Raw genomic sequence first — 71657 nt, forward strand, 5'->3', positions numbered from 1 at the left:
GAAGCAGCAGCTATTGATCCCCTCCACAGGCAGCATCCCTGTTGCAGAAGTGACTGATGGAGCTTTAATCACTTTGTCTGAGAGTGGCTCGTGCAAGAAAAATGATGCTCCTGGCTTTTCTCTTGCATACGGATTGCAGGTCCTGACAGGTTCCCAGGGCTCTCAGGATGCACCAGGACTGCCAGGGACCCCACTGGGGGTGACCCCTGAGAGCTCTGGGGGACAGGAACAGCCCCAGCCCTCCCCAGAGCCACCCTGAGGAGCAGCTATGGGCAGGTACCTTGATGTTTACAGCAGGATACTTCTCCTGTCCGACAAAAATGGGTATTTATGTGGGAGTGCTCCTCTAATAGGGACATTTCCAGGAATTATTATGACTTTTAGCTGGTGGGCAAGTTTGGTGCATTTGAAAGCGATCCATCACTGAGAGCAGATTCAATAGTCATCACTGGAACTGGCTCTCACAATCCCATTTTTACAACATCAAACGATGTGCTCAATAATAAAATTATTTTTATCAGTTTTAATCTGTCATTGCCAGACAGTTGCTGATTTGCTGTATCAATAAGATCAGCACCACTGAAGTTAAGTGAGATTTCCATTCCTAACTTCATTATGAGCTTGCTCAGTTTTATCTGAGGCCTCAGTTGACAAGTGAATAACTTTGGGTGGCACATCCCCAAGTGATGCAGTTGCAATCCTGTCTGGACCCGTGGCACTGGGTGCTCTTTGAGGTCCCTTCCAGCCCAGGCCGTGCTGGGGTGCTCTGCAGAGGTACCTGGGTGGGTCCCACCCTTCTCAGGTGTAATTCAGCCCCTCCAAGGCAGAGCTGCTGCTGGGCCCACAACAAAATCGATCACACCTTTGCTTTGTCAGTCCCTGAAACGCTTCCAATCATTTTACCCTGAATCTTTCCCCTCTGGGTCAAAGAGGGATTGCTCCCACTGCTGGCACGTTCAGGATTTTGGCAGAGCCAGCCTGAGCCAGGTCCTGGCTGTGTGTGCATCCTTAACATCTGCTCTGGGACCCACCTGCTGCAGCCTCCTCCTCCTCTGCCATATGGAAACTGCACTGGCAGGCCCTGCTCATGTCCATAAATCTGATTTCCTTCAGCAGTAAGAGGATGGGAATATGGCTGCTGTCCCTCTGCCCCAAAGAAGGGACAGCAGCAGAAATCCTCTCTGAAGTGTGATAATCAGCATCTGTTCATCCATCACCCTCAGGATCACCCTCACCCTTCCCTGAGCAGCCCCTGGTGGGGAACAAGACACGAACCATTGTTATCTGGGACTCCATTTGCACCACCAGTGCAGAATTTGGTGCTGACCAGGAGATAATTCCCTCCAGCAGGGTGGGGCCCTCAGCTCCGCGTGACAAAAGGCTGAGGGCATTTTTATTTTGTCTGTACAGTGAAAATACAACAAAATATAACAAGGTTCGAGGTGAGGGGGCTGGATGTGCTCAGCGCAGGGCACGGAATAACATCCAAATGAAGCCAAAGACACAGCTTCTGATCCTTTTAATAGGACAGGCTTTTACTCTGCCATAAATTTCCCTGCTCAGCACATATGGAACTTTACGATCTCTGCTTCGAAACCCACAAGGAGGAGCCACCCTGCAAAGCCCCATCTGCCCGTTCTGTGTGCCAGAACTGGAATTCCTGCATGCTCGGAGCTCCCAGGGCCCTTCTGCCCATCTTATGGCCACAGAGAAGAAAGGGGAAGGAAGCAGAGCTCCAAGTGTGGCTGTGGAGCAGCAAGCACTCCCTGGAACGTGTGTGAGGAAAGGATCTCATTTATCCATTAAAGGCTGGGCTGGTTCTTGGACTGGGCTGGGGAAAGGAGGCTGAGAGTGATGACTGGAAAAGACAACCACAACAAGTGAGCTGCGACTGGAGCTTGCTTCTGGATCGGAAGCGTTTAGAAGGTGCTGCTGGAACATGAGATTCAATTAACTCAAGAAGAAATCATGTTCTTCACCTCCTTCCATGTTTCCTGGCATCCTGGTAGTTTCAACATCTGGGTGTCCTCAAGACATTTGATGCATTTCATTCATCATACATGATATTTGCATAATGCCAGCATCATACTTTTATGCAGATGCACCCTTGAACATTTCACAAATTCTGATTGCTATTTAAACTCCCCATAAATAAAACCCACGGGGCCTTGCCCACTTCTGAATGTGGGAAAATGCAAGGTCCAAAGTGACTCATTCCTTGCACTGGCACACTCCAAACTCCCTTCACATCCCAAGTAAATACAGTGTCTTTCATTTTATTTTCTTTCTACAGCCATTAAAATTCTATTAGCTGTTTGTGAATATTATTTCATGCCATCTGCATTTACTCCTAAGTCGTGCTAGCGACAGCTGCAATCATTTGTATGCATTTTCTGTGTGCTCGTGGCTGTGGAGGAGCAGAACCTTCCTCCCTCACTGCTCGAGGAGACACAGCCAACTGCAGGCATGGTTTGTTTGCAAATCCAAATCCCCACAGTGTTATTTTATTTATTAGGACAACAGAAGGGAAAAGGGAGGATGAGACAAAGGGAAGTGTTTGATGTTATGTGACAAACAGCAGCGTTGCTCCTTTTCACTTATTTATTTGGCCCCCAGCCACGTTCTGGGTGGGGAAATGGAAGTGGACAGAGGAACAGACACTTTTTACTCTGTCATGTTTTCACTCGTGAAAGGCTGAGAGCTTCTATTGTGTAAAGCATGTATTTTTAATTAAGCACCATTTGCATACTGTAGAGCTGCTGAGCAGGAACTTGAAGAACAAGATGTGATCCCGTGTCAGCATCTGCTGCAGAGTCACCTCGGCTCCCATCAGCCCAGGCTGCAGCCCACAACTCCCAGCCAAATTAAATGGCTCAGCGTACAAGAGGAACAAACTTGGATAACAGCAGGTCAGCAGGCAGGGCAGGGGCTGTGTGGGGGTGACTGAGCATCCAAATATTCTTTTTTATGACATTTATTTCCATGAGTGTCCCGGCGGACGTCCAGCCCCGTGCAGATGGAATCCGTGCAGAATTCCAGCCCTGTGAGCTCTGCTTTGAGACCTTCCTTGGGAAAACAATCCCAGAGAGGTTTTCCTCCCAGGAGGGATGTTTGTGCCCAAAGCTGGCCAGGATCTTCATTTCATGGGTGCAGAACTGGAGGCTGAAACACATTTCTGCAGTTTGATGCCTGTGCTTGAGAAAGTCTCACCCTCTCCTGTGCTCATACAAAGTTTGGCTTGAAAACACACAGGTGATAAATGCTTCAATATTTAACTATGATTTACCTGTGGTGAGGGAAGGGGAAATTATGCAAATAGGGTCTGAATCAGAGCAATGAGCCCCTTTATATTCTCCAGAAAATGTCAAAATATAATGTTTTATGAATCGCTCCCTTTCCTTTGAAAATAAAACACTTCTCCTTTTCAATGTTCGAGATTATGCCTGAACATAAATTACAGAGGGATGGTGGCTGGATTAATGCAGTGTCCAAATGGCAGGAATTCATAAAGGAATGAGCTTTGTACTTAGAAGAATTTGCTGTCATTCACTGTGCTGTGATTCCCAGTCCTGGATTCACCCCTGCTCCAGGGACAGGAGCTGCACACGCAGTGCCAAGGGCAGCGCTAATGGAAGCAGAGAAAATAAAACTGCACAGATCCAGCTTTGAATGGCATTACAAACAAACCAAGAGAAGCTCTGAGAGCATAGCAAGGTCCCAGGAATGAAAGTCCTGTTCATCTGTGTGGAGATAAAAACAATCTTCCCAGAGGTGAAGGAGCAAAGTCACGCAGAATTTCCACTTCTCTCATCTGCACTGTTTGTTCTGGGCCTCCACAGCCCTCAGAGAGGCTTCAACATCTGAGGAAAACAAATTTCAGTGCATCACTTTGAATAATCCTGACTGAGTCATCAATTTAAAACCCCAATTCCTATTAGCACTTCTCCAAAGAGCTTTGATGAGGTTGTGGCTGTTGGCACCAGGAGTTTGCGGTGCACGTGATGATTCAGAGTTTCTCCCTCCCACAGACTGATTCCTGCTCACACAGAGCACCAGGAATTGCTGTTTAAAAAACGGGAAAGGGAAAGGAACCCCAGGAAAATGAGGGTCTCATCTGTCCCAAGCTGCTCAGTACCAAGAGGGATTTTACTGCAGTGCCATAGGAAGTCTCTTTAGGGACAGAAACCCCTTCTGCAGGGTGGGTGTGCACCTGGATCCCCTGCAGGCTGCCAAAGGAAAGTATTCCCTAGAGCTGGCAGCCCCCAAAGCAGCAAAGAAATGTCTGTAAATGCTGGGAGCTGCTGTCCCCTGGCAGAGGAACTGTCTTTGCTGGGGTTGCCATTGGCAGGGTGGTGACAATGACCTGGGGACCTCAGTGGGCATGGGGCAGCTCCCTGAACCCGCCAGCGCAGAGTAATTATTGCTGGGACACCTTCTGGGGGAGAAGAATAAAAAATTAACTCCATTTAGCAGCCTTGAAAGTCGCCAGGTTTTGCTGTCCGTGGGCGATGTCTTGGATTTTGTCACTAAAAGGAAACTTCAAATAAATTCTGCTCTCCTGTGATAGGAATGAGCCTGGCAGGGGTGGGCTTGGCATTGTTCAGCTGGAGGTGGGGGGAGCTTGGAGCCAAAGATCAGAGGCTGGAGAAGGAGTTCTGGGGAGTGTGAGCAGGGATGGGAGCTCTGGAGGAGCCCAAAGCTGAGCAGGGATTTTGGGTGGGATCTGGAATTCTCCTGCCAGCACTGCCCTGGAGCTGTTCCCCTGTCAGAGGGGAGCAGTGAGGGGAGCTGTGCCCCTGGCTGGAGGTGGCAGATGGAACTCAGGGAAGCATCCTGAGAGGAGAGGGCTCCCTGAGCTCCCCTCTGGGATTGCCTTCATCTCCTGGGTCAGGAATTCCTGGAAGATGCTGCAGAGAAATGAAGGTCTAATAATCCCCAATTGATTCTCTGGCCCACTGGCAGCCTGGCCTTTCTGACAGAGTATTTTTAATTAGATTTTGAGTTTCCTCTTTGGAAGACCACAGGCTCCAGATGGCAGGTGAGCTCATCCCCTCTCCGTTTTAGGCACTTTGGCCTGTTTTCCTCCTCTTCAGCTCTCCCTGTTCCAATGCATGCAGGGTGAAACAGCAAATCACAAGGAAGGGATTAACGAGAAGTGAAAAACATCGAGCAGCAGAAATAGGAACAGGCTCTCAGCTCTCCCAAAGGAATTGGGAAGAGGGTGCTTTTATCAAGTGGAAAAAAACCCTGAAAAAAAATAAAATCAACCCCCACATATAATGCACGGAAAACTGATTTTTCATAAACAAGGCCTGGAAGGAGAGGAGTCCTTGTTGCTGTAAGTAGAGGATGAGGTCCGGTAAGTGTGAAACACGGAGCAGCATTTCCAGGGGGCTTTGGCCACCTGGACTGGGCTCACAGTCAGAGGTGACGCTGGCCCAGCACAGACCTGCTGCTCCCAGGTGATGGTTGGGGCCAAGCCCTGCAGGGCTCCAGCCCTCCCTGGGAACCAGGGGGTGTTTGGGGTCTTTCCCAAGCTCCCAGCTCCAGGATAACACCCTCAGAGCCAGCCGAGCACCTCTGCATCTCCTCCCTGGAGACCTGCAGGTCCTGCTGCCTCCCTCAGTGCTGGAGAACTTCCCCGGGAATCAGAGATGAAACCCACAGCAAACTCCCAGAAGAGGTGAAATCCTCCTTGCCCTTTCCAGCTATTGGTGGGTCTGTAAAAAGCCCGAGCCCACGTTCCAGACCTGCTCCCTGCACCAGGGAAGCCTGAGCTCACTGCAGGTGGAAATGGCAGCGGATCAGGAACCTCCTGCTGCTCCCAGCCCTGACACTTCCTGTCATTTGCATGATCAAATTCTGCTGATTTCAGATTGCGTTTCTCAGGATGGATTGGTTGACACCCAGACTCTATGTTAGGGAATAAATTATTTTGTTCCGTTCCTAACTGATCACAGCCATGAATTCTGATTTGATGACACTGAGTCCCAAACAAAAGCACAGAACCTTGTCTAATAGTGCTATGAAAAGGGATATTCAGGAAATATTAACAAGTTTCATATGGTAATTTATGTAAATAGAAACCATAACTCAGTTGAAAAGATTCAGTTGAATGTATAGAAAGAGTCTGAAAGCCAAGGTTCTCACGATAAAACACAAATTGAGACTTAGTCTTTACCACCCAAACGTTGTGCTTTCTGGTACAGAACAAAGAAGGGGAAACCAGAAGCTTCATTTTAATTAAAAAGTGAAACATTTCCCAGTTTGGAGTTTAGGATCTGCAGTGGGGCACTTTTCCAGAATTGCGAACAGAGCCTTTCAAACAGCATTTCTGTAGAAAAAAACACCACAGCATCAACGTCCCTGGGCAGGGCCACCTTCCTGGTGACACAGGGACACCTCCCACTGTCCCAGGCTACTCCAAGCCAATGTCCAGGCTGGCCTTGGGCACTGCCAGGGATCCAGGGGCAGCCACAGCTGCTCTGGGCACTTGTGCCAGCTCTGCCCACCCTGCCAGGGAAGGATTTCTTCTTGATGTCCACTAAACCTGCTCTCTTTCAGATTAAGCCATTCCCCTTTTCCTATCAGTCCATGCCCTTGCGGGAAGTCCCTCTGCAGAATTTCTTGGAGCCCCTTTAGGCTCTAGGATCCCCTTTAGGTTCTGGGATCCCCTTTAAGTTCTGGGATCCCCTTTAGGTTCTGGGATCCCCTTTAAGTTCTGGGATCCCCTTTAGGCTCTGGGATCAGCCACTCCCACCCCACCAGGCACCCAAGGTCCTGATGATCTCCTGATGCAGATCGAAGTGAAGACACTGTTCTTTTGACACCTTCTTTGGTGCTGGATGCCTTCACTGAGGTGATTTCCAACCTTCCCAGAGCCAGCTCCTCCATATCTAGTCTGAGCTTTGCAAAGACCATGTATTTTAATTAAAGCCTTTAATTAGTCTGCCCATAATCTGTCAGAGCTCTCATGCTGAGACATAATTAATGTCTTACCTCTACCTTGCAACTTCCACTATGTGTGTGCTTTCCAAATAAATCTGCTCTTGTGTTTGGAGGGACAGAACAATAACAGCACTTGGCACTTGCTCCTGCTGGAACAGCCGAGTTGTGCATTTATCAAGGGGCTCTCTCTGAGGCTGTCCAAAGGGCAGACAGAGCTGTGTGTGTACTCAGCACCTCACAAGATTGAGCCTCCAGCACACAATCAATATTTATATATTATGCTCCAACCTTAAGGCAGCCTGGGATATTCTGGGGGTGCTGGGCTTTATTTGGTTTCTAAAAGCAAAATACCAAAGGCCAGAGTCTGAGAGATGTTGGAAACCAAACTTTCGACACTCACAATTCAAAGACAAGCTCTCCAAAACAGCTCAGTTTCCATTCTGGCACTGAAAGAAGAGTTTACATTGTCAGGATTGCAGCATGTTGGGTCTGAGGCTTAGCTGCCAAGGAGCTTTTCCTTTGGGTGATCTCTGGCTCTTGGGACTTGCAGCTCCCTCTACAAGTGAACCACACAGAGTCACCCCAGCACTGCAGAGCTGGAGCAATAATCGTAGAAAAGAGGTGCAGAGCTGCACCAGGAACATCTCAGCTGTGCTGCTGAGATCCCAGCTCCTCCCTGGCTGTGGGGAATTCATCCCTCACCCCACTCCTGCCTCCCCCATCCCTCACCCCACTCCTGCCTCCCCCATCCCTCATCCCACTCCTGCCTCCCCCATCCCTCATCCCACTCCTGCCTCCCCCATCCCTTATCCCACTCCTGCCTGCCCCATCCCTCATCCCACTCCTGCCTCCCCCATCCCTCACCCCACTCCTGCCTCCCCCATCCCTCATCCCACTCCTGCCTGCCCCATCCCTTATCCCACTCCTGCCTCCCCCATCCCTTATCCCACTCCTGCCTCCCCCATCCCTTATCCCACTCCTGCCTGCCCCATCCCTCACCCCAATCCTGCCTGCCCCATCCCTCACCCCAATCCTGCCTCCCCCATCCCTCACCCCAATCCTGCCTGCCCCATCCCTCACCCCATTCCTGCCTGCCCCATCCCTCACCCCATTCCTGCCTGCCCCATCCCTCACCCCAGGTGCCTCTGCAGTGCCAGCCGTGATGTTCCCAGGAGCTGGAGCCCCACAGACTGGGCTGTTGTTGAGTCACTGCCTCAGCCAGGCCCTTTCTGGTTATTAATGATGAGATCCTGTGGCTGAGCTGCTAACGAGTCTCAGCTCCCTCCCGTGTGCTTCTTTTCCTTCCCCTCCAAACTGCCATTTCCCAGTGAATTCCTTGTGCCTGCATCTTTGTCAGGGAGCAGGGTACCAGCACCCCCAGCCCATCCTGCCCTGTGCTCCGGTTCCAGGCTGTTCCTGTTCCTGTTCCTGTTCCTGCTCCTGTCCCTGTCCCTGTCCCTGTCCCTGTCCCTGTCCCTGTCCCTGTCCCTGTCCCTGTCCCTGTCCCTGTCCCTGCAGTTTGCTGAGCAGAGCATGGAGCATCCTCCCATCTGTCTTCCTTAAGTGGCACGAGGCGCCTCGGCACTGGATAGAGACATCATTTTTATTGTGCCGAGTTCTGGGGCTTGTTTTTGCTCTGAATTATTTACAGCCCCACTCCTGAGTGGGGAGAGGCGTGGGGCTGGAGGAGAGGCAGCGTTTTCAGACCGGGCGGTGGGAGGAAGAGCGAACAATTTTCTGAGCATCACTCAGAAACTCTGCTGTGGTTTTCTCGCCTTTGTTCCATCTCGTGTTAAGCATGTTTGTGTCAGGCAAACAACCCACATTAGATGGAATTTCACACCATTCAAAGCATCAGTGTCTGCAGCCTTAATGTGTATTATGTTCAAACATGCAACGTAATCCATCACAAACCCCTGCAGACCTCGCGCTTCCCTCCCGATTTATCTGCTCCGAGCTCCCTCCCCGCACGCACGTAGCCAACCTTCTGTCGGTGGTTTTTTCATTTATTTGGAAACAGCAGAGCAGATTCTCAGTCAGTGTTCGCTATCACAGCTCCTCTGGCTGCCTGCCCGTGGATTTATCCCAGCACAGGGGCCGTGCTCGGTGCTGGCTGCAGGAATAACCGGGGGGTTTATCCCAGCTCTGTTCCCAGCACACCCAGACTGACCAAAGCTCTCTCATCACACCCTGCACGGCTGGCAGGGCCTGCCCTAACCCCGGACCCACCTGGAAAAAATCCATTGTTTGGCCAGGAGGAAAATGTCAGGAGATGAAGCACAAGGATGGCAAAAGGAGGGAAGGCGGCTCTGGAGGAGCCTGACCCGGGGCAGCAGAGCTGCTGCTCTGTGGGGTTTGTAGCTGTGAAAAGGAGCAAAATGGACTGGAAAGGAGGGAAAAAAGCGTTGGTTTTGTTTGCAGGAGTTAAAGCAAACAGAGCCAAAACCAACGAACTCAAACCCACTCCAACAGGGAGGAAAAATCTGTATTTGGGGTGAAGCAGAAGAGCAGTGACTCCTCTGAAAAGGATACTGAAATAAGTACCAGGGACACTTTGGATTATAGCACATATTGAATTATATTATATAAATGATGAAGTTTTAATTGAAAGAGCAACACTGTGCAGCAAAGCACACTGGTCTTCACTGAGAAGGCTTTCCTTGCAAAGAGATTGCCAGTGAATTTTGAACCATTTTTGAGTCTATCTGGCTTTTCTGATAGAAATAGCAGGAAACATTGTGGCATGTCTAATTTTGTTTTTCACTGGAGACTTAATTTTTTCCCTTCAAACTCATTTTTATTAGCACAGCCTCCCCATCTCAGTTCATTTCTTCGCAGTGCACATCTTCATCTCTCATCACCCCGTGCTCGCCATTTAACGTATCAACATGGCAATTTCTGCAAATCAGAAAGCAAAGCCATTAACATTTGAAGTGGAAATTTTGAGTTTCTGATCATTAAATAGCTTGGAAATGTAGGAAAAAATAACCTCCCTCTCCTTTAGTCCAAAGCTCCCAAATGAATCCCTCAGATGAAGGGCAATGACCATTGCTCAGTTTTGACTTTGCAATTAGGGGATCTTTAACCCACTTCCCTCCCAAACCATTCTAGGATTTTGTGTTTCTCTGAGCCTGCTGCACTTGCCCCTGGTTTGGGACATTTGGGTGAACATGGGGACCTGGGATTGTGGCTGCAGCACATTTTTGGTTCCAAGCTCAGAAACTTCAGTTACATATTTTAATGTGTGTGATTTAGGAAAATATGGTCTGTTCCATCTGCTTTGCATTAATTTGAATGACTGATTAAAAACACAGGTTGAGATATTACAGATGCTAATAATTTCTCCACATGGCTGGCTCTTAACGGATTCAGGGAAAATTGGGAATAAGGCTTTTTATCAATTTCCACAGGCAAGCTTTGCCATAATCCTTTCATTTCATTGAGAAACGTGTTTGTTTGTAGACATTTTATTTGTTTAACAATTTCCCTCTTTTTCTTAACCTTTTCAGTGATTATTTCATATTCTATAAATATTTAAACTATTTTAATTCTTCATAAGAATTATTCTCTTTCACTTTGTCCCTTTCCCAGTGAGCTTCAGCTCCTTTCCAAGCCCCTCACCCTTGTGTCCTACTGACCATCTCTGGTATTGCCATTCAAGCCTCAAAATTAGGAACCATTTTCTCTGGGTTTCCCCAGTGGATTGTTTGTCCTTCACTTGCTTTTATGGACCTTGACTTCCTGGCCTTGTGGTCTGAACTGAATACTTTTTTTGTGTGTTTTGTAATCCCTCAGCTCGTCCTGCAGCACGATTTTAACTTCCTTCAGGTTCCGTATCCAAGAAAATAAGCAGAATATTGAGTAGGGAAAGAGATGTTTCATTAACACCAATGCTGACATCACAAATGTATCTTCTAATTGCTCCTCTAAAGGTGAAATCAATAGCTGGGCTGAGACATTTCTAAAAAATTCCACGTGCCGTTTTTATTGGAGACGAATGCTGCCGAGGATTGGAGAGCTCCTGTTTGCATGAGTGATCTGCCCGATTTGCTGCGTATTACTCATTAATCTGGGAAGGAAAAAAAAAAAGTTATGTTGAGCTCCTCTCTTACAAAAACACGGGCATTAAATCAGTGGGAGAATGCAAAGGCAACAGATGAAAGCCATTAGAGCTGCCTTGGCTTCTGCTGATTCTGTTCCTTGAATATTTCCTCTTTACCAGCTTAGAGAATGCATCTGCTCCTGACCCCGACCTCCCCACAGTGTTCATTGTGTTTGGCTGGGGGAGAGGAGAATTCATTAAAACCCAGGTGGAGGGGAGGAACGAGATCTCTGCTCGCACAGGTTGGTGAGCAGCGAGCTCGCTCTCGCCTCACACGACACAATCCAAATTTGTTAAAACAGCGAGGCTGTGACAAGGGCAGCACGAGCCTGTGCCGAGCAGCTCGGGGGTGATTTGGGTTTGCTGTTGTAGTGCCCACACTGTGCCTGCAGCCTGACAGGGACCTGCCTTGGAGGGGCTGCCACGGGAGGAGCTCAGACTCGTGGCTCTCCAGAGCCTGATGGATGAGGGGAGAGGATTCTGCAAAGCAGAACTGCTCAGCTCGGTGTCTGGAATGGGAATGGGCTTTGGGGAGGGTTAAAACTGCAGACCTGGGGAAGGGTTGGTTAAAGCTGCTCCTTAAACCGTTCCTTCCCAAAAAGTGCCCAGTCATTTCCAGTGTCCAGCAAATGGTGCCAGGTTCTGATGGTGGGTGGAAGCGCCAGACACGGGCAGGCCGTGGACGGCTGGGGTGTGATTGGTTTCCAGGATTTAAACTGGGGGAAGCTGTTTAATCTGCTCACTAAAGAGGCAGCAATGGGGTCTGGGTGCAAATCAGGAGTTTGGTTCTGGAGGCAGTGTGGGCCACGCTCAGAGCTGCTGACCCAGCTCCAGCACAGGTGACCTCTCTTTGCTGAGCCCTCGCTGCCAATTGTTCAGTTTGGCTGTTTGTGTTGCCTGAAACCACTCATTTCAGCACTTGCATAAATACTGCTCCTGCTGCAGAGACCTTGGGGCTTTCATTCCCGCGTTTGTGATTGCTGCTAAATGTCATCATTTCTTGCATTGTGCAAATGCTGCAGAACGTGGTGTTCCAGCTTTTAGAGGCAAGGTCGGGGTGGGATGACAAAGGGAATGTGTTCAGTCACACCATTAAGTGAAAGCTGGGGCTCCAGTGAACAGGGAGTGGCAGCTGCTGATGCAGGGGATGGAGAGGCAGGGTTGTCAGGATTTCCGTGGGTTTGGGGCAGAAATTTCCCATCTCCAGTGTCCTTTTGGAGGGGCTGTGTTTGCCCTTCTCCTGCTGTGACTCGGGACATCCCCTGATGAAAATGCAAGGGGAGCTGCAGCTCCTTTGCCAGAGCTGTGGTTCAGGTGTGGCTGCTTTGATCCTTTGGCACCAGCTCTGCCCCAGGTGTGTGGGGAGGGGACACGTTTGTGCTGCACAGTGTCTGATGCCAGCCCCGGAATTAAACCCGTGGTGCTGGTTTTACATTTCCCAGCGTCCTGTAAACCCTGTGTGGATGTGAAATGTTCTCCCTGTGGATGTTTCCTCCAGCCCTCTCCTGAGCCCAGCACCCAAAGCCAGGGGAGACCTTTGCTCTTCCTTTGACCACAGCTGCCAAATTAAATTCTCTGCACTGACACCGGCACTTTGCACAGCTCCGAATCAATTCCTCAATCCCTCCCCATTCTTAGCTGTGATTAAAAACATGTGTCCCCTAATTAAGCTAACGAGCAGTTGTTAATTGGCACAGGATCCCCCTCTGAGTGTGCTCGTTAGTGTCACAGTGAAGGAGCACAAAGGAAGGGCAGAGGGTCCTGCTGGAATTTGGGGGTGGTGGGCAGGGGGAGCTGGGACAGGGCTGGCTCTGGGGTAAAATGGGGATTTTTGAGGTGCTGGTGACCTTTCCTAGGGCTGCAATGCCAAAACTCGGATCTGAATCCCCAAAGGAGGTGAAAGAGTTAAGGGTTGGGTCCCGATTGTCCCAGCTTCACTTAATTTTAGATAAAAAAGAGCAAGGTAGAGCCAAGATCTGCCAGGAGCAGCACCCACTTGGCTTTTGCTGTGGGAAAGGTTAAGTTTTGTTTTATCATCACTTGTGTTTGAGACAGACTCAAAGATTTCTGTGGAGATCAGACCCCTGTCGTGGTAACAGCTCTGCTCACACCTGGGACTGACATTCCCTGCATGAAGAGCCTGCAGTGCTGAGCTCCAGGGAAGCTGGGGAGAGGCTTTTCCTTATCAGTGTTCTCCTGGCAAGGACTGGGCCTTGTCACCAGAGCTTGTCACCAAACCCTGCACTAAATTAGAGTTTTGTTTTCTTTTCTTTTTTTTTTTTTGTTGTTGTTGTTTTTGTTTTGTTTTTTTACATAAATAAAGCTTTTGAACATGGCACCTTTGAAATATTCACAGCCTCCCTGGCTGGGGTTCCCAGAGTCCTGCTAGAAATGTTCTTGAGGATAACGGGAAAGAGAGCAGGGAACTGGAGCACAGCAGGGCTGCAGAGGGCTGCGGACACACCAGAGTGGCAAAAACTGAGTCAGAAAGGGCCAGCAGAGCCCTGGGGTCAGGCACAACATCCCTTTGGGTCTAGGGCAGGGTTTGCAGGGTCTGGGCTGGTGGTGCAGGGCAGGATGAACCCAGGTACACTCATTTTCCACAGCGTCCTTCCAGGGCTGCAGTGCCCCTTTCCCCTCCGAGAGGGACACACAAAGGGTTAATGCAGCTGTTTGGCTGCAGAGCTGGGGATGGAGGAATCCCAGCCCTGGCACAGCCCTGGCTCCATCTGCAGCCTCACCAGTGATATTTTGCCTCATCATTTTTCTTCCCCCAGGCTTTCCCGTTCCAAGGCTGAGCTGTGCCCGCTGCAGGCTGGGCTGGGCTAGCAGAGCCTCTGGAAAGGAGGTTTTGCTCATCCAGCCTCCCCGGCTGGGTGCTCAGCACAGCTGATTTGTCTCTCCTTCCAGCCCATCACCATCCCAACACAAATATCAGACAGATTGGAGCCTGTGCTGGCCTGCAAACTGACAGGTGCTATTTTGACCACGCTGCCTTTTATTGAGAGATAATAAAATATGCTCTTTAACAGCCTGCCCTGCGATGGGCAAAGCCCAAATGACACATTGAACATCAGGTAGTGGTGGGGGAACTGCAAGCAGCTCCCATCTCTGTCCTGGGTCTGCTCTATCAAACAGCAGAGGGACAGGGGAGATGAAGCAACATGAAAGCAGCTTGCTTTTACCAACTGCTTGTGTCTGGTGCTTCAGGTAGAAGCCTTCCTGAGAAAATCACCAATCACCTGTTTCCTTCCATGGCTGCATGCACAGAGCTCAGAACTCGCTGTGCTCTCAGATCTGGGACCACAGGGATGAATTCTGCTCAGCTGAGCAGGGCACAAATCCTGAGATCCTGAGAGGGCTTTGAGCAAACACAGCCCCGGTGCTTGGAGCTAATCCTGGGTTTAGCACTTGGGCTCCATCTTGTTCTGAATACAGTAAATGTTGCAAACAGCAGGGTATGGGAATGCTCTGAGCCCTGTGTTAGTCTGTGCCTGGGAGGTTACAGCCCTGGGGAAAGGCAGAGCTGGGCCACCCAAGGCTGTTCCTTGGGGTTTCATTGCTTCTCTCTTGTCACCCAGACCTCCAGAACGCTCAGTTCCAAACTGAGCTGGGGTTTCAGGTGGGTCTAGTCTCCCCAGGGATGGGAAATCCAGGTGGGTTTTATGCCTTATCTCAACTGCAGCCCTGAGTGCTGATCTGAGCCCACAGCCCCGTTCCACCTGCTGGCTGCTCCCAGCTGGAAACACATCTCAAACCCTGCTCAAGTGACAGATTTGTCATCAAATCTACTCTGTTCTGTCTGGGCTGATAAGGATGCCACTCCATGGATCACTCGAGGAGAGGTGTCTCAGAGACAGAGAAAAGCTCATATTTCTGCTCACTGAGGTGTTGCTGACACAATTTAGCATGTGGTACCCAGCTCATTTGGAATTCAGCGCCGGCTTCATCCGCATCATAAAGTGAATCCTGTTTTACAATTCCCTTGAACATTCTCTAAATGATGGCATCTGAAAACAAGCAGCACAGTTTATGTGGTGGAATTGTGCTGCTGAAATTAATTCTTAGCTCTATAATCCAGGATCTCAGTCAGACACACACGAGCAGAGGGGCTGCAGGGACTGGGAGCTGAGGGACCCAGGCACCTCATCCCTGACATGCCTCAGTCCTGCACTCCCAGGGCCAGGGGAGCAGGCATGGGCAATGAAATGGAACTTTGGCCCTGAAAAAAACCCAAAAAACACGTGAATTGAGTCAGAATTTAGGGGGGTGTTTGTTTTCCCAGGGAATATTGTAAAAATCAATGTTCTTCTTGGAAACAAATCAGTTATAGTGAAACAGAATTCTGCTGGAATTCCTGATTTTCCAACTTGGGCGGGTAGCACCAATCTCTGTCTCATTATCTTATCTCCAATGCTGCCACTTCCTTGGCAGGTGAGCTTGGCCTAAGAAGCAGATGCAGACCCACAGGTGGAGGCCTGCAGCATTTCAGATTTGTCAGTTGATTCAGAACTTCCTGCATTTCAATAATTCAGAGGCAAAGGGCATTTCAGGCACCAGAGCAGCAGCAGTTGGGCAGTGATTGCTCATCTGAGACAATAAACGATGGAGAAGTGCACGTTGGGGTTGGACTTGTGGTCCAGGTGTGTAAATCTCCCTCTAAAGCATCCTTGGAGTTATGGCTGGCACTTTCAGCTCTGCTCTGAGAGACGTGAGGAGCAGCCTTTCCACAGAGCTCAGGTGAAACACTTCCACTCTGATAGCTGGGTTTAAAATGAGTTTTACGTCTCATCTATTATGGAACGTGGAGATCCAGGCAGCAGTGCCACAACAAAGCCCTGCTTCCCATAATTCCCAGTCTGAGGGGGACAGCTGCTCATTTTCTGCTTTGAAGCCTTGCAGGGTGTTGGGTCCCTGACAGAGCAGCCGTGGCTGCACAGCACATCAGGGATCCAGAGCTGCTCACACTCATCCCTCTGCTCCCTGTGCTGAGCTGGCATCACATATTCCCTGGGAGGAGTCCCAGGGAGAAGGAGGATAACTGGGGGAAAGGGGGATAACTGGAGCAAAGTGGGATAACTGGGACAAAGTGGGATAACTGGGGCTCTGCAGCAGGAGTCCTTCTGGAAACAAGTGCTGGAATTGAGGTGGAGACACAATTGAATATTAGGAGCTAAGTGAGGTTTTACTTTAGGATGAGGTTTTGTTTTTACAAAACTGCCTTTTCCTGGCATAGAGAGAACCAAAGCCTGCAGGGAGCTCTGCCTGGAGCTGGTGCTCGTGTCTGACACGGATCCATGGCTGGGGTGGGCTCCGTGGAGTTGGCCAAACCAGCTGCTCTGAGCAGAATTGAAGCTGCCCATCACCCCAAGCCCTCCAGGCGGTGTCCCACAGCTCTGGGGCATCCTCGGGCACTCTCCAGTTCCCTCTGTGCCAGATCCTGCTCTGTCCAGGCAGAGAGGAGCTGTGGGAGCTGATCCCTCCATGAATCCCAGCCCTGCCAGCTGGGAACCCACTCAGGAAGTTTCAAAGAGAAAGTGCTGGGATTCATTCTTCTGTGACCAATGGACTACAGGCAAATATTCCAAAATTATATTCACATTTCCATCTACTTTCTTTGAAAACAAATGGAACCCAAAGGAAAAAAAAAAAAAAAAAAGAGAGGAAGGCAGCTCATTGAATAGTTCTGAAGTGAGAAAAGTGGCTCTCGTTACTCAGCTCATCCCTGATTGCATGGACAGAGTGTTTGGAATCCACAGCTCCTGATTGTTATTTGTTTTATTTTTTTCCCAAGAGGATGTGGGTTCCAGTCCTTTCCACTGCCGCTTTCCCTGCCTTGGATGTGAACTCCGAGTCCTTCATTTGCTCTTGCTGCTCCCCTTTGTTTGCTGCTCGGGTGCGTTATCAGCAAACACAGCTCATTTTCCAGCAAGACTCAATACTTCTGTCTGATTTGTTTGCAATCCACCTAAACCTTCCTGTTTGCCAGATATCCCAGCCCCTTAATCCGGCCGTGAGCTGAGCATCCAAACGTGGGGTTTATGCAAAGTCCCTGTAAAGCTGCAGCAGGGCCAGCCTGGGGCTGAGCCCGTTCCCTGCTCCCTGCCTCTGTGCAGGGATTGCCAATGGAGGCAGAGCAGCTGATTTCCATTCAAACTCTGCATCTCCTGTGATTAAAGGGAAAAACAGAAATAAATGAGGCCTCACTCCGCTCTTCCCTCCCTGCTCTGTGCAGAGCAGCTCCAGGCAGCTTTGTCTGTGCAGTTTCAAACACTTTGAATTTCTCTGTCCTGGAATCAGGGAGGGGTTTGGGTTGGAAGGCACCTTAAAAATCATCCCATCCCATTATCCCATCCCATCCCATTATCCCATCCTTGCCATGGGCAGGGACACCTTCCATTGTCCCAGGCTGCTCCAACCTGGCTTTGGACATCCCAGGGATCCAGGGGCAGCCACAGCTTCTCTGGGCAAGAACATTTCCTCTCCTGAAGTTCTGTGCCACCTCCTCTCTAGGCTCTCACTGTCCCTGCAGCCCCCTGCAATGGGAGGGATTTGCTTGTGGAATCAAACCCTGCTCCTCTGAACATCTCCTCCCATCTGGAGTGGGGAATAGCCACATTTAAACATGATTTTGTACCTCATTTCTACTGCTTAGCACCTGTTGCAACTGATTAATGAAGTAGCTGCAGGTCCTGATGATATAAATTAGGATGATGAACACAGAGCTGCACTCAACATCACAGGCCAGGCTTAATTCCTAAGCTGCCCTAATTTTTTCCTGTGAAGGATCAGTTTGACTTTTTTATTCTGTGTTGCACACAGAAGAAATGAAAGAATTAATCCCTCTAGCAGGGAAAAAAAGGTAAATTTGCACATATTTGAAACATCTCAGGTCTCATTTCTTAAACTCTGGATAATGTGGTCAGAGCATCTTCACACTGATCCTGTGGGTAAACACCAGGATTGGATTTAATGATCAGAGTGCTTTAATTAATTGCTTTTCATATTCAATTTGCCAGTGGATACACAGCTGGGTATTCCCCTCCCCCCCCCGCCCCTGCACCCCCAGCTCAGAAGGAATCAAACCCAGGAAATGCAGATTTTGGGATTTCTCAGCACCACCAGCCACTGCTGGAACTTTTATCGAGGTAATTGAACAAACCTTGCCACTACTCCTGTGTCACATCCTGACATCCTCTAATGACTCCAACCCTTTTGTGAGCAGCAATGCATCTGCCTTTATGTATTTACATAGATATACACCCAGCCTGGAATCAAATCTAATTTCCTGCCTGCTGAAACCATCTATAAAGGTAAATGCAGGTGCTGGTTTTTTTTTTTTCTCTTATTCCCTTTCATAGTCATGATGCATTTCATGATTTCTTTGCTTTACAGCATCCTTTCAAATGACACATTTTATCAGTTCTCTGGGGAGTATTGATGTTTTGCCCTTTTAAACATGTCATTTGATTTTTTTGATGTTCCTCTCTTATTCTCCATCTGTTTTCTTGTAATGCTTTCATTTGGTGGCAATTTTTCATTGAGTCCCCAAAGGTTTTTTTCCAGGAGTTGCCTTGAGCTTCTTTCCCCCCCCCCCCCCCCCCCCCGCTTGTGTTTGGAAATGTTTGACATGTGACCCAATTCCTCCCGTGGGAGTGGGGCTGCTCCTGTTCTCCCCAGTCTTATTTAGGGATTTCAGCATGCAAAGCACATTTTCCTGCCTTCAGGATCCCTGGGGATTCAATCAGAGAACAATCTTTAAAAGCAAACGAGGAGAAAAACCCACGGTGATGTTTTAGATTGTGGACAGGGTTTGTGTGGCTTTGGAGAGGTTTCCAAAAAATGAAAATAAAGGGAATGCTGGAATATCAGAGCAGTGCTTCCCTGTTCCCCTCTGGTTTTCCTGTTCCTTTCCCAAAAGCAGCGTTCATTCCATATGGGGATTGTCCTTTGAAAATATTTTCAGAAGTTTCTCTAAGTGAGAGAGTGCTTTTGAGGGAAACACTGATGGGAAGCCCAGGTCTGCAGGAGGATCCCATGGTGGGCTCTCCTTCCATAGGAGTTCTCCAGGGTCGGGAGGGTTCTGGACCAGTTCTGCACTGGGGAGGTGCCAGGAATTCCTGACCTTGGAACTGAGCTGGCTGAAGCCAGGCAGTCCCTGCCTCAAACACGAAAAATTCAACTCCTTTAATTCTCCTTTTTAGTGAATTTAGTAAAATCTGATTTTTAAAAATGTCCTTATCACTGCTGTTTCTGGCTCAGTTTTCAGCTGAACACCACAAACCACTCTGGGAATGTCAGAAATCCATGGAAAAAGGCTCCATCCATGAGTGTGAATCCCTCATTTGGTCCCACCGTGCCCATCACGGCCCAGGGAGTTTAACAGGTTGGAGCAGAATTTTATTCCTGGACTTGTGAACACAGCTTCCAACTGTTTGCTACTAAATAACTCCTCTGGAAATAAATCCCAAATTATGTTCAGTGTCTGAACATGGAAGCTGTGAGGGGATGAGATATTTTCCAGCCTGGCTGGAGCAGCCTGAGCTGATATTTCTCAGCAGTTTTTCACGTGCTGTAAAAGACATTTAGATCAGGCCAATATATAACCCTGTATTATCTGGGATAGCATTTCCAGGTCTGTTCCTATCGGGGATGACTTAAGGGACAAGGGATGTTCAGCTGCATTAGCACAGCAGATGGAGCATTATTCCAGCCTGGATGGCAGGAGAACACAGAGCTCACCTCCAGACTCAGCAGATGTCAATTTATATTAACGAGCAGAGGCAACACGCGATATATTTGATTTTCCTTGTAACCTGTCTCCATTACAAAACATCTGCATACATTATACCCCATTCCAGATGTTTAAAATTAATGCTGTAGCAAACAGCTCCCATTTTTGCCTTTCGCTGATAATTTTTTTTGTCAGCATAAAAATGAGGTCTGATAAAAACGAGAGAGCTGGTGATGGGCTCGGTGTATTCGGGAGTCTATTACACCATCAATTGCTGTTCCACAGGCTGCTAAAAGCAGCAATAAGACAAGACTGCTTGTCACATATTTATGAGCTTATGAACCCTCCTGTCCCTTTTGTTATCCCTTCCCCTGGCAGCAGCAGAGACTGAACCTTGAATTAATGCAGAGGATGGGGCTGTGCTCCCTGCTCCGTCCCTCCCGGTGCCTGGCACTTTGCAGATGTCACCTGGAGCTGGGGACACGGGGCTGTGTGCTGGAGCCATCGGGGCTGGCCTTGTCACAGCTCCCCGGGAAATGGATGGGGCAGTAATGAGCAGCAGATAAACTCCTTTCATCTTAATGTCCTTTATGTTTTTCTTTATCTTCGCCTCGATCTACAGATGAATTTCCTAAGGGTGCAACCTTAAATCTTGTGCCTACAGTCAGCTGTAAATCCTAAATCTGGAGAGCCTCTGGTTGGCCTCAAAAGAGCCTTTCACGGGAACAGGCAGGGCCTGAGGAATGGCTGGGGGATTGTTCAAGGAATAATTGCGGCAATTGATCTGGAGATGTTTTGTGGCATCTTCCTTTCCTCCTCCTCCAAAGCTTTTCCTGTGGCAGGGTTTGGTGGGACCTGCTGGAAGCAGAGAGCTCCTGGTCACTGCTCGTGAGGAAGAGCTCCCCAAAGGATGAAGGGCACCCAGAGGAGTGGGGTGAAGGAGTTTGGATGTTCACAGGGAATCCCACGAGGGTTTGGGTTGGAAGGACCTTAAATCCCATCCCATTCTTCACTCTGCCATGGGCAGGGACACTTCACTGGCCAGGGTGCTCCAGCCTGGCCTGGGACACTCCCAGATGTGTTTATACCTCCATCACACGTAGATATGCGTCCTTGGTTTTTGGGGTTGGAACTAGGTGAGCTCTAAGGTCCCTCCCGATGCCAGCCCTCCCCTGATTCCATGACCTGTGTATGTGCACATTCCTGGGTGTGTTCAGGAGCAGAAGGTCCCACCTCAAACCCCCTGAAGAGCACAGAACTGCCACTGCTGAATGGTCTCCAGCTGCTCACGTGTTCCCTGGACACCAATTTACTTCTGGTCCAAATGAATTCAGCTTTTCCTGACCTAAGGGAGGGATGTGCCTTCCCCAGGGGCAGCCTGGCAGAGCATCCTCGAGTAGGCCAGGAGAAGAAATATATCTGTGTTTAATTCAGTGTGACTTGATTGTTGGCTCAATTGCAGGGCAGCAGCACACCCAGAAAATCATATAAATCTTTCCTTGCCATGTGGGGGAGAACAGGGATGGACACGGGAGTACATTAATGTTCTTTCTCCTTGGGAATCAATAGGAATCTGGATTTTATAAATGGCTCTGCTAAACACAAGAGAAAATTCATGGAGTGGAGATAGAAAGAGGCAGAGAATGAAAAGCCAGCTAATTCCTTTCAAACAACTGATGATTATCAGCATCCTTGGGAAGCACATCCAGGGGAGGCCAGGAGCAGGAGGCTCCTGATTGTGTTCCCAGCAGGATGATTGCATTAACGATGCAGGGACTCCAGACAAGCACCTTCAGCCCTGCACGGCCCTGTCACCCCCAGGTACAAACCTGCTCCTTGTTCAGCCCCTGAAAATGGCACTGGGGATCCTCAGAGGCTCCAGGGAGAGCTGGATAAGGTCTGGGATGATAATCAGCAATTAAATGTGGCACAAATGGATGACAGCAAAAGGATTATAAGGTAGAAAAGCCAAACCAACCCAAACATTTGGGAGAAGAGGACAGGGAGGGTGGTTCACTAAGATTTAGTGGGATTTGGAAAGTGCAGGTGGATTTTAGGGTTGAAGTGAAACTGACAGGGAAGAGAGGTGGGAAAACGCAGATTTATGGAAGAGAGTGATGATGAAAAAGAAGCAGGAGAATGAAAGGTGAAAAGAGGGAAATGGCAAGTTGAAACAAAAATCAAATCAGGCAAAAGATCAAGCTCAGAGTGAAGTGGAAACCCATCAGCAATAACATTTACAGCTGGAGCTGCTGCCCTGCGAGGGATCTGTTTCACTTACTGACACTCCAAACACAATCCTACATTCCCTCCAGCCCTGAAGGGTTTTTCCTCCTCTCTGCTGTTCCGGCTTCCCCCGTCCAAGTCCGGTGCGAGGTTTGGAGACAAAAGCTGGGGCTGGCTGAGCTCCGAGCCTGGTTTTAGCAGGACAGGCAGCAGCAGCTCCTCAGACCTGCCAGGGCTTTCCTGCACCTGGCAAGAGCTGCTCAGGAACCAGGTAAATGAACACCTGAGCCAGCACTGGAGGCTCAGCCTGGCATTCCAGCTCTTCCAGTCTCTTGGTTTCACCAGCACAGTAATGACAATTTTGTCTCCAGCACGATGGGAACATTTGTTGGGGGAGTTGTGCTGTGTTTGCAGGGCCTCTGCTGTGGCTCTCTGCAGCAACCCACGAGCACGTGGGTGAGAATGGATGGCTTTAATCAGGACAGAAGGGATTTTGTTTAGATTTTCTCCCATTTGCAATCGTGGTTAATTACAAAGGCTAGGGGGTTATGGGCACGTGGAAAATCCAAGGTATTCTCCAAGCCACCAAGCCAAGAAAGTTTGCAAAGACAAATGATTCTGTTCCCTCCGTGAGCCAGTTTGCTCAGCTGGGTGATGGCAGCATTGAACCGAGGGCTGAGATGGAAGAGCAGAATTCCTCCTGCACCACACGGGCCACGGAAGGAAAGAAGTTGTTAATCCTTTGGAAAAATCGGCCAGCAGTGTGGAATCTGCATTCCAGGAGCTGCTGGGTGAGGGGGAGCCCGGGGCTGAGCTGCTGGGGCACAGCAAAGTTTGGGAGCTCGGGGTTCCCCAGAGGTGGGAACAGATTATCCGTGAGACCCCAGGAAATCTCCTCCCAAAGCAATCCCAGTCTTTAATCATTATCCCAAAAGCACAAAGCAGCTCCAGACACACACCAGGCTCGCTGAAAGACTTGTCAAGACTGAAAGGGTAATTCACAAATTCACTAAAATTCCCTGCTCCACTGAGCAATGTGACAGCTCTGCCGACCGCAGTAACATTTCTATTCAAACTGGCTTTGGTGCTGGAGCTATAAATATCCCTGCAATATTTCCTGCTTCAGAACATAAAGACAGCTTTACAGTGCTGATAAAATAGAAATTACTTTCTCTCGGAGGTCTAGCTGGAATTTTAATGTCTGTTTTGCAATAAAGCAGCTCCTCCACAATTCGATTTGAGGGAAAGAAAACAAACGGTCTAATTTAGTTACAGTAATGACTGCTCTTGGATTGCTGGCCACAGCTGAGCCTGGGCTGGTGAAGTTTGTGCTGGTGAGCATGGAGATGATTTTTATTGTAATATTAATCCTTTTTATCCTTTAAATGTATAGATGCACACGCCCCTGCTTAATTACAGCTGGGGAAGAACAAGGCCCCGGGAAGTAAAAGGTCATTAAAGTTTACAACCTCTGACAGTGTTCCTGGAGAAATTGTCACAGCTCTAAAGATGCTGACCAAAGATGACCTGGATTAAAAGAGTTCTTCTGTTGGGAAGAGAAATGGCAGCTGTTGGGCTCATCAGAGCTGCCTTTAATTATCCATAAATGTCGCTCTGGCTCTCGTCAGCTCCTTCAAAGGAGAAGGAAGGAATTTAGTCCAGAGTTTTGTTTAGCATTTGTTGGCTGCAGACAGCAGGGAAGAGACCTGGAGCTGTTAAGCGGAGAAGGGAGTGGAAAACCACGAAAAAGAAAGATTCTTGCTTTGCACTATGGCAGAGTTGGAGCGTCCTGGGCACGGGGACAGGAGGGTCTGACACAGCAAGGACAGGTCCTGGGACAGGCTGGACAGTGTCCACGTCCCTGCCGTGGCACGGGACGGGCTCCAGGTCCCTCCCAACCCTCACCAGGCTGATTTTCTGATTACTGACCTCCCCTGAACTGCACCTTTGCTCTTCCTGCAGAAATCCCTGTCCTCCCTGAGGAGCCTGCTTTGGTGTGAACGGTGCTGGAAAAGATGAAGCAGCTGCAAATAAGACAGAGCTTAGGGAGAAGTGGCAGAGGTGGGGCACTGTGTCACCGGCTGACAACACTGAGAGCAGAAATTTTGTTTCTCCTTCTCTTCTCTGCTGGATTTGTTTGTGGTTTAGTCTGAGCTCTCCTTGCGTGCCTGTGAAATGCCTAGCAAGCTTCCAGGGCTGCATAAATAAATAATAACTATTTAGAATCTTCTAAAAGATACATAAGTGTATTTCTTTTCATAGACCTAAAGCTAATGGAAACCTCTGAGTTTTTATTTCAATGACAAAGCAGCCCTGGAGCAGCTGTGTGGGACTCAAATGGAATCAGCTGCAAATGTTAGACACTATTTCCTTTAAAGAATTAGAATTTATACTGCTTCAATGAATGCTGATTTATAGATATTTAAAAGAAAATAAATCCCTGTAGATATATTTTTTTTTAATTTCAAAAGGGAATGCGTGATGATGGCTTCCACTGCGTCAGGAAAATGTTACAGCAGGCTCTGCTCTCACACAGCAGGGAAACGAGGGACATTTTACAGCAACCTGTTGACTTCTGTTCCCAGAGTCCTCACTGGAGCAGCAGTGAGTGGCTGGGGAGGAACAAGACAAATCCTGCACAATTCCATGCAAAAGCCTCTCCCTGTGCAGGGGCTCTGCTGAGCTAACGTTGCTGGATGGCTTTTGCTCTGGAATGCTTTAAAACATCCAGACAAATACTGGACTCTGAAAGAGGCTTTTTTTTTTTTTTTTTTTTTTTTTTTTGGTAAACAAATATCAACAAGGATCTGGCAGAGTTGTTATTTCTGGAGGGAGAAGCTTTTATTCCAGAGGATAAATGATTAGTCTGGAGCAGCATTCCTGCTCTGCCTCTCTGAGCCCACAGGCTGCTCCCACGGTGCCATCAGTGACAACCAAACCCAACCAGAGCTCCCAAACTCAGGGAAATTTTACTCAATGGGCACCTGGACCTCCCCTGGAAAAGGTTTCACCACCTGTAGGTGAAAAGGATTGCCGGGAAGGAGGATGAGACACAAATGTCTGATGGGGAGCAGAGAAAGCCACCAAGAACTGATTTGCTTTTCCAGGGTGATCCCAAAATGATGCCAGAACATCCCTGCTAAGCCCAAACCTGCCCAAGTGTTACAGCCCTGGAGAGGGAGGATGACTACAGAGTATTGGGGTTTAAAATCTGCCTTGCTCACCCCTTGGCAAACAGAGGCACCCCTCCCAAGCTGGAATTGCAAGGTCAGGCTCCCATGGAAGAGAAGTGAATGCTGCTTTTCCTGCCACTTCTCCTTCACGTGGATGTTCCAGGTAGCCCAGCCACGGCTGCAGTTCCATCCCACAGCGAGTGGCAAATCATCACAGCTTCCTCTGACATTCAGTGTAATAACAGCAACCATGATGAATTCCCCTTTACTCTTCCTGTGGCCCCCATACATTATTCCAGCTGAATTCCATTGGAACGGAGCACTAATTAATGTCTGCTGCTTATCAAGGGGTGCCCACTTGTCCCTTCCATCCCGCTCTGGTTCTTGAGGAATTACACCTGGGAGTGCTGCAGGAGCTGCCACTGCTGCCAGGGAATCTCCATAAAAAAGTCAACTTTTGGTTCTGATGCTGGGCTTGTACCAAAATAAGATTATTTTCCTCCAAACTTAGCAGTAAAATGAGGTTTGCCGAGGGGCTGAGACTGTTTTCAACAGTGATTCTGTGATGAATTTCCTTATGAATTCTCCAGAACTTTCCAAGTTCAGCTTGGTGCACTCCTTAGAGACGCTGGGTCACAGAGCGGGGTCGAAACCCCACAGACCCACAGTTCTGGCTGAAATGAAACCCAAAGGGCAGCTCCGGCCATTTCCCAGGCTCACTTCTGAGGTTATGAACCCCCAAAAACGCAGCAGAGCTCACCGGAGCCTCTTGGAAGGCTTTGAGGGCTCTCCCTGCCAGGCGAGGCAATTCCCAAAGCACTCATGGACAATCCCTTCCCTGCACCCTGAAGTCCCTAGGGCCCAAGCAGAGCTGCCTGAAGTTTTCCTCTGCAGCTCTGAGGGATGCAGGGAGCCTCGGGCTCCTTGCAGGATGCTGGCTGCAGCTTCATTTGCAGATGTAATGAGTCCCCGCTCCTCGGAGCCGTCCTACCACAAGATGTCATCCTTCCGACAGCTCTGCCTTCCTCGCAGTCCCGGGCTGGACTTGCTCTGGAAGTCCCTCCGTGGTCATCCCAGGTCATTCCCGAACTCGGGACAGAGTTTTCTCTGTGAGAAACAAACAACAGATATCCTGGCAGCAAGAGTTAAACCATGCAAACGACTCTAATATGCATAATTTAAACCTGTGGTTTTCTTTTTATGGCAGCTTCATATTCGGTGTTTTATATCCCAATTTTCCACCTTTTAGTCTTGCTTCTTCCTCTTTCTGCTGCGGAGCCCTATCACAAATAGGAGGGCAATTACCAGGCGAGCATGTAGTTCTTTAATTGAAACACTTATAGGTGTACACTTAAAAACTATAAAGACTTTTATGGAATGGCAATGCCTTAATAGCTCCTGTGTATGTACATTGTAATGTAATTCTGTGCCCTGTGAGCATTGCTGGGGGAAGCTGTTAATTTATGGTTCCCAGGAGCAATAAAGCAATAACAGTAATCGAGAGGTGCAATATTCCCTGCTTAGGGGGCATTTATGGGTGCGTATTAAAACTATAAATACATCAACACGCTGCAAAACTGATCATAGAAAATGAAAGATAAGCTCTCCTCCCCTTCAAATGGGGGTTTTCCAGCAGCCTGATTCACTTAGAGCTGGTATCAGGTCCCAGTGCTCAGCAGGGACTGGGAGGAGCCAAGTGACCAGGTGACCTCTCCCCTGTCCCCAGGTGACCCCAGGTGACCTCTCCCCTGTCCCCAGGTGTCCCCAAAGTGTCCCCATGTGTCCTCAGGTGTCCCCAGGTGTCCCCAGGTGTCCCCAGGTGTCCCCAGAGCTGCCCCTTTCCCCTCTGTAGCTGAGATCCAGAGGCATTTCCTGGGACCCTGCCTGACACACTGGGTACAAACACTTCATTTTAACCAAGCGGGAGCGAGCAGGGGTGACAGGGAGGGATAATTACCTTGTCTGCAGCAGGGCTCTGGGCAGGCACGGTGACATTTCAGAAATCCAAACGCCTTTGTTGTGTTGTGATTGGGAAAAGAATGGAGGGCAGAGCCCTGACATTCCCGACTGCCAACAGCTCCTCAGGAGGGCTGGCAGAGCCTCTGTGCTCCAGAAACGAGCTGGAAATGTTCTGCTCTGGGATCCTAGGCCAGTAACTGCAACTGGGAATGAGCTGGGAGCCAGAGCCAACTGGTTTGAATTTGGAACCTGCACAAGTTCCTTGAATTTTCCTCTCCTTTGAATTTTCTCCTCTTCACGGTGCTCATGTGAAGCGCCGTTGCTGAATTCTCCTCAGTGTCTGCCAGGGGCTGTTCCAGGATTTCCCTGCGCTGGCTGAGCACCCATCAGGTGGGTGCTGGTCCGGAGCCTGCCTGGCAGGGGCAGAGCCCGGTGCTGATGGAATTGTGACAGCTGGGAGCTCAGGGCCGGTGTGTGTGCAAGGGAAGTTCAGGGATTCACACTCACCTCCTGGAATTCTGGGATGGAAAGGGCCTTAAATCCCACCTCATTCCACCCCTGCCATGGGCAGGGACACCTTGAACCATCCCACGCTGCTCATCCAACCTCTTTTCTGTCTCATCCTGGTAAAACCAAGTTAAAATTCACTGTTTATTTCAAGTAAAGGTTGTGTGAGTACAGATTGATTTTAATATTCAAACAGAGCTTTGAGACCTTCTAGAACAAACTTGTTTAGGAGCAGAGCTGTGCTGTCAGCAGTTTCTTCCTTTTCCCTGTTCCTGGTGAAGGCTGCAACTTCCCCTCCCCATCTCTGCTGAGGCTGCCCCAGGAATCCAGAGCTCAGGTGGAATTTATGAGCTGCAGCCCAGAAGGGTCCAAAGGAAAGATGCCACTTTAATAAATAAACAGCAAAGCCGCATCATTCCCTGGTGCTTCCTTGCCCCGCTGTGGTTTTCCCACCGTGTGCCTGAGGAATTCCTCCATGAGCAGCTCCTCTCCTCCCTGGACAGGCTCTGACAGAAAAGCCTCCCAGGCCAAGCCAAGCCAGAGCCATCATCTCACCAGGAACCAGCTGCTTGGCACAAGCCCTGCCAGCTCAGCAGCTCTGCCTGCTCTTCCCTTGAGGAATCCGTTCACCTCATCTCCAAAGAGAGACGGGGGAAAGAATTCCATCTGTTCCAGCTCAGAGCTAGAAAGCTCCGTGATTGCGAGGCTACACGGGCTGCATTGCAAATTTGGTGTTTTAGGAAGCACTTAGGGAGCCTTCATTCTCCTTTTATTGTTGTTCTCTCCTCACTAGTGACTGCATTTCACCTCCTCGGGGATGTGGGGTGAGGAATTTCTGAGCGTGGCTTATGCTGGGGAGGTGTTTGGAACCACAAATCCACCCTGGAAAATCTGTGTGCTGTCCTGGGCTCTGAGGGGAGCCCTTCTGCTCCCCCAAAGTCCCTGCCAGGAGGATGCAGGGGCTGGTTCTGTTCAGTGGCTTTGAGGGGATCTTGGGGAGGCATCGCAGTGAGAAATAAATCCTCCCAAATGCAGTTTGCAAAGAGGGAATTTTGCAGGATTCTTTGCAAAAAAAGGGTTTGGGCCAAATGTCTTCCATCCCTCTGCTGCTGGCTTTGATTCTCCGGGTATAATCAGACCTCAGATTGAATAGCAAGTGGTTCTGCTTTATTTGTTTATATTGCTGCCAATAGGAAAAAAAAAAAAACAAGTCAGAGTAAACAGTGGGATGTTTGCAACCTTCTCACATTAGGCAGATTGAATAAACTGGCTCGCAGTTGATTGTTTTCCTTCAGATCAGTCATTGCATTTGTATTTATTTGATTTTATGGATGTAGTTCTGGGACTTTTGTTTTGTCTTGCGTTTTTTTTTTTTTTTTTTTTTTTTTTTTTTTTTTTGTTTTGTTTTTGTTTTGTTTTTTTTTTCCCAGTCATTACTTGTGGTGAGGGAAATGGGAACACAAACAGCTCCTACGTTTCCTCCCCATCAGTTTGGGAGCACAAACAGCTCCTACCTTTCCTCCCCACCTGTGTGGGATTTGCAGAATGCTGGTTCCTGGGGCAGCAGAACGCAGGGGATGTTGGATGAGCCGTGGGACTGAGGGATGCACAGTCATTCCCAGCAAACAGCACCAAGCCTGGTTCTCTCCCTCCCAAGGCCCAGGAATTCCGTGCCGGGGGAGCAGGATGGGCTGTGGGGTTTTGGAGAGGGGCAGCACCAGGGCTGGGATGGGAATTCCCTCAATGTCCCTCCACTTCCACTTTCCCAGGCTCCATCCCGTGCCCACCCACGGCAGAAGCGATTCCCTGTGAATTTTGGCTCTGTCTCACCCTGGGCTCCCCACCCTGGCATCCACACCCCGCTGGCTTTTCCCTCTGAGCTCTGGAATTCACTGAAGACTGCAAAAGGAGCAGGAGGAGCTGTGGGCAGCACCTCCCTCTCTCCATCAGGGTGCCACGGCCACCGTGTCACCTGCACTCCCATTTCTGTGCCTTTTTTCCCCTTCCCTTTCAGCATTGTTGCAGCTCTCAGAGCACCTCAGTGGAGGGAAAATAGGGCAGGCAGCACACGTGGATTCCCAAATATCCACGATCAGCTTGGAGCCATCTCAGGGTCTCGTAGCTCCAAAAAAAATCCACGTTTCCCTCCCTGCTTTTCTTAGAAGGCAAAATAATTTGGAGTCATGTGGCGGTGCTGAGCAGGGAGAGGAGGAAAAAAAGTGAATGTGGGGGTTTTTCATGCCTCACCAACACAAACAGGTTGTGGTTATTCCCTATATCCAAGGGCATAGTAAGTGCAAGAACACTCATTAATTATGTATAATGCTCGCAGTTCCGTTGCCAAAAAAAAATCATATTTTTGGATATTGTTCACCAGAATATGACTTTAACCTACTGTCACCATTATCTTGCACGTTGTGGTGTTTTAATGAACATATGGCACCACATTAGCTGATGCCAGCCCCTGATTTTCTAACGAGGTTGGTTTCCCAGTAGCTGCAGTGGGCATTGTGTGCATCTCAAACCCTGCTGAATATTGAAATATTCAGGGAAGGGGAAAGGGGAAAGTGGAGCTGCTCCCCCTTTGCGTTCTGCTGCTGGGTGTGAATTTCAAACACTGCCCCAGACCTGGCTGGAGGGACCATTGCCCACCCTGCTGCCAGAGCCTGGCCTTCAGCTGAATCCATCTGCAGCTCCTGATGTGGCCTCAGCCCATGCCCAGCTCCTGCAAGGAGAAAACCAACAGATCTCTGAAAAGTCTTCAGACATCCCAGTTCCATGTGAGCATCCTCAAAGGATCTGCCTTTCCCACCCCTGCCATAGCACATTGTTTTAAAGCTGATCTCATAATTGTATCGATTCTCTTTTTTTGGTTCTCTGCGTCAAAGCACTTCTTTAATCAAAAGTAAATTATGTAAAGGCCATTAGGGTCAGCCCAGCCAGCAAAATGAAAACTGCAATACATCATTTATTTGTAAATGTCAGTGAAATCTGCAGATCAATATCCTGCCCAATGTGATTGATATTTATTATTTTACAGAACTCCTGAGGCAGCTGCTGGGTCGGGGTGGCCCAGCAGAGCAGGTTGGGGGAGGCTGGGGACACCCCTGGGGCTGTCCCTGCTCCCGCCCCAGCCATGGCCAGTGAAAAATCCTTTCTCCTGTGTCAGTGTCCCTGTGCCCAAGCCACGTGTGGCCCCTGGAGAAGGGTCCAGCACCAGCTGGGGGTGGCATTGAGGGTGGGGGGGTGGCATTGAGGGTGTGGGGATGGCATTGAGGGTGGGGGGGTGGCATTGAGGGTGTGGGGGTGGCACTGAGGGTGGGGGGGGTGACATTGAGGGTGGGGGGGTGGCATTGAGGGTGGGGGGGTGACACTGAGGGTGTGGGGGTGGCATTGAGGGTGTGGGGGTGGCACTGATGGTGTGGGGGTGGCACTGATGGTGTGGGGATGGCATTGAGGGTGTGGGGGTGGCATTTATTTTCAGCTGTGCTGGAGCAGACACCAAACCTTGAGTCCCCAGGCTGCTGCCCCCCATCCCTGCTGGTGTCCCACAGCCCCAAACCCCAACAGCCCGTGCTGTGGGAGCTGCAGGAACACAGGCTGGGAATGGGGCACCCAGCTCCAGGCTTCCTAAACTCCATCTAGTGGCAAAAAACTCGGCATTTTGTGGTGGTGGGAACCCAGGTGATGGGCTTAGATCCTTCCAAGGCAGCTGGAAACTTGACCTGGATCACTCCTGGGTGCATCCAAGCCAGGAGCTGTCGTTGTTCCAAGGGTTAAAGCCCCCCATGCTTTGCTCTGCCCCAATAATGAAGGCATTTCATTGTGTAATAAAGGGAAAAAATTGCAGGGAATTCTGGCTGGATGGTAAAGCAGGAGCTCCTGGCAGTATCAGGAGAATCTGTCCATCTTTTTAGAGACTGCTTTGGCCCGTGTGGGTCACTGTTATCCGAGCCCTGTAGAGGAAATGAAGGAGGATATAACAGCAGATAGGATCTGAGCTGCTCTCGCTCTTAAATATTCAAAAGAATCTTATGAGGGATGGGATTAAAATGGAGAGATTTTGCCGATGCTCGGCGGAAAGACGGTTCTGAAGAACAACAGTGGGCAGTGCTGGTGGTCAGAGATGAGGCTGCAGGGGAAGGGGGTCCTGCCCAGCCCTGGGGCTCTGCTCCCCACAGCTCCCTGCAGGAAAAGGGGGGAAAGGCCGAGTGCTCCTGTGCCAGAGCATGGGAGGGTTTTCTCCCCGCTGCCCTGGGGATTTTACGGATTTAGAGCTGGGCTGGGGGAGTGGCTTATCCCAAATCCCAGCCAAGGACTTGTGTGGATTGGGCTGAGCCTGTTTTTCAGGAGATAAATTCAGGGAGACCCAGGGTTTCCGCCAGCCCCGAGGGAAGGAGGGAGGGAAGGACAGAACACTTCCAAACTGTCCCAAACATCCTTGGCTGTCCCCTTGCTGTGCCGAGGACCTGATGGGGTTAAAACCTTGACCCCAAAGCACAGAGCCCTGAAAGGAGAGTGGGCAGGGAACACACCCAGCACATCCCAGCACATCCCAGTACATCCCAGAGCATCCCAGAGCATCCCAGCGCATCCCAGCACATCCCAGTACATCCCAGAGCATCCCAGAGCATCCCAGCGCATCCCAGCACATCCCAGTACATCCCAGAGCATCCCAGCACATCCCAGTACATCCCAATACATCCCAGTACATCCCAGCACATCCCAGTACATCCCAGAGCATCCCAGCACATCCCAGTACATCCCAATACATCCCAGTACATCCCAGTACATCCCAATACATCCCAGCACATCCCAGCACACCCCAGTACATCCCAGAGCATCCCAGCACATCCCAGTACATCCCAGAGCATCCCAGCACATCCCAGTACATCCCAATACATCCCAGCACATCCCAGTACATCCCAGAGCATCCCAGCACATCCCAGTACATCCCAATACATCCCAGTACATCCCAGTACATCCCAATACATCCCAGCACACCCCAGCACACCCCAGTACATCCCAGCACACCCCAGTACACCCCAGCACACCCCAGCACATCCCAGCACACCCCAGCACATCCCAGTACATCCCAGTACATCCCAGCACACCCCAGCACACCCCAGTACATCCCAGCACATCCCAGCACACCCCAGCACACCCCAGCACATCCCAGTACATCCCAGTACATCCCAGCACACCCCAGCACACCCCAGTACATCCCAGCACACCCCAGTACATCCCAGTACACCCCAGTACACCCCAGCACACCCCAGCACATCCCAGTACACACCCCAGCACACCCCAGTACATCCCAGCACACCCCAGTACATCCCAGTACACACCCCAGCACACCCCAGCACACCCCAGCACATCCCAGCACACCCCAGTACATCCCAGTACATCCCAGTACACCCCAGCACACCCCAGTACACCCCAGCACACCCCAGTACATCCCAGTACACACCCCAGCACACCCCAGCACACCCCAGCACACCCCAGCACACCCCAGCACATCCCAGTACACCCCAGTACACACCCCAGTACACCCCAGCACACCCCAGCACATCCCAGCACACCCCAGTACATCCCAGTACATCCCAGTACACCCCAGCACACCCCAGTACACCCCAGCACACCCCAGCACATCCCAGCACACCCCAGCACACCCCAGCACACCCCAGTACACCCCAGCACACCCCAGCACATCCCAGTACACACCCCAGCACACCCCAGCACACCCCAGCACACCCCAGTACATCCCAGTACACACCCCAGCACATCCCAGCACATCCCAGCACACCCCAGCACACCCCAGCACACCCCAGCACATCCCAGCACACCCCAGTACATCCCAGTACACACCCCAGCACACCCCAGTACACCCCAGCACACCCCAGCACACCCCAGCACATCCCAGCACACCCCAGTACATCCCAGTACACACCCCAGCACACCCCAGCACACCCCAGCACACCCCAGCACATCCCAGCACACCCCAGCACACCCCAGCACACCCCAGTACATCCCAGCACACCCCAGTACACCCCAGCACACCCCAGCACATCCCAGCACACCCCAGCACACCCCAGCACACCCCAGCGGGTTATCCCGGGAGAGGCAGGTCCCTGCCGGTCCCCGAGGGGTGGCACAGCCTGGCACACCCTGTGCGTGCCCAGGGCCATCAGCCGGGACCTGGCACCGACCCTGCTGGATCTCGGACCGGGGGCACAGAGGGCCCGCTCAGCCGCCAATTTCGGCCGGGGTTATTGAAGGCAGACGCCGAGCGGCTGCTGTCATTAAAATATGAAAACACGGCCGGGGCAGGGGGAGCGCTCCTTGCCGGGGATAGCGCGGCTGGAGCAGGGAGGGATGCAGGGACCACGGCAGGGCCCCGCTCCCCGATCCCAGCCCGCGGGGTCCCAGCCCCGCTGGAGCCTCTGGCGTGGCGAGGGTCAGGCGGTGCTGGGAATTCTGCTCAGAGCGAGGGAGACGGGTCAGCAAACCAAATTCCCGCTGCAGCCCTTCCCTCCCAAGCAGGAAACTCTTCCACGAAGCAGCTCCTGGGGTAGGGAGTGCTGCCTTCGGCTTCCCAAAATCCAGCTGCTCCCGTCGTGTTCCCAGCAAATCCCGTCAGGATGGCTGGGAAATCCATCCGTGTGCATTCCGAGGAAATAGAGCGACTTGGGCCCGCATTCAGGGAATTACGGTGCATTTTTCTCTTAATCGACTCCGCAATCGCCACATTTAACTCCGTGCGAGAGCCACGAACCACAGCTGCCACTTCTGCAGTTCTGGGTTGAGAAATCTTGGGGATCCATAGGAAAAATTCTGCAAGGCAACTTCCAATCCCTCTGAAAAGAGAGAAAGAGGAAAGAGGATTAAACTCCTAAACCCGTGACTTCGCTTGGGATAAAGCATTAAGAGTTTCTATGAACTTATCATTTAAAAAAATAAAGATTTGAGAACAGCTTGGCCCAGAACAATATTTCAGGCATGGGTAGCTGTTAAAAATAAACTAATTCAGAAGAGCCACATTTAAATAAATATAATGCAAAGACATAATGGCACAGATAATAGTTTTGAATTGGGAATTCTAATGACTTCGAGGGCATTTTACAGGGCAATTAATACACATGAAAATGCTGCTCTATTCAACTGATAGAAAGAAAGGAAAATAAAATAAAATAAAGCCGGCAGAAAGAGAAAGGGAGACGGTTGTGACTGGCAAAAATAGGGTTTGATTTTCTTTTCAATAGGATCACTGCTTACAAACATAATAAAAGGAAAAATAAGCATGTCAGGTTCTATAATGTGGCTTGTGAAATCCCCGATGATTCGTTTATAAAGAGGGGCAATTAGGAGCCTTTTGCATATGCATGTGACTTCTGCGGAGCGGGGCTTTCTCCGCTCCCTTCTTCATCGACAGGCTAAAAATACATCCAAAAATGCATCTCAAACTGCAGCATCCTCCCGCTGCAGCCGGGGGGGGGAGCTCGGGGGTCTGGGGGCTCTTTGCCCCTCTGGGGGCACCAGCAGGGTCGGGGCAGCCCCAGAGCCCCCCTGGGCTCGGCTGGAGGATGGGACCGGAGCTGCCCGAGCTGAAATCTGCTCTTGAGGAGCTGATCCAGGGGAGATCCCAGAGCTCTTCCCTCTGCTGTGAGAATTCAGGATCCATGGGAAATCCCAGAGCTCTTCCCTCTGCTGTGAGAATTCAGGATCCATGGGAAATCCCAGAGCTCTTCCCTCTGCTGTGAGAATTCAGGATCCATGGGAAATCCCAGGTCTTTTCCCTCTGCTGTGAGAATTCAGGATCCATGGGAAATCCCAGATCTCTTCCCCATGCAGCAGGAATTCAGGATCCATGGGAAATCCCAGATCTCTGTACCCCCTGTGCACCCTGTACACCCCCGTAACCCCCTGTGTCCCCCTGTGCCCCCCTGTACCCCCTGTACCCCCCTTTGTCCCCCTGTACCCACCTGTACCCCCCGTACCCCCCCGTGCCCCCTGTGCCCCCTGTACCCCCCTGTGTCCCCCTGTACCCCCTGTACCCCCCTTTGTCCCCCTGTACCCACCTGTGCCCCCCCGTACCCCCCCGTGCCCCCTGTGCCCCCTGTGTCCCCCTGTGTCCCCCTGTACCCCCTGTACCCCCCTTTGTCCCCCTGTACCCCCCTTTGTCCCCCTGTACCCCCCTGTACCCCCCTTTGTCCCCCTGTACCCCCCTGTACCCCCTGTGCCCCCCTGTACCCCCTGTACCCCCCTTTGTCCCCCTGTACCCCCCTGTACCCCCTGTACCCCCCTGTACCCCCTGTGCCCCCCTGTACCCCCTGTACCCCCCTTTGTCCCCCTGTACCCACCTGTACCCCCCCGTACCCCCCCGTGCCCCCTGTGCCCCCTGTACCCCCCTGTGTCCCCCTGTACCCCCCTGTACCCCCCTTTGTCCCCCTGTACCCCCCTGTACCCCCCTGTGCCCCCCTGCCCATCTGCCCCAGCACCCGGCTGCCCCTGCCCTGCCCATCCAGATCCTGAGCTGCGTTTCTGAAATGTATAAATAAATATTACATATGCTAACAGATGGTTCATTAGCCAGTTGTTATGGCAATCAGCATTTCAGCCAATTAAAATCCTTTCTGCTAGCTTTAAAAATGTCAGTGATAGGGACATTGAAATGGCCAGAGAACAAACAGCCCCTCTGTAGCCTGGCACTGAAACAAAAGGCATTTTCTGGGAGTTTGTGGAGAAAGGAGGAGAAGAAATAGAGTCAGAGTTGGAAATCCTGTGTGCTGAAGAAGTGAAAGGTGCTGGCCCCTGGGTTTTGATTAATGGGAGAGGCTGTTGGACTTTTTGTCCAGCTTGGGGTGATCACTTGGGAACCCCGAGGTGCATCTGGGACATCCCAGTCCCTCCTGGGCTTTTCCTGTCCGGAGAGGGCTCGGAGTTCAGCACCCACAGGCAGGGTCAGACTTTGTCCCCAGGTGTGCTGGAATTCCTGAGCCTTTCCTTGGGAATGGCAGAGTCCTGCATCCCCTGGCAGTGCCTGGGGGTGCTCAGCGAAGTTCAGGGTCAGACTGGGTTTGAGGCAGGAGGGATCCCAGGCCAGAGGGATGGAAATCCAAAGGAATTGGAATTTTTCTTGTAGGAACACCAGGATAGCCAGAGATGGTGGAGATGGGGCAGTCACAGGGAACAATGAAGTTACACTTCCTGATAATTCCTCACGCTTTTGAGGCTGCACGTGGCTGGAAGAGAAAAGAATTGCTTAGGTCCCAAAAATTCCTTCCAAACACCTTTTCCCTGGGTTGGTTGTGCTGGCAGCACTCGGCCTCTCCAGCGTGGGTCTCTGAGTGCAGGAATAAAATCATTGCATGGGAAGGCAGAGCCTTTGCATCCCAAATTATTGGTGTGGCAGGACAGGCTGTGGAGAGGGGGGAAATCCTGGCTTTCCAGAGAGCATCCTCTCACAGAGTGCTCCATATCCCATGTTAATGAAGTAAAAGTGCTCAGACCTCTTGTTCCCACAGGGCAGGACAGTGTTTTCCTGCTGTCCCTGCCACGTTCCAGGATTTGATGAGTCACAGCCTCACCAGGGCTGATTCTCTTTTCCTAATCTCTGCTGTCTTCTGCAAGCCGTTTGGAGGAGCAAAAAATAGCTCCCACAGACAATCGGGGCAGATTATTTTAATGAGAGCTCAAAAATGAGAAACAAACTGCTCCAATTGAGCCTTCAAACATTTCTCCCCACGTCTGCAAGGAGCTGCTCGATGCCTGAGTCAGCAGGGCTGCAGCACGAGACGCTGCTGCCAGGAGGGCAGCTCCAACCTTCCTTCCTGGAACATGTTTTATCCCAGGAGCTGAGCTGAACATCCCAACTGGAAGCTGCCTGTGATCAGCAGCTCCATTTTCTGCTGTAATTGTCTTTTATCTGCTGGAGTCGGCAGTGCCCAGCTCCCATCTGCTCCTGATTCACTCCCAGACATCAGGGATGGAAACAATCCCATATGTGCTCCAACAGGCTGAGGTGGGATGGAGCTAAAGCCTTTCCAGCCTTCCTTCCTCCCTGGCTTGTGCCCACCTTTTTAATGGTCCTTGTTTGCTTATTGATTAATTATTGATTAATTCAGCCCGGCCTGGGACGCTCCCAGGGTCAGGGCAGCCACAGCTTCCCTGGGCACCCAGAGTTCCCTCACAGGGAACAATTTCTTCCCGAAGATGAAGATCTAGAGGAATATTGGGTCAGAACTTGCAGGAAGTTGTTGCATTTTCACAAAGGGATCCTTTGCTTCAGCAGGGAAAAGAGAACCCCCAGCAGCTCCCACCTTTGTGGGTCCCACCGGGGGATTCTGCAGCAGAGGAAGAAGCCTTGAGAATCCTTCTGGCATTTCATCCTGTCTCTGTCATCCAGACAACTCCCCATGACCCATAAATAGATTTTTCCCTTCCCTTTATTTCTCGCCTCCCTTTTGGTTTACAGTGGCAGCTCCAAAAGCTTTAGAGCTGCTTCTCGATGGGCATAAAAATATCATGAGTACTTGTTTAAACATCAGAAAGGTATTAGTTCAATTTTGCACTTCAATGCTACCAAGAATGTTTAGGCCCATTGGGCATGAATTTAATTTTCTTACAGGCTGCAGGGAGAAGAAAAATCAGCCTCCCTATCTGAGCATTAACTGCTGCTCCCTGTGACAGCTCCAAGCATCACCTTTCCAGGGCTCCAGGCTCCAAATGATGCTGAAATGAAGTCCTGAGCAGGCAGAGGCCCCAGATCTCTCCTCAGGGCTGTTCTGCACCTTTGCTCGGTGTTTGCACAGGAAAAGCTCCAGCAGGAGGAACAGCACTGCAGCAGGGGCACAATAACCAAATAATTCAGCCTCCACCGAGCCCCAGCACGCTCCCTGTGGCAGGAAAATCCTTCCTCACCTCGTTAGTGATAAAAGATTGGGTCAAAACACATCCGGTCAGTCTGGGTGTTTTTCACAGTGCATTCACGACAAATCGCTTTTCTGTTGATTGTTTAAAAAGTAGATTTTTGTTTTTTGAGGTATCCTGTTTGTTGTTTCATTGGCAGCTCAGGGCACCTCCCCACGTGAGGCTCTGAGGATGTCAGGACAATCAGCTGCTGCTTTCCCAAGGCCCCAGGAATGGCAACAGTCCTTGGGGCAAGGGGGAGAGTCCCTTTTAATGGTCAGTAGTGATAACCAGTCTGTTTCATCTTTCGTGGCAAAGATAGACACAATCCATGGCTGTGAATTCTGCACGTCCCTGCAGTGGCTGTGGGGTGGGGACAGTGCCAGTCCTGCTGTCCTGCTGTCCTGCTGTCCTGCTGTCCTGCTGTCCTGCTGTCCTGCCACCTTCCTCAGCTCCTGCTCCTCTGCTGCCTCTGCCTGCCCCTGCCCTGGGCTCTCCACGAGCCTCAAACCCAGCTCAGCTTCAATTCAGGGGGGTCAAATCAGTGCTGGAGACTCCTGGCCACCCCTCGGGCTCCGTCTGTGAAGGTGAGGAGGAGTTTGGTCTGTGCCACCAGGAGCCTCTGGAAGATGGGACCTGTCAGGGCAGTGGTAGCAGCAAAATTCCTGCTGCAGGAGGGAACAAACAGCAAAATTCCTGCTGCAGGAGGGAACAAACAGCAAAATTCCTGCTAACAGCAATGTCCCTGCTGCAGGCAGGGCTTGGGATAAATGCATGCAGTTCTTTGCTTATTTTTCCACATTTCTGTGCCCTGAAAAAGTCCTTCCCTTCTGCTCCTCTCTCCCCCATAAAAGAGGTGTGAGGCCACAGAGGGATTTAGTGTTTTAAAGGAATTTCCAGCTCTGAGCTGGACATCCATGCAGCTCCGATGAAAATGTGCTCTCAGGGGCCGTGAGCCCAGCTTTAGAGCCTGGGCCAGGGCTCAGATAAGCCTCAGCAGAGCATCCAAACCTGGCAGATCTTTTCTGTGCTCTCCCCAAATGCTGGATTCTTTGAAGCCTTCCCAGGGCTGCTGGGCAGGAGATCAGAGCCACGGGGAGGGAGTTTGGACCCAGGGACCAGGGAAAAGCGTGGCAATAAAAACAAAAGGGACCAAAGGCCAACTCCAGTGCCACCAGTGCCCTCCACCATCTGCACATCTGCACCCTGGCTGTGCTGCAGAATTCCAGGGGGAATGGGATGCAGCAAGTGCCTGCTGATGCAGAAGAAGATTTTGGATGCTGATCAAGGTACAGGTGGAACAGGTTCCAGCGAATAAATAAATAATTGTTAGAAAGCTGAAAGGAAGATGTGAGGATGAGATCAGAGAGAGCCAAAGGAATAAAATCTGTAGTAAAGGAACAAATAATCCTGGGGCTTTGGGGAGCTGGAAGAGACTGGACCAGCCACAGGAGAATGAAGGGGGTGAGATCCTTGGAAAAACCCTTGGAGGGTGGCAGAGCTCTGCTGGGCAGAGCCCTGCTCTGGGAGATCAGCAGGAGATGCTCAGGGATGAGGAAGGATGGAAATGTCACCCCTGTGTCCCTGGGGGCTCCCAGGGCTGCACGAGGGGAGATCACTCCCTGTCCCTGTGGAAGGACCTGCAGGGTCCTGGCAGGTCCATAACCCCTGGCTTTGGAGAGCAGGACACCGAGCACAGGTAACATCACCCCCCCAAGCCCCCAAACTCTCATTTTTCTCTGTGCCAGGTCACAATTCTCTCCCAGCTCCCCGGGGCTGTGCTGGAGGTGTTTGGTTCTGCCTCCGTCCATCCTTTCCAAACCCATTTCATTATCAAATGGCCTTGGGGGATCTGATCTGGAATGAGGACCTTGGCAGAGGTCCCAGAGACATCAGAGACCCATCCAGGTGAAACTGCCGCTCCCAAAAATGGGGAAGTAATTACAATTAATTAAAAATCGTTAAACAAAGCTTGCTGGCTGCTGTTGCAGGTGCTGCTGGGTTGGTGGGTGCTGTGCCACCATGCCAGGCTGGGGGCAGTGGGAGAGGTGAGGAGCTGGTGCCTCTCGCAGCTCTCGGGGCTTGGTCAGAGATGATTTTGGAAATGGTGGAGGAGTTCACCGTGTCCCTGTGGTCCTGTCCTGTGGGATGAGCCTTTTCCTCCTGATGCTGACAGAGGTTCCCTTGCTGACCAGGGGCAGTGCTGGAGTTTTTGTGCACCTCAGTCTGCAGCAGCAGCAGCAGCAGCAGCAGCAGCAAGGAGATTTCCCATTTTCTCTCAGCGTGATGGGCACGAGCCTGCCTCTGCCCAGGGAGCTCTGATAGTCCTGGTGCCAACACTGGCATTGCACAGGTTAACTCTGCCCCACGGGGCTGCTCATTTCGAGGTGGGAATTCTTGACTGCCTGAAGAAAATTTCCAGCAGCCTTTCCTACAGCTGCCCGTGGGCAGGAGCTCCCCAGGGAAGGGCTCGGGAGCTCAGGGCAGTTTTCCAGGAGCAGCCCAGCAGCTCGGTGAGTTCCATTTCCAGGCCTCTCTGCATCTCCTCCGAGCCTCAGGAACATCGATAAATGCAGTGGAAAGGTCTGGTGTAAATAACAGGACTTTCTGCCTATTCTAATCAATAAAATATTGTTTATAGGAGCCCTGGTGGCCCTCTCAGCTGCACTGGAAGGTCTGGCAGCGGGTTTATAAACTTGCTTTCCAGGAGGCTGTGGCAGGGAGTGCTGCTCTGCCAGGGATGTAAATCAGACTAAGGTTTGTAGCTCCTGGTTTTGCTGTTTCTTTAAAACACAAGTGGCTGTATATGGCTTTTTTTGTTACTATTTTTCCTTGCTAGGCTGTAGCTTACTAAAGGAGGTGCAGAGGGTGGATGGATGGATTTTGTGCAGTTAAATTCTATGGATGTCTTCTCACATGCAGGGAGAGGGAAACAAGCAAACAAATAATGCTGTGATGGATTCCCAGTATCTGCATTTAAAAGCCAAGCACCCCACAGAAAGCACAATAACTGCAGCCCATAACTCTCACTCTACAAAGCCAAACTGGGCACTGCTCTGCTAAATTATTTCCTTCTGCTGCCCACATCTCAGACTCTTCCTTCCCTAGATTTCATCTTGGCCTTTTGATATCCCACCAGCCAAAGACTCAGTGTGTGTAGCAAACCACACCAAGCCCCAACTTCACTTCTCCAAATATTAGCTCAGTCCTTACAGCAACACTTGATTTACAGAATGCTAAAATAATATAAATAATTTCTTCTTGTTTTCACAAGATTAGTTGCCAGATGCAGAGCTAGAAATGAGGGATGAAAGGTCTGTGCTTGCTGTTGGGCATCAACATCCTTTAATGATTTATTAATGTCAACATTTCTATTTCCCATACAGACTGTTGCTCTATGTGTGCTTATTTATTTCAGTGCACAGCCAAAGGTCAGAGCTTGGAAAACAGTTGTCACACCTGGGACAGGGTGATTTTGTTTGTCACACCTGGGACAGGGTGGTTTTGTCTGTCACACCTGGGACAGGATGATTTTGTCTGTCACACCTGGGACAGGGTGGTTTTGTTGTCACACCTGGGACAGAGTGGCTTTGCTGTCACACCTGGGACAGGATGATTTTGTTTGTCACACCTGGAACAGGGTGGCTTTGTTGTCACACCTGGGACAGGGTGGCTTTGCTGTCACACCTGGGCTCTCTCCCTGTCCCCTCCTCGGTGACAAGAGCTCTCCAGCAGTGTGGGAATGCCCAGGAGCACCCTGGGCTAGGGGAAATTGTCCTAAATAAACTTTAATGTCCCCTCCCACCCAAACCCTGTGTGACTGCATGCTGTGCCCTCACCTGCACTGCAGCTCTGGATTAACAGGGAAATCCCTCTCCACAAATTTCCCAAAGCTTTCTGTCGAGTTGGAGCTGCTGCCTCCAGCGCTGGAGGTGTTTTTGAAGGACAAAAGCATGTGCCCACTCACACAAATCCACACAAAAACTCCTCGGCATCACTGAGAGCAGCTGATCCAGCAGAACAAAAAGAGCTCCAGGAGCAAGAGGGGCCTTTGTCCTTCTGCCCATGGCCAGACTTGAACAGCACCAAATGTCCAGCAACAGGGACAGAAAGCAACGTTTTACAAATAAATTCTATTTACTAAACATTCCGTATCTGTGGAAAGCAAGGGAGAGAATTATAATACAAACCAGCTTCATCTGACAACAAAGCCAAAAACTTATTGACTTGGAAATGTGTGTTTGAGCTATCAAAAAGGGCGATATTCAAATGGAAAAGTCTCCTTTCCTTTTTATTCAAGGCAAAACTCTGTTCCATGCATTCAGTAGATTTAGAATGATTTTATAGTGGTGTTGTCTGGAAAAAAAAAGAGCACAGGTTCTTTTAATGGGAGTTGTCATCTAAATAATTCCATATCATCAAGTAAAAATATAATTTATAAGGGGGAAAAAAAAAACCAGAGCAGCCTAAAGTCTCAGAGTCACCCACAAAATTGCTTATGAATGTGCTATTAGTTGGAGGTAAAAGTTAATGGAGAACTGGCTGGCCTTGGGGAGCAATAAATGGGATACTGAGTCTGCTGCCCTAGGGCAGGATTTCAGAATTGGTCCAAGCCCACCGTGATTTGAAAGAAGTTCCCTCTGATGCTTATTTGTTGGTCTAAGTGAGATAATGCATTGATGAGCCTCAGCCTAATTCCAAATGAAAACCAGTTCCAGGATGATAATTTTTATTATAGGAATGCTCAGAGGCCACAGACCGTGCCTGGATTTACAATTCCTGCCCATGGTACAAATCTTTCCCCCCGAGTGAGCGCAGAAGGAACATCCATAAATGAATGTGGGGCTGCTCCCAGGGCAGGGGAGAGGCAGAACCAAGGCTGGGTTTGGGAGCTGGGCTTTTCCTGCTGCCATCCCTGGGAGCAGCCTGGGGTAGGGGAAGGTGTCCCTGCCTGTGGCAGGGGTGGGACTGAGAGAGCTTTGAGTCCCTCCCAGCCCAAACCATTCCGTGATTATCTTTTTAATGTTTATATTTTTGTTCTGTATTTTTTTTTGTTTGTATTTTTAATTTGCACAAACAGAACTCAGTTGACTTGTGATAAAGTGAGACCATTCCTCAAGCTCTCTGAAAGCCCCGGTGGAGGAGAAATCACCTCACTCCAGCACTGTGAAAAGGATGTGAAAAGTATCAAGGAGGGAAAGGACCTGCAGTTGTCCTTCAAACTCACCCAACAGAGAAATCCCAACTCTTGCAGAGGAGGCAGAGCTCGGTGGGTTTGGTGTCTGTGCTGTGCTCCTCCTCTCTGCAGTAATTTATCAATAATTCCATTGCTCAGAGGGCTTTGGAGCCTGGGCTGGGAAGCTTTAGCATGAGCAGGGAGAAAAAAAAAAAAAAGGATTAGATTAGAGGATTAGACATTAGACATTTATATGAATATGAATGGTCTTTGCAGCTACATCAGCCAGGAGAAAATTACATGGGGCTGATAATCTTCATGCTCGAGGGCCTAAGCCGCTCATGAGAGCCGGTCAAATTATTTGTTGGGAGCCATTTATTTGAAGAATTCAGCCCTTTTCTGTTTGTGTGCGGATCATGGTTTTTATTCATGCACTTCTTCCTCAGGACAGTTTGACGGCTGGGGCTGAGCTGGGAAGGGTTTATCGTGGATATTCCATCAGTCATCCCCCAGCCGGGGTTTGTTCTCCGGAGGGAAGGTGAGGGGAGGAGAAAGAGCATCCCAGGGTAGAGCTGAGCTGAGACAGGGCCCAGTCCTCTCCTGCTGCTCAAGCTGCAGCCTGGGTCTGTCCAGTAGGCAGCTTTTCTTCCTGAGTCAATGGAAAGCTGGAGTTTGCTGCTGGTTGGCATTAAAAACCTAAAAATCCTGAAGTGGCACAATGAGCAAGCTCTCAGTTGGTGCTGGCAAAGCAGAGCAAGAACAGGGAATAAGCAAAGGTCTCTCTCTTCTGGGGGAGCCCTGGGTTGAGAGATGTTTGAGGATTTCAATGTCCCAGCCTCAGCCTGTGCTGATCAAAATCCTTGGAGACCCCAAGTTTTAGGTAGGAGTGCTCCTGGCACACTCCAGACCCTCATTAAAACCTCCGGTTGTGTTCCTTGCCAGTTCAGCACAAAGTCATACCCAAGGAAATCACCCACGGCCATCCCTGCTCCTCCTGCCCTTCAGCATCTCCCTCCCTTGCCCAAGACTGAAAATTCCACTGTGGCGGTGGCGTTTTTATCCCTGAGACCGTGGGGAGCAGGATGGGCTGGGAGTGGTGGCAGCTGCCTGGTGCCCAAACCTCTGCACAAAGCCTCAGCTGGCCTGGGCAGTGTGAGCTTTATCCTGTGTGGAGCTCTAACTCCTCAGTGCACCTCCCTCGAGTGCTCCTGTGCTTCATTTTTGGACTTCACGAGTGTTTGTTTCTGTTCCTTTTTGCCAAGCTGGTTCCACTCGAGCCCTCCATTAATAGCTCTGAAAAAAAAAAATCACACTCTGGTTGCAGGGAAGTTTGTGCAAGTGACAGCTTTCCTAACACGTCTGTGGAGCTTCCCAAAATATTGTGGAGGAGAAACGTGTGCGTGTGACTCTGCAAACAGACGTGTTCTGCAGGGCCCCTTTGTGCAGCCAGGGAAACACTCACACAGAACCAGGGAAACCGGGCCTGAAACCCTGGCAGGGGCTCTGACAAACATCCCAAGCCCTGCGAACTCTCTTAGTGCACGTGGGAATGTCACAGGACGTTCCCTGCTCACGAGTCGGGAGCAATCCACAGCCAGAGCTGGGGCTGCTGCCAGCCCTGCTGTCCCCCAGCACTCTGTGATGGGCTGGGGCAAAACTGGGATGGGAAAACAGAGCAGGGGTGGGAGAGACACCCGAGATCACCCAGTCCAAACCGTGCCCAATCCCCACTTTGTCACCAGCCTGGAGCTCCGAGTGTCCTCTGGACACCTCTGGGGATGGGGACTCTGCCTGGGCAACCCCTTCCAAAGCCCGAGCACCCTTCCCATGAGCCAAGATCCCAGTGCTGCTGCAGATGGGACAGAAAGGGAAGGAGAGCAGCAAAGACACCTGAACCCCGAGAGCTGGGGGAGCCTTGGCTGCTCGACACTTAACAAAAAGAAACCAGAAAATCGGGGCTTCCTCTGCTCCGCAACCCGCGGCCATCACGGAAATTGGAAGAGACAGAATCACCATTGATACAAATTAAAAACAAATAAAAAGGGTACACAGCAGTGATTCCCAGAGTCCAGACTCCATTAGCAGCTGATTTACTGTGCACTGACCTGTGCTGTTTGCACGGGGAAGGTGCTGCCTCTGGATCCCTCGGCCGCGCGGCTCCGGCTCTCTCCAGTCAATAAACTATTTAATTTAATGAGAAACAGTATTGATGGGTCCAGAATGCAGCTCCCCCTTCCTCTCCCTAACCCCCCCCCCCCCAAAAAAAAAAAACCAAAACAATAAATAAAGGGGAAAAAAAAAGGTGGAAAAAAAATACACAGCTGCAAAGAGCAGATAAAGTCTTCAGCTCAGGGGTTCACTCTTTGGGTGTTTTCCCTTTTGTTATCTCATTAATTAAAGTCCCGAGAAGTCTCAGGTGATTTGGGAGTGCCAGAGCCTGGCAGGAAAGGTGCTGAAGGTGGGATTGCTGCAGGGACAGGGACCCGGGGAGGAGATGATGCAGAGTGCAGTGTAGTGCCCTGACCTTCCCCAGAAAACAAATCCATGCAGGAAGAAGTTGCTCCAAAGAAAAATCTGTCACATCAGCCAAGGAGAGCAGGTGCTGCTGGAAAGCCAGATTCTGTAACAACACTCTTGAGTGTTCCTGAGATGAAAGGTACACGAAGGATGTCACATCTCAAAAATAATGTTAAAAAATGGGAAAATATAAATGCACGTGCCCAGGCAGCCCTCGGTGCTCAGTGCAGGTGTTCCCAAAGCAAAACCATGGAGCGGTGGGATGGTTAAGGCTGGAAATGATCTGTAAAATTGTGCAGCTCGGTCGTGAACTCACCCTCACCACGTTCACCACCAAACCGTGTCCTCAAATGCTCTGTGCTAGAGGAGAGCCAGGGGCTGCGAGAGCCCAAGCTGGGTCACGCTGCATTTTCATCTCTAAATTATTCCGGGGGTCTTTCCCATGGACAGCCCTCCCTCAGTCCCTGCATGTCCCAGAACACAGAGGAAGGATCCAATTCCCAAGTTCATTAAAGTTCACCCTCCCCTGGGAATGAATTCCCAGCGAACCAAGCGTGAGTGAATTCCAGCTGATTGCTGTGAGTTGTCTGTAGTTAGCAGCCTGTAAAGAAAACACACATTTAAGGAAATTAGAGTAGCAAGACAAATGAGGTGGAACCATCAAGAGGAGCAGGAGCTGGAGATAATCCATATTTTAAAATAATGCAGCGGTTTGCAGGACTTGGAGGAAGAAATATTCTGTGGTTTTGTGCTTTGGGTCCCACAGCTCTGCCCTGCAATGAGACGTGAGCAGCCCGAGGGTGGGGAGCCAATACCTCACTGAGCTGAGAGTGCAAACCTCCCCCAGATCATTCCAGGGGGTGCTGGTGCCCTGATCCAGACTGAACCTGGCACCCTGGAATGGCTTTTCAGCCCATCCCGAGGTTTCCCGGCACCTCAGTGGGACACTGCCCTTGGCAAGGCAGGAAAAACAGCACCAAAAAACACCAAGCTGGGCAATCCTCCCCCTCCTTCCTCCCAGCTGGGTGTATTGAATATTGAATATTGAATATTGAACACTGAATATCGACTATTGAATATTGAACATTGAATATCGAATATTGAACATTGAATATTGAATATTGACTATTGAACATTGAATATTGAACATTGATTATCGAATATTGAATATTGAACATTGAATATTGAATATTGAACATTGAATATCGACTATTGAATACTGAACATTGAATATTGAACATTGAATATCGACTATTGAACATTGACTATTGAATATTGAATATCGAACATTGAATATTGAACATTGAACACTGAAAATTGAACATTGAATATTGAACACTGAATATTGAACACTGAATATTGAGCATTGAACATTGAATACTGAACATTGAATGTAGCCCTGGCATTGGCTGGCACAGCAAAGCCAGCCCACTGCTGTCTCAGGGTGCAAGAAAGCACAAGTGCCTGATAAAACAATTCCATCAACAGCCTGGCCCATGCTGCACAGTCCCCCAAAACAAACCAAGGATGTGCAGCTTTGCCATGGCAGGAATGCCAATCCCTGCCCACGGGGACTGGGGAGGTTCCTCTGCCCCACTCCTCATCTGCTGTTCCTGCATCTTCTGTCACTAAAACAGGAGGGAAGGACTGGAGCTGACGTTATTCCAGCTCAAGGAGTGAGGAAATTGTGCAATTTGCTGGAAATTAGCGTTTTCCTTGCTCGTGAGGAAGCTGGGGGGTGCAGGCAGGCAGAGGGGTGGGGTGGGGGCAGTGCCAGGGTGCCCACCCTGAGCAGCCCCCGTGGGCAGGGGCAGCCAGAGGACTCCTGATGCTCCTTTTCCAGCAGCCTGGATTCTGGAGAAGAACCCTCAGACAGCACAAGAGGCATTTTCAGGGGCCCAGGTTTCCTCATTATGTATGGCAGCTGCGACTCCCTGTATGGGAAGCATTATTTTAAGCAAAAGAGGCAGATTGGGAGTGCAGACACAGGGAAGCATGGCAAATGAGAGAAACTTTGATCAAAATTCAAATCCAACTCAGCCTCCAGCTATCTGCTGAGCAGCCTGCATTCTCCTGGAGAGGTTTTTTCCCCTTTTTTACAGAACAGGAACATGAAGAAAGCACTTGGTATGAGGGAGGTCAATAGACACACTGCATTTCAGACGTTCAATTTAATCTCATTTTCTTTGGCCTCAGTGATTTGCTTTTCCAGGTCTGGTGGCCCCTTGAGAAACTTTTCATTCTCTCCTTTCAGGTGCTCAGTAATGCAGTGTTAAGAGGACTTTTCCACTTTGTGGCCTAATTATGGAAAAATTCATTTCTGAGTGGGCTGTCTGGGCTGCTTTTACCCTGATTCCCTCTGCTCTCAAATCAGGCTCCTCGCAAGGCATCATTTACAGACAGCTAAAATCATCTTTTACAGGTGCTGCACCCCAGGGATGCTGAGTTGGGAATTCAGCAGCTCCTGGAGGAAGGGCTGTGCCCTGCTGGGACCCCTCTGCTCCTCCCCTGCTGCCCCCAGCCCAGCTCCCCCTGGCAAAGTCCTTGCTCCCAATCTGCTCCTGCAAAAACCCCACATTTCAAATCACTCCCCAGTCTGCCTCCCACATGTTGGAAAGACAAACACAGCTCCGGGCATGGGTTTAAAATGTAATTACCTTGAGAGGGGAGAGGGGCTGGGGGGGGCTGCTTTGACATCAGGTTTCATTCTGCTGTGACAATTATTCTACTTTAATGAAAGTTGAGGTGAGGGGGTGGGGGAACCCTTTAAAAATGAGCTTGTCCTGTTAAAAATGAGCTCTGTGAGATGGAGGAAACACACTGGAGAATAATCACAAATGTGGCTGCAGGTATTTCATCAGGGCAGGGGGCCTGGCAGGGTTCGTGGGACAGAGCAGGAATTATCTGCTCAGTGCCCCTGCAGCAGCCCAGCACCAGCAGAGCAGGAACGGGCTCAGGTCTCATTTCCTTCAGGGCAGGAACAAGGCGGTGACAGAAACCAGGCAGGACGAGGCCATTTGTCACCAAGCTGGGATTCCCTGTGCAGGGCAGCCCTGGCTGGCACCGAAACCAGAGCCAGCCCTGGGTGCGAAGGGGCTGGGAAGGGAACGGGGCAAATCCACGAGGAACGAGCCAGGAGTGGTCACTGATCAGAGCACTTTGGCTGCTTGGTGTCCCCAGATGTGTGAGAAGACAGCAGGGAACGGCTCTGGGCTGCAGCAGGGAGGGTTTAGGTGGGGTTTAGGAAGAAATCCTTCCCTGAGAGGGTGGGGAGAGCCTGGAATGGAATTGCCAGAGCAGCTCTGGATCCCTGGCAGTGCCCGAGGCCAGCCTGGGACAGTGAAGGTGTCTCTGGAGCACCAAGGGTGGCACCGGATGATCCTTGAGGTCCCTCCCAACCCAACCCAACCCATTCTGGCACTCGGTGACTATAAAAGCTGTGCAGGGCAATGTTTCAGTTTTGAGCTATTGCTTTATTCCCATGGCCCTGGCAGCAGGGTGAAGGATGGATGTGATGGCGCCTGATGATGTCATTTCTGTTTTAAAGAGAATTGCTGGGTGTTGGCAGTGATTTGGGTTTGACAACTTCACTGAACTCTTAGAAGTAAAACAAAAGAAAGGGAAAAAAACTTCCACTGTCTTAAAAAAGCAGAAGCTGGTGAAACAGAAAATCCTGCATCAATAAATTCTGCAGTAATTACTCCAAAAATATCACAGATTTTCTTTCTTTATAAAAAAGCCAAAATAATTTTAAGAATATAAAAAAACAAATAGAGTTTTATGGAAAAGGAGAAGCTCGATTTCTCTCTTCAAAAAACCAATATCTTGTTCTAGGATTGGGAGCAGGAGTGGCTGTGATTGTCCTGGCAATTCCTGCAAATGGAGCGAGGAAATGCTGCACCACAAATACAGAAACTCACAAATCACTGACATTTCTGAGAATGAACTCCTAAAATACTCAAAATGCTTTCATCTCCAACAGTATCATTTACTCCAGGGGCGTGCAGCTCTCTCCAGGGTGCAGCCCAGGATTTCCAGGAGGAGTGGGTGGTTTTATTCCCACTTTGCAGATTGGGAAATGAGGAAAGGAGAATTGAGGTGCTTTTCTCTGAGAGCACTTGGAATTGAGGGCAGATTTTGCAGCTCAGATTTGCCCCCTCCAGCTGGAACCGTGGTCGCTGTCCAGGGCACGACAGAATTTGGCTTTTCCCTGGAGAACCCGTGCGGCTGCAAATGTGCAGGAGAGGTGTGTCCCTGAAATAATGAGATTAAACCTCCCGAGGAGTGAATGACAGCAGTGACAGCACGGGGAGAGAGGGTGCAGGTTAGAAATGAGGGTGTCCGTGAGGAAAGGCCTCGGAGCTGTGTGAGCACCCCCCTCCCATGGCACAGGGAGCTCGGGGAACTTGGAACTGGGGCTGGGTTGTTCACCTGGAGATCCTTTATGGCTTTATTTTACATTTCCATGGCACGGAGGAAGGGACCAGGAGCAGTTTCCAGGCTGTGGGCTGGGGCCAGCTGGGCTCTGGATGATGAATACAATGTGCTTGAGCAGAGATCGAGGGCTGGGCGACGAGAGGAGGAAATTCAAGTGCTGCATGTGTGAGCCCGTGCTGTGGGTGCTCTGTTCCCATTCCCAGGGCTGAGCCTTTTCCCAGCTCTCCTGCTGGCCACAGTCCCTGCTGAACCCCCCTGTCCCTCCTGGGCTCGTGGTGATGCTGCAGGAGCCCTTCCCTCTGTTTAAAAGAAACAGAAATGTGGCTGGGAAATAGGAATGCCATGAAACAACCCCCCCTGAGCTATTCCTGGCCTTTCCCTCCCCTCTCCCTGACCACAACATTCGCTGGAGCATCCAATTGATTTTATTTTCCTCTCTCTCGGCCATCCTTTGGCTTCCAGTGCCTACTGTTTTTTTTTCTCCTTAGGAAAACCAGGAGGGAAGAATGGGAGGATGAAGGACTGGAGCCTGGCAGCTCTGTGAGGCTGGCTGTTCTCCTGGGAGGCTGCCCGAGGTGGTCCCCCCATGTTTTAATTACCAGCCACACACGCTCCAGCTGTTTGACAGCTGTAGCTGAGCTTGTAGGAACAACGGGGGAATGCTTCCTCCCCTCTCCAATTTCCACTCTCCAGCCCTTCCTCACCTCCCTGTGCCCCTGTGCACTGCACACCTGAGCAGGTGTGAGCCTCCCAAGGAATCAATAGCATGATTTATGCAGAAAAGCCCAGGATCCCCGCAAAACAATCGCGCCAGGAATTTTTCATGAACTCGGCTCAAAGCCCTTGCCAACAGGCTAAATTACCCTCTTGTTAAGTGCTGCATTTTGTTCTTCCTCCTTTCTTCTGCTCCGTGTATGCCTTAATATTGATAAGTGTTCTTCTGCGTGAGGGAATATTTGCATTTCGTGCTGAACACCGTGCGGGTGAGCACATCAAAGGAGCCTTTTGTTCTCCCCCTCTCACTCATTCCCCACGATTCAGGATCCCCCTCTTGCTGCGGGTTCTGTGCTGGGCTTCTCAGCCAAACCTATCCCCAGCAGCCCCTGGGCTGTTCCTGAACATTCCCAATCCTGGAGAGCCTTTCTCTCATTCCCAATCCTGGAGTGCCTTTCTCTCATTCCTGGAGAGCCTTTCTCTCATTCCCAGTGCTAGGAAAGTCTTTCTCTCATTCCCAATCCTGGGAGTGCCTTTCTCTCATTCCCAATCCTGGAAAGCCTTTCTCTCATTCCCAATCCTGGGAGTGCCTTTCTCTCATTCCCAATCCTGAGAGTGCCTTTCTCTCATTCCCAATCCTGGGAGTGCCTTTCTCTCATTCCCAATCCTGGAGAGCCTTTCTCTCATTCCCAGTGCTAGGAAAGTCTTTCTCTCATTCCCAATCCTGGAGAGCCTTTCTCTCATTCCCAATCCTGGAGAGCCTTTCTCTCATTCCCAATCCTGGGAGTGCCTTTCTCTCATTCCCAATCCTGGGAGTGCCTTTCTCTCATTCCCAATCCTGGAGAGCCTTTCTCTCATTCCCAGTGCTAGGAAAGTCTTTCTCTCATTCCCAATCCTGGAGAGCCTTTCTCTCATTCCCAGTCCTGGGAAAGCCTTTCTCTCATTCCCAATCCTGGGAGTGCCTTTCTCTCATTCCCAATCCTGGAGAGCCTTTCTCTCATTCCCAGTGCTAGGAAAGTCTTTCTCTCATTCCCAATCCTGGAGAGCCTTTCTCTCATTCCCAGTCCTGGGAAAGCCTTTCTCTCATTCCCAATCCTGGAGAGCCTTTCTGTCCCTGGGATATCAGAGGGAGATGTTTGCTCTGAGCCTCCCCTTGGTTCCTGCAGCGCTGACTCACCCCGTGGTGAGCCTGCAATCCCTGCTGCAAATGCAATTAATGACATTAATCATTTCTCCCCTTGCTCCTGGCTGCCTGCAGATCCTGACTCTGTTTCCACGTGCTCAGCCCTTTTCAGCCCCATTCTCTGCTGTTCTCCCCGGGCTTTTGGTGCCTAATCTCTCTTGCCAGGCTTGATTTCAGGGATGGAAAGGTGCTCACCTGACAGCGGGAGGTGAGTGGGGTGTGTGACAGAGTCCAGACAATTCCCCACTTCCATGGGATCACAGAAACCCCGAATATCTTGGGGTGGAAGGGCCCCCACAGATTCCCCCAGTTCCAAGCCTTTGGACCTTCCAGGGGAGATTTCTCTGCACAGCACTTCCCAAAACCAAACAACCCCAGGCCTGTGAGATTGATTCCCTGCACACCAACACTGCACAACTGGATGTTTTGACTCCTTGTCTCAATCTCTGCCAGCCACAAACCCTTCCCTGCCCTCCCCTGGCACTTTGAGCCCCAGCTCCACTCCCCGGAGGGAAGGGTGCAGTTCTGGGCTGTAATTCAGATAATCTGTCCCTAAAAACGCTGCCTATTAAAAAGAATAACACTTTAACTATCTTCTCTGTCAGAAACCAATTGCTACTGCAACATCAAAGTTCCCCAGCTTAGTTAATGTTTATTTAAATGACCATTTTCTACTGGCAGATAAAAGATTGAAGTGTTTTGTTGCTATTGTTTTTTAAAGCCCTCGAATATGAAGGCGCCTGGAGCCAACATTTGATTCTCATTATGTTATGACATTTTTTTCCCCCTACATAATTTGAATAAGACTCTGCTTAACTCAACAGCTGGAGGGATATGGCTTTTCCTTCACATTTCAGAAAGAGAAGATAGTTCTTTATAACCGAAAAAAAAAAAAAAAAACAACCAAAAAAAAAAGCAGTCTGGTGGAGGAAGCAGAACACTCGTTTTCCCTGAACACCTTCCCGTGGCTCTGGAAAGGATCACCGAGGGTTTTATTTCACACAACCACTCAGACACAGGGAAAAGCACAATGGAGATTTCAATGGCCCGAACCCCTCTCCAGAAAGAATGGACCCCTCTGAAGAGGTCATTAGGATTAATTAACATTCCCCTGCCAGCACAGCCTGCTGGGTTTCTGTTTTGGCTGGGATATTTCAGAGAAGGAAGTGCTGCCCTGGCTCGGTTTAAGGATTTGGAGTAAAACTCTTCCAGAAATGCCTGCTCAGCTCTGCTCCTTAGCCACGGACCTGGGATGCTGCAAACCACCCAATAAAGCTCCCCCAGCTCCACCAGCAGCACTCTGCACCCCAGGAAAGCCTGGACATGGTTTAGAGGGAAACACCGTGGTGTGCTGGGCTGAGACCGTCCCAGAGGGCTTTTCCAGCCTTAAGGACTCCAGAATTCTGATGGTGGCCGGAGAGCTCAGCAGCCCAAACCTCATCCCTCATCCCACGTTTCAAGCGAGCATCAGGTGCTGGCAAAGTCTGGTTCTCAGTGGGAGACAAATGGATTTTATCCTCCCTGAGACAACAGCTTTTAAACTGGGATTTCTGGGGCACTTTGGGTTTTCTTCCCACCCTCCTCACCCTGAACCACAGAGCGCTGCTGCCTCCCTGATCGTATGCACGTTAAAATGAAAGTCAGATTTGATTCAAGTTTCCTTAAATCTCACTTCTTACTGCTCCTCTGGGCAGGTTATTGAAACTGCAGAAACTCTTCCTCGTTTAAGGAGTTAATGAGAGTCATTTGAAACCCTTGGAACACTCTCAGGGCTCACCTGATCTTCACCAATGAATTCCCAAGGTCTCCCAAGCAGCTTTGCTCTGGAGCCGATTGCAGCAGAGGATTTTCCATGTGGGTTTGCTGAATGCCTCCATGCCTTGGCATTCCTGCATTTTATTTTGCTCTGTGCAAATTCACAACTCTCAGAGTTCACCTGGTCCTTGGGAAGGTCACTTCTGCCTTCCTTGAGCCTCATTAACAATTGTTAATTGGATCTGGAATTCTTGAAAAGGAGTCTATAGGCAATGGCTGAGTTTCACTTCGGTTCTGCTCATGTCCATTCCTGTTTTTCCCTATAAAGGCCAAGTCTGCTCTGTTTTTCTAAAACCCCTGACACCCCCAGCAGCTGCTGCTCCCAAATTATGCTTTTTTCCATGTTTCAGAACCCTCTCCCAAGATCCAGATGTCGCACCCTGTCCCAAGCTGGGCCAGAGCTGCCAAAGCTGCTCCCTGGTGTTGTCCAGTTTCTTCCTTTATTGCAACATTATCTCAAAACCGTGTAAACACACCAGGAGAGAAAAAAACAAGCAACAAAACCCAGATGTGAACAGTGAGAGTTTTCCATTTGCTTTTACACCAAGTACCACTTGAAAAGCTGCAACGTGCTCACAACTATCAGCAAGCAAGGTTAACCTTTGTTTAATTTAATTATTAATTAACCCAGCACTATAAAAGTTTGAAGAAAAAGGGAGAAATAGTTCTGAATGACAGGATCTGGCAGTTTATGAGTCATGGCACAGAACCAGCAGCAGCTTTTCCCAGGCTGTGGTTTCCAGGCAGTGCAGGGGAGCAAAGCGAGTGCCCTACAGCCACAAAATCAGGTTCCTCAGGGGCAGGGCCCTGCCTCAGTGTGCCAGCACCTCACACCTCCCTGGAACACAGGAATCAGGGTCACGGCCACCAAAGCATGGCCTGGAGCTGCCCTGCAGGGCTGGGGGCAGAGGCTGAGCCGGGGCAGGGGCAGGAGAGCTCTGGCTCTGCACTGGCGCTGCCTTTGCTCCATCGGGGAATCTCCTCCCTCCTCATCGTCACTGAGACTCCCCAGCCAGGCAGGGGTGAGGAGAAATCAGCATTTTCCATGGCAAGAGCGGGAGAGGCTTTCCAGCTGCGTGCAGAGGGGCTGATCCTGCAGCCTGGGGGTTTGCAGGGTGGGTGCAGAGCCTGAACCAAACCAAACCCTCGGGGTTTATCAGGGCCTGAGCCCGAGCAGCACAGCAGAAATCTCACCCTCCGTCGGCTTGGGATGAGATTTCCAGAGCTTCCTCCTGGGGTCATCCTGACATGTGCAGCAAGAGCCTTTCTCACCACGCTTGGGGTTTCCATTTCCAGCTCGTTCCATGGCCTTGGAAAGTGTCAGAAGCAGAACCGAGAATGCAAATTATTTTTAGCTGAACTTCTCTGAGCCTCCCAGCCAGGCTGGGTGCAGGGGATGGATGTCCCTCATGTGTTCATGGTCTGTCTGAGCCACTGGCTCAGAACAAAGGGGTCAGCACCCATCGTTTCCTTCACCTCTGAATTGCTAAACTCCCCTCACTTCTGACTGTCTCATGCTGCTTCCAAAAACATAAAAGGTTTCATCCTAAATCCTTAGCAGGGCAAGAAGGAAATCTATCCCCAGGGGAGGAAAGGCAGCAAAGGAGAAAATAAACTCTCGGATTAAATTCCAAAATTGCTTTATTAACACTTTTTTTTTCTGTTTAAAGCTTAGCTCCCCTGTGAACACACACATCCTAAAACCTTTCTCTTCCTTAATAGCACTCTCATTTAAAGCCCAATAAAAAGATGTTGAGGGGAGAATGAAAGTGTCTCTAATTTCCCCTTAACCTCTTACAAAATTGCTATGGAAACCACAGCTGCCATATTTCAGTGGCCATTCAGCATCCTCATGGCCACACCGTTTTTTTTGCCATTGCAGAAGCTGCATTGCAGGTAGGCTGCTCCCAAAAAAACCTCCTTTGGAAGGACTGGAGCTAAGCCCCAGAGGTGGATTCTGGTGTCACCCCCAGGAGCACGGGGACAGCCCCGCAGTGCCCTCAGGGTCACAGCCTGCAGCTCTCTCTGTGGATCATGTCCTGCCACAGGGGAGAGAGGGACCCCGGGCATGCTGGAAGGTGGGACTGGATGGGTTTTGGGTTTTAGGTCCCTTCCCAGCCCAAACCATGCCGGAATTCTGGGATTCCCTGGCAGGTTCCCAAACACAACCACCTGCCCCAGCCATGTCCCACAGCGTGTGTTTACCCAGCCTTTATTTCCAGGGGCTCTGTGTACCCTACACACATCATTGACAGTGATTAATGCCTTTCACAGTTTGATTCCATAGAAATTGCCTACGCCAAAAGCTCGGTGTATTTCCTTAAACAAATCAAGCTCAATAAATATTAATGCACTGTGTCCCCGCCGTACGGCACGGCTGGATCTTGTAGCTGCTGATTTGAATGGCTGATAAAATTGTATTTCAATATTTTATGCAGGAAGGGACCTGTAACTAAGCACAGGCACCAGGGGCAGGTCTGCTCCAGGCACTCCCAGAGTCCCCTCCCACGGTCCCCAGCTCCTCCAGGGCTCTCTCCATCCATCCCTCCCCTGCTCCTGATGCTTCTCGGTGCCTTCAAAGAGCCCAGCTCCTGTGCTCTGGGAAGGAAACGTGGGCTGGATCCAGAGCCAGGACACTTTTCCCAGTTCTGCCAGTCCCCGTTCCCAGCTCGCTCGGGGGCTGGAGCTGGGCACTGTGGGCAGCAGGCTCCTGGTGTGGGCAGCCATGGTTTTCCTTCCATGGTTTTCCTTCCAGGGTTTTCCTTCCATGGTTTTCCTTCCATGGTTTTCCTTCCAGGGTTTTCCTTACAGGGTTTTCCTTACAGGGTTTTCCTTCCAGGGTTTTCCTTCCCGGGTTTGGTGTCACCATGGCTGAGCTCTCCAGGACTTTGCCCTTTTCCCTTCTCTCCTGGAGGGCCTGGGAAGCAGCACTGGACAGGGCTGGGGAAGCAAGGGAATGTTTCCTGGGAAATATCACCTGGCAAGGGATTTCAAAGGCTTAAACCCACTAGATACCCCTGGCTCTGACCTCCAGGTTTGGCTGCAGCTTTCTGACCAGTCCTTGGTATCCTAAAAACACACCATGAGGATTTTAGGTGAGTCCCTCAGGGTGTGGGAACAGGACATGTGCAGCTCTGCTCCTGTGTTGTCCCAAAATGTTCTCCCCTGTGCTCTGCACTCCCTCCCTCCTCCTTTAATTTCAGCTGCTTGTCGAGGATTTTCCCCTCTGTGATATATTAATTTCAAATATTGACTCACCAGATTCTGTGATTGATAGAACTCAAACATATTAGTCTTATTACATCCTATATACTTTAATTAACTTCAGCAGGTGATGTTAATCAACTTGAAGGCTGAAATATGGAGCAGCTAAATAAATGAAAGAGAGATGGAAAAATATCTTCTGCATTATCTGCCAGTGTGGATGGCTCCTGCTCCCAAGCCAGGCACATTTAGAAGATTTTTTTTAACTCAAACCGGTATGGGGACATTTGATAGCAGTTCTTTCATTTAAGTTAAAAGTGATGTTCATACTCTACAGTATTTTAATCAGGGTAAGAAAAACATTGGAAGGAAATATTATTTAAAATAGAGATGTTCCAAAGAAATATCCGAGCTGCAGGAATTCAGCGCAGGCTTGCGTGGAGACCTTTCTGGAAGCCTCATGTACCAAAATTTAGTATTTCATGTGAAAAGCAGACTCATGGAGCCGCAGTGTGCTTTGGATTGGGAGGGAGCTTAAAACTCACCCAGTGCCACCCCTGCCATGGCAGGAATCCCGTCCCCTGTCCCAGTTTGCTCCAAGCCCCAATATCCAACCTGGCCTTGGGCACTGCCAGGGATCCAGGGCAGCCCCAGCATCCCTGGGATGGGGCTGATCTCCTGAGGAGCCAGTGGTTTAACTTCCTAATGCCATTCCCAGGGGTTTGTAAGGAAAAGGGAGGTCACCCCACAGCCTTGGAATCCACACATGGAAAATCTGTTGGAATATCTCGAGGTTTCCTTAGGACCTTGCCGTGTTCCTGAATTCCACCAGGGTGCATTTCAAACTTGCCGAACTTCCAGTTCTGATGTGGAGGGGGTTGAAATTCCTGAGCCGAAGAGCTGAAGACGCTGGGCCAGGACAGAAGCACTTCCAGCAGGGGAATGCTTCCTCTCCTTGGGGCATCCTTGGGTCCCTTGGGTGATGAACCTGCCTCGGGAGACGCCCATTCGATTCACAAAGTTGTCATTGTTATTATTATTGTTACTATAATTATCATTTCGGTTCTGGATGATTCATTTTCCACCGCATCATTTCCCCACTGCTGGGATCTCAGTCCCAGGCACCGAGTGTTTCTCACCCAGCTCTGTGGCAGGACCAGCACTGACTCTGCCTCCTCACAGGGCTGCTGTGGCCACCAGAGCATCAAACCCTGCTCCAAGAAACTCCAGATGCAAAGATGTAACATGACAAATGTGCAATTTGTTGTGCAAATAGAATCGGCTGCTCCCGAGCCTTGGAAAGGTGGAAATCCCCTCGGCAATGGATTTCCATTTCCATTTCCCCAGGGCTGGCACCTGAGCGATATTGAGCAGTTTCTGTGAGATCCCCTGGCAGGAGGCACTGCAGGGAGCTGCTGCTCCTGCCCTCGGCTTGTCCTGGGCAGGGACATCACCCAGGTGATCGGGATAGTGACATCACCAGTGACGTCACCCAGGTGATATGGATAGTGACATCACCAGTGACATCATCCAGGTGATCTGGATAGTGACATCACCAGTGACATCACACAGGTGATTGGATAATGACATCACCAGTGGCATCACCCAGGTGGGTGGGCAGTGACATCACTCAGGTGGATCACAATAAATTCTATCACTGGAGAGGAAAAGAGATTCTCCTCTGTGCCAGCGTTGCCTCCTCCTCTCCTCGTGTGGGAATAATTGATCCCAGCTCTGCAGAGGTGGGCACAGCCCAGAATTCCTGCCTGGGTTTGTTCCCTGCAGAACCCCAGGCCAGGCAGGCAGGACTTGGGGAAAAGGGGCAGGGACTGCAGGGCTGCAGCCTTTGCAGTGAAAACAAGAAATGAAACCGTGCCACCATGATGTGAGTGTGGGGGATATGCCTTTGTGTCTTTGCAAGGGAAGGAATAATGGTTTATAAAAATAAATCTCTCTTCAAAGTGAAGTGAGTCATTCACGGCAGCCTCTTGAACATGACAAACAGCTCGTGGAGCAAAACAAAGAGGAGATCTTTCAGTCTCATTACCAAGACTGAATGTACTCCTCCAGCTCTGAGAGCCACTCATGATTTATGCTGGTAAAAATCAATTGTATTTCATTGATTTTCAAGATTAAGAAACAACAAAAAAAGTTTGGCCAAACCTGGGGAATGGTTTTATCTTCAGGTAAAAGCTGAAGCTAAAGCTGACTGGAATCCTAGCAGCTTCCAATGCTGCCAGGCAAACTGACCAGGAGAAGAATGGGAATGGGTTTTACATACAGAGCTGAATATTTCATATGGACCTGCCAGAGGATATCAAACTTTGGGTTTACACCTCGAAATTCCTGTCAGATAAATCCCAAAGTCAAACCAAGGTCATTTCTGATAACGAGACAGGAGGAGCAGCATCCCCCAGGCTGGGCAGGAGCAGCTGCAGCTCCCAGGGAACAAACCCAGGCAGGAATTCTGGGCTGTGCCCACCTCTGCAGAGCTGGGATCAATTATTCCCACACGAGGAGAGGAGGAGGCAACGCTGGCACAGAGGAGAATCTCTTTTCCTCTCCAGTGATAGAGTTTATTGTGTTCCACCTGAGTGATGTCACTGCCCACCCACCTGGGTGACGTCACTGGTGATGTCACTTTCCAAATCACCTGGGTGACGTCACCGGTGATGTCATTATCCAAATTACCAGGGTGACATCACTGGTGATGTCATTTTCCAAATCACCTGGGTGATGCCACTGGTGATGTCATTATCCCGATCACCTGGGTGATGTCACTGGTGATGTCACTGCCCACCCACCTGGGTGATGTCCCTGCCCTTTTCCCCTGGCAGTTCTGTCCGTGGCAGGACTTTTGTCACAGTGAGAGCTGCAGGCTCTTCTTTTGAAATCCACTGATACAAGAGGTAAATTCCACCTTGTCTGGGCTCTTCTTCTTGACAGTGACTTATAACTGATGTTTCAAAAAATATGCAAAAATTCCTGCAATGTCTCCAGCCTGTCAGCAATATATGCAAGGAAATTGCTTCCTGACCTCCATCATTTCATAACCTGAAGCACGAGGGCTCCTAATCTCAGTAACTCTGTGTGCTCCAGCTCCTGGAGCTGCAGATGCTCATCTTATTATTATGGACAGAATGGATGCCAAATAGTTATAGCTTAATTTAAATGTCCATTCTAATCTTTACTTTTTATTTCCTCCCTAGTTCTTATTGAAGTAAACAATCTATTTGCAAAATGAAATGCTTAAACTAGGAGGGTGGTGTTTTTTTGTTTTTTTTTCTTCTGTGGGGAAATTCAGGCCTGGAATTATTTACATTAGCTGGTCAGAAATTTGTGGCTGTTTTACTGGAGAAGTTAAAAGCTTTTGAGACAGCTTTCTGCTCCTGCAGAACGTAAATGTAAGAACAGAGAGTTTGTTTTAATGCTCTGTTGACACAAATTGATGTTTTTATGGCTCTGTGCTAATGGGGAGTTTGTTAGAGGTGTACATTTCACTTAACTCCTGTTTGCTTGGGGCTCTGTGTTTGTCTCCACTCCACACATCACTCACGGCACCATCCCAGCTCTGCATTCCAGCTTTGGGCAATTTCTGCTGCATTTCTGCATCTTCCTGCCTGCTCCACACCTTCTTGGGGACCACATCCCCCCTTCCCCTCCTGCTGCCTGCTCAGGTGCTCCCTGCTCGGGATCCAGCTCCTGCTCCAGTTAAGGAGGAACCTCCAGACTGATTCCTGTGCTGCTCTGATCAATATTTACGTGCATTAATGTTGTTTCCAGTGTCTAACCAGTGAGGACACGAACCTTCAGCCAGCTCCCACTTTAAGTCCCCTCTTAGGGAACCTTTACTTCGTGTTGGTTGAATGTTGAGCAAGCCATGGGAATTTTGGATCAGCAGAGCTGAATGAATCTCCCCCCAGACCTTCCTCCTTTCCATTTTTCTAATCAGGACTGTTGTCATCTGCTCTGACAGATTATTAATGCTACACGCAGGCACGTAATAGAGATTGTGTTTTTCCATTCAGGGATTTTTGTCCTGATAAACAGCCTGGCAGAGACGAGTTACCCCAGTCCCTGCACGAGTGGTGGGAGTTTAAACGCAGCCAAATCCTTGAGAGCCGCTGGCCCTGGGCCAGGAGCCCTCTGTCATCACTCTTGGCTCCTCCTCTGCAATCCATCACCACTGACCCATCACCCCGGCAGCTACCAGAAGAAATCTGGCATCTGGTGCCTGTTTTTATCCCAGCTCAGGTTCTGGTTTCTTTCCTTTATCTCCGTGTCTGGCTCAAAGCTGCTCAAGCAAAGAAGGATCTCTCTGTTGAATTCAACAAGATTTCATATTTGGCTTTTATTTTTTTTTTTTCCCTCAGATATGTCCTGGTCCTGGTTATTTTTCATGTTCCTTTGTGTGAGGAAAGAAAAATCCCCCTTTCTTGTGTTTTCTCTCTCTTTGCTTCATCTCTTCCGTATGTTGTTTTTACTGATTTTACAGCTCTAGCTCCTTATCTCAGATATTCCTCCTCCTCAGCATTCCTGAGACCATGAGGAGAGGGCTGGGGAGGGATGAGATGTGGAGCATTTCCCAGCTGGGTCAGCAGCTCAGGTAACCCAGCTCAGTGAGGAGCACGAGGTGCAGAAATCCAGGATTTGGGTGATGTGGACCAGGGCTGCAGACCCCACAGAGACACAGAGGGGATGGTTTGGGTTGTACGAGGGGAATGTGGAACTCCAGCAGGACAAGAGGTGCTGGCAGGGCTTGCTCTGGGCAGCACCAGGCTCTCTGGAGCAGCTCTGGAGACTGCCTGTGCTCCTGCAGGGTGGATAAGAGCAGGCCATGAAGGGTGGGAAGCGCAAAACACAGGTGGGAAGGTCGGGTTGTGTGCTCAGGTCAGAGCCAGCTGTGGCTCCTGCCACTGCTGCTCCTTCCTTGGAGCTGCTGCTTCCCAGCAGGGCTAAAACCAGGGCAGAACGCAGATTTTGGGAGCTGTTGTGGCTGCAGGAGGCTCTGAAGGGGAGCAGAGAGGCTCCAGCACCAGCCCAGGGACAGAGCCCGTGAGCACAAAGCCCCAGGGCTGCGTTCTCTGCCCAGGTACAGAGGCTGCTGCTGTAAATTATTCATTTGTTTGCCAGAGTTTGTTTGGCTTTTATTGAGTTTGACATGGTCTAGAAGTTGGAGCAATTTTCTAACTCACTGAATGATCCTTTTTTACTCTCCTAAGCACCTTCTCTGCCACATGAAAACAATTTTCAATCAAGACTACAAAGCAGCCACTCATAACGGATGGACTCCATTCCCTGTGAACGGCACCCTCAGCTCTGGATGAATTTCATTTCAATACATTTGCATGGGGAGGCCAGGCCAGCCTTTGGCTTGGGGTGAACCAAACTCCTTTCTGTGCAGACACTGCCGTGGGAAGGAGTCACCCAGCCAGGGTAAAGCCCCCTCTGCATGGAGAGGCCATTTCTACCTCTCTCTTCCCTCCCTCCACTTTGTTTTAATGGACAGGAATTCCAGTGGAGGATCTGAGGGAATTTTGGGGTTGTTTTTGCTCATCCCAAGCCCTGCTGAGTGCGCAGAGCTGTGGAAGGAAGGGCCCTGCTGGCAGTGACAGACGGGCACAGCCTGGCAGAGGGAAACGCCAGAACGGCACTTGGCTCCCCGGGTTCCCTTCCCTGAGTCATTTATTAATTACGGCGTGCCCACTGCACAATAAAACCTTGGCGTCCTTCTGTTCTGATGCCAGGGGATGAGGAGAGCTCGCAGCAGGGGCTGGGGGCAGCAGAGGTCTCTGGTTCTCATTTCAAGATTTCGGCTGCGGGGAGAGCAGGGAGAGTGCTCCAGGTTAGAGAAGTGAAACGTGGGGAGCAGGAAGGTCTCGGTGAAGGTCGTTCATGGAGTGAATCACTGCCCAAAATCCCCTGGGAATCTGCTGGAGTTCTGCTTCTCACCTTCATCTAATTTTCCTTAGCTTCAAAGGAAGGGTGAGAGAGGATGAGAAGTCAGCAGCCACTGTTGTACAGGAGGGTGGATGCAAGAATTCCGAACGATTTTGGCCTCAAAAATCTGTAAATGAATGAAATGTCACCTGAGATGGAGTTCAGAGGTTCTGCATCAGCCACTGGCATTCCTTTTCCAAAGCTTCATTTAGATACTTCCAAGGAAAATTAATTTAAGTGTTGTCAGAGGAATTGTTCCTACCAGCAGCATTTACCCCCAGCCACAGGGGAAGAATAACACCAGAAATCAGCAGGATAATCCAAACAGTTCCTGTTTGTGGGAGCCCTGCAGGGGCTCAGCAGAGCTCCCTGCTTGAAGGGGAGCCTTCCTTATGCCCAGGGGGAAAGGAATGGAGCAGCAGCAGAAGAGTTCTGAGCTCTGGACTGCAGCTGCACCCACAGTTCCTCCCTGGAACCACTGTGCTCCATCCCCTGATCCACGGATTCCTGATGGGCCAGCCCCACAACCCTTAAAGTGGGGAGGGCTCCAGTGCTGGGACTTTAATCTGCCTAAAAGTGGCCAAGTCTGAAACACTGATCCAAATTGAAATGCAGCTAATCTAATACTTATTGATTTGTCCCCTTTTTTTTTCTGTGACAGAGCTTGTCTAGGAAGTGCAGGGTTTCCAGAAATGGCTGAGGCCAAATCCACTTATTCTGTGGTTTGTTAGGAAACATCAGGGATGGGTTTGCTGTCATTTCAGTGCCATTTTATTTCTGGGTGTTTAGAGAAAGCAAGAGTGTTTAAATCCAGGTTTAAAGTAACACTGGAGGATTTGAACACGACTTCCACAGGTCTGCTCACCTTTCCTTATCTTGCTGGAAAAAATATATTTGGGAGCTGAAATCACCTGGATTTTTAGCTCACCTGAAAATCAGTCAGGTGTTTTACTCCTCCAGGACCTGGCCCAGTGATCCTGGGGAGTGAATGTGTGCATTAAAATGCACGAAGCTCTGCTGATTCACCCAGGCAAGGTTTGATCCAGACCACAAACTCCCCCACTGCTTCCCAACGCCACCCAGAAATCCTGCCCAGGGATATTCTCGTGAAGAATTCTTCTTCTAATAAATCACATTTCTGCGCAGGAAGATAAAACTACTGAGAATATTCCTGTTCCCATGGGATGTGAAATTCCCTGGGGTGGGAAATGCTGCAGCTCTCACATTTAATTAATCTCCCTCCTCACAGAGTTCTTACCCTGCCAGCCCTGTGGTCACTCCTGGGTCACTCTGCTGGGGTTTCCCCCACATTAATTGGTATTAATGCCAATCCCATCCCCCAAGAGGGGATGCAGGGGTTCAGTCCAGGGGGAGGAAATCTGGGAATGCACGAGGCTGGACATGGATCCTGCCCCCATCCAAGGCCCTGCAGGAACCCCAGTGCCCCCAGTTCCCCCAGTGCCCCCAGTGCCCCCAGTGCCCCCAGTGCCCCCAGTGCTCCCAGTGCTCCCAATTCCCCCAGTGCCCCCAGTGCCCCCAGTGCCCCCAGTGCCCCCAGTGCCCCCAGTGCCCCCAGTGCTCCCAGTGCTCCCAATTCCCCCAGTTCCCCCAGTGCCCCCAGTGCCCCCAGTGCCCCCAGTGCTCCCAATTCCCCCAGTGCCCCCAGTGCCCCCAGTGCTCCCAATTCCCCCAGTGCCCCCAGTGCCCCCAGTGCCCCCAGGCCCCCAGTGCCCCCAGTGCCCCCAGTGCCCCCAGGCCCCCAGTGCTCCCTGTTCCTCCAGTGCCCCCAGTGGCCCCAGTGCTCCCAGTTCCCCCAGTGCCCCCAGTGCCCCCAGGCCCCCAGTGCTCCCAGTTCCTCCAGTGCCCCCAGTGCCCCCAGTGCCCCCAGTGCCCCCAGTGCCCCCAGTGCCCCCCCAGTGCCCCTGGCACAGCCCCTCTGCTCCCTGCAGAGCCTCGCTTTGGGATATCTCAGATTTGATGATATCTTCTCAATGGATATCAGAGATTTCTTCCAAAAGCAGAACAAATGAAGAAATATTTGCTTGGTCTGCTTTGTTTATGGACAAATGTCAGAATAAGAACCTTCCTCATTCCTGCCATTCACCTTTTAGGCTGCCTGGGCTCCTGCAGGAGGAGGAGCAGGAAATTCATCCCCTGCAGGAACAGGGACCTGAGAGCCCTCTCCTCATCCCAAAAGAAACCAAATCCCAGGAAACTCTGGTGACAAATCTTTGTCTCATCAGCCCCTGAAAGCCTGCAGGGATGGAAATTTCACAGGCTCACAAACACTCTTTTAATAACCTGCTCTGGAATGAAAAGCAAATTTAGGGAGGGCTCCAGCAGCTCCCAACTCAAACAGCACTTCAGGAAGGCAAAGAAATCCAAGAATTGAGTCAATTGCCATCTTTTGGCAGGAAAAGTGTAAACTAATGGGAGGAAAGGTAAAGATGCACCCTTGGGATGGAGTAAGGAAAGGGAAATGGGAATATATCAAAACAAAATGGTTGGAAATATGAGCTAGAGCTGATCCCACCAGGTACAAACCATAAACAGCAGAGGGGCTGCCTGGAGCACCTGTGGGACACCCTGGGATGTCACAGCTGGGCCCAGGCCAGGTGACACCATGGGGAGAACTCCACAGCCACACCAGACTCACAGCAGCCATAAAACAGTTCCTTCCAGGAGAGAAAAAGCAATGAATTTTTTAAATTGCTTTTATTTAAATTAAAAAAAAAAGACCCAAATTTGCAACAAATTAAGATATTAAAACAATGAATAAAATTATTCCTTGCAAAAAAAAAAAAAAAAATTTTAAAAAATACATTTGTGACATATTAATGTGCCCTGGCTGTGGTGGGCTCTGAGCTGTGCTGCTGCCTTATCAATAGGACTGCTGATATCAATCATTGATGATATCAGTATTGCTGATATCAATAGTGCTGCTATCAATATTGCTGGAATCAACCCCCTGTGCTGGGCTGGGACAGGGATGCTCAGGACAGGCTCCCTGTGCTGTCATGGCTCTGTCTGCTGGAAAAAAAAAACAAACCAGTTTAATGTTCCCTCATCAATCCGAGGGCAGGCACAGGATGGATTTTCTGACCACGGGGTTCAGTGATGCATCAGGGGGAGCAGAGCTGCTCACTGCTCATCCCTGGAATTTGGGAAGGCTGAGGAATGTGCCACGAATGGCTGGCATTAAAGAGCAGCTCGGTGCTAGCAGCTATTTGTGTGTCCTTTCTGCTCCAGGGCTGCCTTTGCTATGCAAGCAACAGGAAAATGAACTCAGGGGACACATTCTGGTCAGGATTTGGGGTCTGTGCAGCTGACAGCACCAGGCTGTAATCCAGGAGCTCCAGAAACGCTTCCACAGTCTGAATTTGTTGGGAATTTTGGTCTTGGATTGGGGCAATCTCACTGGAAATGTGACAAAAGGGAGGTGTGACCCTAAATTTGACCCTAAATTTGCAGCCTGCTCCTGGTGTGCTGCTGTGTGGAGCTCAGGCAAATTTCCAGCCAGATTTAATCTGAATTGTGCCACACCAGGGCTGAACTGGGGCTGTGCCCTGCATTGTTGTACATTCTGTACACGAGACAGCTCCCAGCCAGCCCAGCAATTCCCATCCCAACCCAACCAGCAATTCCCATCCAGCCCAGTAATTCCCAACCAGCCCAGCAATTCCCATCCCATCGCATCCAGCAATTCCCATCGCATCCAGCAATTCCCATCCCAACCAGCCCAGTAATTCCCATCCCATCCAGCAATTCCCATCCCATCCCAACCAGCAATTCCCAACCAGCCCAGCAATTCCCATCCCATCCAGCAATTCCCATCCCATCCCAACCAGCAATTCCCAACCAGCCCAGCAATTCCCATCCCAACCAGCAATTCCCATCCAGCCCAGTAATTCCCAACCAGCCCAGCAATTCCCATCCCATCCAGCCCAGCAATTCCCATCCCATCCAGCCCAACAATTCCCATCCCATCTCATCCAGCAATTCCCATCCCATCCAGCCCAGCAATTCCCATCCCATCCAGCCCAACAATTCCCATCCCATCTCATCCAGCAATTCCCATCCCATCCAGCCCAGCAATTCCCATCCCATCCAGCCCAGCAATTCCCATCCAGCCCGACAATTCCCATCCCAACCAGCAATTCCCAACCAGCCCAGTAATTCCCATCCCATCCAGCCCAACAATTCCCATCCCATCCAGCAATTCCCATCCAGCCCAGAAATTCCCATCCCAACCAGTAATTCCCAACCAGCCCAGCAATTGCCAGCCCAGCAATCCCCATCCCAGCTCCTTGGTTCGTGTTTCCCTGCTCCCAGGGAAGCCCCATGTCCCTGGATCAGTGCAGCCCCTCCCGCTGAGGCCCTGACTCTTTCCCCTGGCAAGAATCCCCTCGTTTAACCCCTGCTGCCCTGGCTCAGGATGTCACATCTCCCTGGAAGATGAAATTCCTCTTCTGCAGAAGAAAAAGGAGACGCAAGGTTGATTTTTAATTATTTCCAGATTTCTGGATCATTAGGAAGATGAAAGATGGCATCGGTTGAGATGCAGGGCACTCTGAGAGGGTGGAATTGATTTTTACATCTATTTAGCTGATGGTTCACAGGACGGGCTCTGACTGGGGCAGCACAGCCTCAAGTGAAAGGTCCAGGCTCATCATGGACGGACCCCTGGCTCTGCCCCGCAGGAGCTGCCAGCCTGGGATGGGGACCCTGAATCCCACAGAATTCCCCAGTTCTTGTTTGTCCTGGCTCTGCTGGAGGCTCCTGGTGCTCTGAAGAAAGGGAAATGAGATGTGGGAGAGCAGCCTGGGGGTGGCTGACACCGGGGGCTGCTGGGGTGGGATGTCACCTCTGGAGCTTTGTCCTCGCTGTGTGCCATTCCCAGAATCCATAGATCCTGGGTTTTTTTGGGTTATATTTACAATTATATTGATATTTATATTGATATTTATATTGATATTTATATCGATATTTTTATTTTTATTTTTATTTTTATTTTTATTTTTATTTTTATTTTTATTTTTATTTTTATTTTTATTTATATATATTGAAATTGATATTGATATTGATATTTACAATTATGTTTCTATTTCTATTTCTATTTCTATTTATATTTATATTTATATTTATATTTATACTTATATTTACAATTATATTTCTATTTATACTTACAATTATATTTCTATTTCTGTATATATCTGAGCTGAAGGAGGGTTGGATTTTTCCCGGTATCGTGGAATTCCTGGAATGGAATTCCCAGAGCAGCTGTGGCTGCTCCATGCCTGGAAGGTCCCAAGGCCAGGCTGGACACCTGGGCACAGTGGAAGGGGGTGGCACTGGGGGACCCTGCCCTGGGCACAGAGGTGCCAACCCTGGAGGTCCCCAGCGCTGGGGACACTGAGCAGGGCTGGAGGGAAGGAATTTGTCCCTTTCTGTCCCTCAGGGACTGTCTGGAGCTTCTGAGGATGAGATCTGACAGCCAGCCTGAAATCCTGAGCCAGCTGAGCTGGGCCAGCTTTGGAGAGCTGCAGTTTCTCACTTCAGGGATTTTTATTGATTGCGTGAAGAATTATACACTCACACGGGGCGCAGGAAAATCAGAGCAAACTTTTCCCAAACACTCATAATCCCAAAGGACTGGGAAGGATTGATTTTTACGTGTTTGGCTTTTAGGCTGTTCACATCTCAATCCAGACAATTTTCTTTCCAGAGAGTCCACTACAGTCTACTTAATTGTATTTTCTAACCAAGCTGGAAGAGATTTGTTGGCTTTACTGTCCAGAGAAGACACAAATCTTTTCTTCCAATTTTTTTTCCTCGAGTCCATAATATAGTGAGTGAATTTCTAACACTAAAAGCAATAAAATATCAAATTGTTCAGTGCAACACCACAGGGGAAAGAATCATTCATGGAGGAATGTAAAGACTTGGAAAGAAGGACCTGGCTGCATATTTTTATTTATTTTCCTTATTGCGTAGCAGTTCCTCCAAGGGTAACTTCCCAGTTTGGCCGGGACAGTGGGTGAGCTCTGATTCTGAACTTCACTGAATCACTTGGAAAAACAAATCCAGAATGGGTTTTCAAAAAGAATTCTTTTGGATCTTTTCTTCGGCTCCAGTTTCATAGTTGGAATTATTGTAGTGTCTACCAGGGGTGGGTATTCCAAGGACGTCTTGTAAATTGGGGTAAGAACACAGGTTTGGAATTCCTGTCCAAGTTTGCTGGATTATTTAAGAATACAGCTGTGGAACTCCTATCCAAGTTTGTTGGATTATTCAAAGCTCAGATGCTATAAAAGAATTGCTTTAAACTTGTGGCTTTATTTGCCAGCTGCAAATTCAGAGCTTCAGTTACAGTGAAACCTTTCTTCAATACTTTTCTGATTGATATGTTTGTTTATTTATTTATTTGAACACCACAACCAAAATTCCTTTTGCTCAGAATATTTTGCTGGCCACGCCCCATGCAAGACCTTCTGCAGATTTCCATAAATTACAAAAAAAATCCTATTTCATGTCCCAAAATGCTGGCTAAAAAAATCCCATTTCATGTCCCCAAACTCCTCAGTACAACAACACCAGAAGCGAAGTTTCAGCCCTGGGGGAAGGAGAAGTGAGGAGCTCTGAGCAAGCAGGGCTTGACCCCTGAGTGCAGCCCACGGGGCTGGAACAACAATTCCTGCTCATCCCACCCAGCAAAACCAGCAAATAAACTGCCCGTGGTGCTTGGAAACTTCATCCTCTGTAATATCCCTGTAATGGAATGCTTTTAGAGAGGGGCCATAAAAATGAATTGAAAAGTGGTTTTTGTGCTGCTGCAGCTGGCACAGCCCTGCCTGAGCGAGAGCATCCCTGCTTTTATTGCTGGGAATAAAGGCACGGGCCTGGAGTTGTGCACATTAACTTCAAAAATGGACTTTTTTAGAAGTCCTCGGTGTTAATTCTGAGCAGTATAATTACAGGGCTCTTTATGGGTTGGGTTAGACACCAATTAGCTGCTCCTGAGATTGGGAAGGATGGTTCCTGCCTCGCCATGCGGGGCTGGCTGTGCTCGGGATTTATCCCCACAAAGCTGGAAAGTGAAACCACTTTCACTTTTTCCTTTCTCAAGGAGCTCTTTGTGGTTCTGGTGGTAACCTAAATTTGCATCACTGGCTGAATTCTAACTAAAAGAGGTTTTACATCCCCGTCCAGGGAGCTGCACTGCAGGGCTCCCCTGGATGGGATTCCCTGGCTGTTGGACATTTCAGGGCTCCCCTGGATGGGATTCCCTGGCTGTTGGACATTTCAGGGCTCCCCTGGATGGGATTCCCTGGCTGTTGGACACTGCAGGGCTCCCCTGGATGGGATTCCCTGGCTGTTGGACATTTCAGGGCTCCCCTGGATGGGATTCCCTGGCTGTTGGACACTGCAGGGCTCCCCTGGATGGGATTCCCTGGCTGTTGGACATTTCAGGGCTCTCCTGGATGGGATTCCCTGGCTGTTGGACACTGCAGGGCTCCCCTGGATGGGATTCCCTGGCTGTTGGACACTGCAGGGCTCTCCTGGATGGGATTCCCTGGCTGTTGGACATTTCAGGGCTCCCCTGGATGGGATTCCCTGGCTGTTGGACACTGCAGGGCTCTCCTGGATGGGATTCCCTGGCTGTTGGACATTTCAGGGCTCCCCTGGATGGGATTCCCTGGCTGTTGGACATTTCAGGGCTCCCCTGGATGGGATTCCCTGGCTGTTGGACATTTCAGGGCTCCCCTGGATGGGATTCCCTGGCTGTTGGACATTTCAGGGCTCTCCTGGATGGGATTCCCTGGCTCTTGGACACTGCAGGGCTCCCCTGGATGGGATTCCCTGGCTGTTGGACATTTCAGGGCTCTCCTGGATGGGATTCCCTGGCTCTTGGACACTGCAGGGCTCCCCTGGATGGGATTCCCTGGCTGTTGGACACTGCAGGGCTCCCCTGGATGGGATTCCCTGGCTGTTGGACACTGCAGGGCTCCCCTGGATGGGATTCCCTGGCTGTTGGACATTTCAGGGCTCCCCTGGATGGGATTCCCTGGCTGTTGGACATTTCAGGGCTCTCCTGGATGGGATTCCCTGGCTGT

Source organism: Cinclus cinclus, chromosome 27 (assembly GCF_963662255.1).
Source record: "Cinclus cinclus chromosome 27, bCinCin1.1, whole genome shotgun sequence".
Lineage (NCBI taxonomy): Eukaryota > Metazoa > Chordata > Aves > Passeriformes > Cinclidae > Cinclus > Cinclus cinclus.